Source organism: Polyodon spathula, chromosome 6 (genome assembly GCF_017654505.1).
Source record: "Polyodon spathula isolate WHYD16114869_AA chromosome 6, ASM1765450v1, whole genome shotgun sequence".
Classification (NCBI taxonomy): Eukaryota; Metazoa; Chordata; class Actinopteri; order Acipenseriformes; family Polyodontidae; genus Polyodon; species Polyodon spathula.
In genome coordinates, this window is record NC_054539.1 from 56,200,060 (window position 1) to 56,272,148 (window position 72,089).

General features: G+C 37.2%; 1 protein-coding gene across 1 annotated transcript; it reads right to left on the minus strand.

Moving 5' to 3' along the window:
- Window positions 1–9,188: 9,188 nt before the first annotated feature.
- Window positions 9,189–58,178, minus strand: mms22l (MMS22-like, DNA repair protein). The gene is made up of 25 exons (XM_041253226.1): window positions 58,112–58,178; window positions 57,284–57,474; window positions 56,722–56,847; window positions 55,636–55,688; window positions 54,890–54,977; window positions 51,665–51,842; window positions 51,139–51,232; window positions 50,488–50,618; window positions 49,389–49,502; window positions 46,790–46,966; window positions 46,170–46,229; window positions 45,644–45,763; window positions 44,933–45,153; window positions 39,631–40,140; window positions 18,097–18,290; window positions 16,851–17,001; window positions 16,079–16,218; window positions 15,611–15,753; window positions 15,031–15,190; window positions 13,302–13,471; window positions 12,607–12,818; window positions 11,197–11,363; window positions 10,715–10,811; window positions 10,053–10,220; window positions 9,189–9,306 (listed from the first exon to the last, which is right to left on the minus strand). Exons 2-25 carry the CDS (start codon window positions 57,460–57,462, stop codon window positions 9,231–9,233), a joined length of 3,729 nt encoding a protein of 1,242 aa, XP_041109160.1. The 5' UTR covers window positions 57,463–57,474; window positions 58,112–58,178; the 3' UTR covers window positions 9,189–9,230.
- Window positions 58,179–72,089: the final 13,911 nt, after the last annotated feature.

The window sequence follows — 72,089 nt, forward strand, 5'->3', positions numbered from 1 at the left end:
ATTGGATAACAGGGCAGGAACACAACTTTGGTCTAGTTCATTGGATACTAGATACATGTCCTGGGAACAGCTTGAATGGTGCAATGTTTTATTTATTTATTTATTTATTTTTGACATCTGTAGTCTTATACCTACTGTAGTAGAGTGGATTTGAACCCAGGCCTTCATAGCGCTTTTTTTTTTTTTTTTTACACGAATGAAATACAAGGGTGAAACTACTTAAACTGACAAATAAATCAGATTGAAGTATTAACAATTTACCCTTAACTACCCCAGACTAGTTTTATTCTGTTATAACCTGTAGGGCATTTTAAAGAGGCACAGTGTTACTCATACTGTATGTTAAAAGCATTCTGATTCCCTTCTTGAAGCAGTCACATACTGTAACATCCAGTCCAGCTACAGACCTGGATCATGCAGTAACCTGGGGAACAGCATTCTGCGCAGGAGAGACGCCACTTGCTGCAGACCTCAACTCCCACTTCACATGGCAGGCCAACCAATTATGAGGTGAGCAGATATCAAAAAACATCACATTGTTCAAAACAAGTTTTTTTTCAATTTTTTAAAATCTATCTAATACAGAAAATACAGTATATATATATATATATATATATATATATATATATATATATATATATATATATATATGCTAATTCAAAAGTATTCATACCCTTTGATGCTATCATAGTATTATATACAAGGTGCTAGAAATTTCAACATGATAATGCAGAACTTAATTCTAGAAAAGTCTAGAAATTCTGGATTGTAGGTGAACATTTTTATATTATAAAAGGGTTAGACATAGGATGATTGCTGTCATTACCAATAAGTGAATATGGGAAAAAGTATAGAGCTATCTGAAGACCTTAGGCAGAAAATTATTTATTGTCATAAAGCTTGAGAAAGATACAAGAAGATGTCCAAGCATTTGAGTATCCCAATTTTAATTATTGTTTCTATTATCAGAAGTACAAGACCCATGGTTCTGTCACAACGCTCCCTCTGTCTAGAAGAAAGAAGGTTCTTTCACCAAGAACAAGTAAAATAATTGTGAGGAAGGTTAATAACAATCCAAGATTGACCTCCAAAGATATTCAAAGTGAACTGGCTGCAAGTGGGACTGGGGTTTCCATTTTAACCACAGGTCAAGTATTGCATGGTGGTCTCAATGGACGCAGGCCAAGGAAAAAGTAGGAAAATTTCAGAATTATGTCCTCTGCTCTTCCTAATCTACATTAGTAACTTAGATTCTGGTATAGTAAGAAAACGTGTTGAATTTGCAGATGACACAAAAATAGGAGTGGCAAACACAGTTGCAGCAGCAAAGGTCATTCAAAATGATCTAGACAGCATTCAGAACTGGGCAGACACACGGCAAATGACATTTAATATAGACAAATCTAAGGTACAGCACGCAGGCAATAAAAATATCCACCATATGGGAGATACTTGAAATTGAAGAAGGAATCTGTGAAAAAGACCCAGGAGTTTATGTTGACTCAGAAATGTCTTGTGGGGAAACTATAAAAAAAGGCTTGGATATATAGTGAAAAGTGTTGCATTTAAATCAAGGGAAGTACTTTACAATGCATTAGTAATACCTCATCTAGAATATTGTGTTCAAACTACAAAAAGAATATTGCTGCTATAGAAAGAGTGTAAAGAAGAGCGACTAGAATTATTCTGAGTTTAAAAGGCATGTAATACGCAGACAGGCTAAAATAATTGAATCTATTGAGTCTTGAACAAAGAAGACTACGTGGTGATCTGATTTAAGCATTAAAAATTCTAAAAGGTATTGACAATGTCGACCCAAGGGACTTTTTCAACCTGAAAAAAGAAACAAGGACCAGGGGTCACAAATGGAGATTAGATAAAGGGGCATTCAGAACAGAAAAAAATAGGAGACACTTTTTTTACACAGAGAATTGTGGGAGTCTGGAACCAACTCCCCAGTAATGTTGTTGAAACTGACACCCTGGGATCCATCAAGAAGCTGCTTGATGGGATTCTGGGATCAATAAGCTACTCACAACCAAACCAGCAATATGGACCAAATGGCCTCCTCTCGTTTGTAAATGTTCTCATGTTCTTATCTAATCTTATTTCTCAGATAGCAGGCAAAATCAAGTATTTACAACAAACTTTAAGACTATTTCAAGGTGTTTGGACCTTCACCATATTGTAGCAAATAAAATCCATAACATTATGGAGTATGTTCTCCTCGGCAGCACAACAGCATGCAATCCTATAATAAAGAGGCTTCGGCCGACTGCCTTGGATCTAATTGCCTTTGAAAATGGTTACATCCATTCAGGAAAAGAGAAACCCTGTAGGATATTGTACTTCTATCCCAGTGTCTCCACAGTCTGGAATTACAGAGACTTGTCTACCAATCTGGGGCAACTTAAAACAACGGCTTTCAGATAAAGCCTTTCTCCTGAGACATAAAACTCACCCCAGGTGCCTGCTTTTTACAAGCAGTTACAGCAGAGGCTGATTACGTTCACTTCATAATGAAAAGATTCATATACTGGGCAAATAAACGGCTTAAAGAAGCTTTTAGTTGGTCCATTAAGTGCAGTGAAAATGACCGTATTTATTGAACAGATACAATTGTACGTGGTAAAGTGTACAGCAGAATGTAGAGATTGCATTAATTGGTAACAATTACCAGCCAAGGGATGGGGATGTACTACTGACTAGAACAAGCATGCTTGGGATTCATGTCCTGTGTCCTTTCTTAAATATAAAAAGAGAAAGCCAAGTTTAATGACATCTGCAGGCTTGTATAACACACTGTCTCCTAATACAGGGCTTTATTAAGCCCTATCAGGCAAGAAGTCATGTCGAATATTGATGTCACTGTGACAAAACATTCTTTATACAACCAGGGGCAGGCATGACTGCGTCACAGGCTTGGCAGCAGCTTTGGGATAGAATATTCAGGTTTCGGGGTCATTAGGAGGTAAACACCCATTAGGTAACGGTTACATTTCGTATTTGAAAGGGAACTGCCAGGTTACGCAAATAAATAGGTGAATCTGAATTTTTTTTTTTTCCCCCAAGATACCACTGATTACATATGGGTATTTATCTCCCGAAGACCCTGGAACCTGAATAGAAATATCAATATCATGCCGGCACCCGGGGGCGTATATGAACTGCACGCACAGATCACGTCATCATCTTTCCTTCTAGACTGCTGCAGTCATGGACATTTCTATTTCAGGGAACCAGGGTTATGATGATGTTCCCTATCAGGAATGAAATGTAACCATTACCTAATAGGTATGAATACCAAAGCTGTTGCAAGGCAATATTGCAGAATGACTGGAGTGCCACAAGACTAAGCCAAAGGCTACCTTGCTTGTTACCATTAGGAAGGCAAGGAGGGAGAACTCACCTGTTTTTGTTGTAAGGGTCGACTCTGAAGCCGCCCTTAACACTCTCGTTCCAAACTCAACGTTTTGTATATCTATGGCATTTAGTCTATAGAGCCTTGTACAGGTATGGGGAGTAGCCCGTACTGCTGCATTGCAAATGTCACTGACAGCTGCACCCTGGAACAAAGTCCACAAAGTCGTCATGCAGTGAGCTTTTCTGGAAGGGGCAAGTTGGCCAGCTCATAGGCAGTCCTAACCATGTCTGTAATCCATCTGCTTAGACCAGGCTTTACCACGGGACTTAGTCCCATAACAGACAAAAAAATTGTTCAGACTGCCTCCAACTGTGTTCTGTCCACATAATACGCTAGTGCCCACACAGGGCAGAGTGCATGGAGCTGTCACTCCATGTCAGACTGGAAAGGAGGTAGATGGAAAGCCTACAATTCTACAGACTGCTTGATGTGGAATGCTGAGATTGGTATGAAGTGTAACCTTTATCCTGGAATGCAATCGAAATGCTTGCATCTCACTCAGCTGCTTAGCCGAGATGATTGCAAGCAAAAAAGTGCCTTTAAGCGATAGAAGTTTCAGCTCAACTGAATACAAGGGCTCAAATGGAGGCTTCATGAGTGCCTGTGACAGGGTGCTTGTGTCATGTGTGTGGGTAGAAGCTGCTTAAGCAATACAGAGAGACATGGGAGGTGGAGTTAAAACGCCAACACAGGTGTGCAGGATTTATTAATACAAAAGAAAGTAAATAAATAAAGGGGTCATGTGACTTTAAAAGCAATGGGCACATACAGCAAGCTGTACAAAAGGCAAAATAAAAACAGCACAAAAACTACAAATAAAAGGTGCCACACAGGACGAGCGCTAGCCTAATAAACGAGGCGTCCCGCTCCAGGAACCAGCTACACTACGTAACCCTCGCTATACATTACTTGGGATCACTATCCCCTAAACTAACCTACCTATGAGCCGGTATTCATATGATGACTCCTGCTGCTTCACACGGCCTTGGCTGGGCATTGCCTTCACAAGCACCGCTTGCAGTTTCAGAGTTGCGTAACAGTCGTTCCTGCAGAGCCGACTCTATCCTCCCGAGTATACACAGCTCCCCTCTGTAGCATGGCTTTGCAATCACCCAGAGCGATCCCCACAGGATGTTTTTAGGCAAACGGACATGCAGTCGAGACCCGGCCACCTGCTGTTTGAGGACCGGCACAGTCAATCACGTGCTGCCCTTCTTCACAACCAAACCTAGTAGGCAGCATGTCTCAACTAAGAGCCTGTCTGTAAACAATCATTTAATCACACACAACAACTCCAAAAAGCACACAAAACAAACCCATTTCCCCATACAAGTTACACCAACACTAATTTCCCATTGCCACAGTGCCTCAAGCACTACTTAAGCCTCCAGCGAATAACAATATCCTTCAAAAGGCAACGGAAGCCGCTGAGCTCCTTTCAAAAATTGTCCCGCCAGGAAGTGAGCTCCTGGGGAGAGTAAATCAAATTGAACATGCTGCCAGATAGACCTTTAATGTAGAGAGGGATTTCACATCATCAAAACAGGTCCTGCAAAAATTGCAGGATAAATGCCATAGGACAGGTCATGGGGTCAAAACCCAGCAGCAAGCACCATGTCTGAAAGACATCATACTTGTACCCATGCTGGGATGTTGCTCTGGCATTTTCTGGTGTCAATGGCCCTATTAGACAGACCCAGACTCAAATTCCGCAGTTTAGGGGGCAGACCTAGAGCCGAAGGCTCGATGGATCAGGTTGCCACAATGTCCCACGGTGTTTTGGCAAGCTCCACGACTGGCCGCTCAGGAGCTGTAAAAGAGCTGAAAACCAGTCTTCTGGGCCAGTAAAGGGCTACTAATAGCACCCTGCCCAGTCCTTCTTGATTTTCTCTAGACACAGCAGAAGCACTGCCTCAGCCACTGGTGTGTAAAGGCATCTATTGTCAGAGGGTCTCTGGCTCCTGTTATGCAGAGTCAGAGGGGACAGTGAGTCGATTCCCGGGAGGCAAAAAGATCTATCTCTGCTCTCGATAACTGCTCCCAAATGAGGCTTACCATCTCGGGGTGAAGCCTCCATTCTGAGGTGCTAGGACCACCCCTTCAGAGGTCCGCCACCCAGTTTATCACCCTGGGCAGGTGTATCGCCTCGCAGTGATAAGAGGTGATCTTGTGTCCAGAGCAAAATCTTGTGGGCTATGCGATGGAGACTGGAAGACCTAAGGCCGCCATGGTGGTTTATATAGGCCAACATGCTAGTGTTGTCCATCTGGACAAGCATGCGTCTCTCTTGAACCTGTAAAAAATTCTGCAAGGTCAGATCAACCCTGCAGCTCCAAAATATTTAAATAGAGAATATGCCAAGGGGGGGGGGGTGTCCATACCCCCAGTGCCTCCTGCCCTGACACACAGTGCCCTAGATAAGGCTGGATGTAGTGATGACCTCCCTTTTGATGACGCTACCCATCCCTACGCCTAGTTGTAGATGGGCAGGTGGTGTCCACCAAGAGAGCGCCTTTAGACAGTAGTGAGACACTGTCACTAGGCGGCCACGGTTTAACGTGGGCTGAAAAACCCTGCTGTTGAACCAGGCTTCGACAGGGCACATGTGCAGGAGCCTAAAGGAAGGGTCTGGGAAGCTGCTGCCACAAGTCCAGAAGTGTCTGGAATGTCACTACTGTAAAATCTCTGTTGAGCTGAAAAAGTGGACAGCATGGTCCTGGATGATCAATAATCGATGCATCGTTTAATTGTTGAACCACTACTGAGTCTACTTCCACACAGGGGAACTCCGGATCGCCCACCTCTTCAGAGTCTGTACTTACTGCTCCTTGTTGTTCCAAAGGAACAGGGGGCAGACGGAGCCCTGATGGGAAACAGCTGCCCACTGTTTATTCAACTGCTGAGAGTCCGCTGATCTCTTGGACCTCTACAAAAAACTGCTGTCAAGACAAACCAAATCCACTGGTACTGAACCAGGGATGGTGCCACTGTCAGAACTAAGTAGGTGACATTGCACCGAGGTGGAACAGTAATTAACCAAGATTGAACCGAGCGTCAATTTTTGTACCGGTTTTCTGTTTTAGTGTCAGCTGCATTCCAAAAATGTACGTATAAGCAGTAAGACTAATATAACTTAAAAAATCTTACCTCATTTAATAGTAATAATTACACAAGCAAATATGCAGATAGAAGTAATGTGTTACCTGTTCGTAGCTCTCCCATCAGGTTAGGTCAGTGGTCCTCAAAGTAATTTGGGCATGGGCATAAATTGATCTCATTTGGCTGTTTGCAGGCACGCTAACTATTTCATAGGTTCTTATCTTTCACACTGCCTTCTTGTGACATATACAACACACACACACACACACACTCACATACATATATATTCTTTTTGTTTAAGAGTTTTAGTGGGGTTATTCCTGGCTCACTCTGCTAAGGCCAAGTATCAGGTAGTAATTGTGCGTGCTGCGCTTATTCTTTAAATAATTTATATAAAATACGCACTGCACATATTTGTAAATAGCATGTTTGCACAGATAACCATAAAAGTGTAGATAGCGTTTTGCTTTGTTTCAATTTGACAAATATGTCAACACTACTGTTTTAAAGGCTGCTCACCCGCAGTACAGTTATTCAGAGAAAGTGGATTTGTAACTAAATCTACTACAGCGTTTCCCTTGTCTGGTGAAATAAAAAAAAAAATATATAGAAACTTAAATTCTAAATACTGAAATGTATTATTTTATGCATATTAACACCCTGTCTCTGCTCACGAATGATGGGACAGCTGTCAGATCTTTCACTTTCCCATTGGCTACTCACTCGCCTTCAATTTTCATGCAGAATAAAGTGAACGGCCTTGCTTGCTTATGATTGGACAGCTGCGTAAAACTTGGCAGATATTTGACTCTCCTATTGGTTAAACTTACAGTCGGTACCTGCACCTGAAACAGACAAAAACAGTTTATGTCCCACCCAGCTAACTTATGATTGGGCTACCGCAGAGACAATGCAGATATTCAATTGGTTGATCGTATCGCAAAAGCCTTTCATGAAAAAAAAAAAAATGTTGCGTACGTACAAGCGCAGCATAAGCGAGCAGTGCTGTCAACAAACTGCTGTGGCACTTTTGACTGGAAAATGTGTTTCAAGCTTTCTTTATTTTCCCACGCTCCGACCCGCCAGAAATGTGTTCACAACCCATAATTTAAAAACAGCTGCCGCGGACACGAATTTGCCTGCGGGCATGACTTAAAGGACCGCTGGGTTAGGTGAAAGGGAAAATTGTGACGAGATCTGTGGGTGCAGTCCACGTATGCTCTCGGGGGCGGGCATGACTGCGTCACAGCCTCTTGACGAGCAGCTTTGATATTTTTATTCAGATTTACAGGTCATTAGGAGATAAAAACCCATTAGGAAATGGTTACATTTCGTACATGATAAGGAACAGCGCCCTGTAATTTTATTTGTGCCTCCACCTCCCTTAGTGCCTGTCTGATTCAATTTCCATGTTAGCTTCTGAACTGTAGAAGCAGTTTGAATTAGGGCTTTAACTCTGATCACTTGTTCAAGAATGGTAGTGGTTTGAAATACCAAATTCTACCCCTCACACCTCAAAACCCCCAATACTGTTTCAGTGTTTAAAGCAGGGAAACAGCAATTACTTTGCTTGTGTGGCGAGTGGTGGTTATGGTATTTTCTCAACCAGATATTTAACCGTGATCACCATCTTTAATTCAATGCATAAATCAGAAAATGGCCCTTTCAAATTCCCTACTTTATGTGTTAGCACTATGCAACTTAAGAATGAGGACAAAGAATGAAGCCAGCCTGAGCTATTGACCAGTAAAATTAAACCTGTTACTAAAGCGTTAAAAACAAAAGACAAACTATTTTTGCTTTCATATTAAATATGCACAAGTACAATTTAATTGTACTGTAGTTTTAAACCAACAGGCCGATTGTAAGTTTACACATAAGTACACCCTGTTTCTTTATATACTCTGGAAAGGTTTTAGTTCACTCCACATGGGGCTTGCTGCTCATTCCATCACTTATGCTCAAGTCATGGGGAACATCTGACCTGCCCTGCAAGTAATATTGGGACTGGCCCAGCAACACAGGTAAATAATAACACAAGCACAGCAGTATTCAATAAGACTTTAATATGTGGAGAACGTTACAGAACAAAAGCTGGTGACATTGAGGCATTTATTCTCATTTTGGACATAATAAGTCTGTAAGTTAACTTTCTGGCGAAATCTAGCACTGCTTGTTGAAATTCTTGATTATTTGTCCCAGCACAAAAAAAAATAAAAACAATCATAAGTGAGTGTGTATATATTGCTGTATAATGGCTAGGGAAAGATTTCATAGGAAATTCTCTAACAGGCTGTATTTTATCAGAACACTTGTCACTAAAACTACCCCCCCCCTATACGCAGTTACATGTTCTTCTGATCCAATGCAGTAGTCTTTTTAAAACATGTATAAATATATACAGTACATTGTTTTAATAAATGAACAGATATTTATTTCACAGTAAAAAGAAAATTATAAAAAATACAAAAATTGACATTGTGTGTGCGTGTGACATCTATCTATCTATCTATCTATCTATCTATCTATCTATCTATCTATATATATCTATATATCTATATATATATATATATATATATATATATATATATATATATATATATATATATATATATATATATAATATATATATATATATTTATATGGGGCCTGGCACCCCCTCTGGCACCGATGGTCTGATCTGCTACCATTGTGAAAAAAGAAGCAGTCACTCATTATCGAGGTTCAGGATTTCTGCTTGTCCTTCGTCCCCAAGACGAGACAGAAGCCTTTTATACGCATTTCTGAAACAGAATCATGTATTAGTTGAGCAGATGGCAGATATTCAAAAGTTTTCACAATGGGCTAAATAAAATTAATAATACAATTAACATCTCACCATTACCCTCTGAATGAACAATACTTTACTGCAAAGTGCGGCTCTTGGGGCTGGATGCCCATTCTTAGCATGGTGTAAATGTATCTACTAGTACAAGAAGTCCTACATCTCTCACAGACTACAACATCTTGGAATGGTTGTAAAGAACACACAAAAGAAGAAAATCTATCAAAATGAAGGTATACAAACATGACTACGTTAAGTTAATTTCACATTTCCAAAAAATTAGTGGAAGAATAAATCCTTAACCATGTAAACTGTATAAAATCAACAGATTATTCCTCTGCAGTGCCATAGCACACAGGTTTACACCTGACCACTCATTTAACCTTTATATCTTTCTTTACTAATCCACATGCCTGTTGTTTAACAGTAGTCTAACACTGTAGAACCTCACTCCCGCTGGCACTGCTAATACGCAGGAAGTGTCAGATTGGAGCTCTCAAGACAGTGTAACAAATAAGAACCTGAACTTTTACAGGTAGTCCACGAGGAGGTTGTGCGCAATGAAACAGATTCTTGATTGGTGGATGAAGGTTCTGAGGTTTCTAATAGAATAGTAGTTCTCTTCTCCTGCCTTAGGAGCTCTTATCTGTGCATATGTCTATTATATGACAGCTTCTCTGCTGGTAAAGGAAAGTAAACCCTTACCTCTGCGAAGCGTTCTTGCCGAGGCCCCTCTTGTGTTCTGTGTCTCTGAGGCAGCGAGAGGTTGTAGGGATCAGGCCGATGACCACGGACTGCTCCAGGACTGCCACTATCTCCAGCACGTTGTACACCTGCAGGTCATACACCCCCATGTGCTCTTCGACAAACTGCCTACAAAACACACACATACAGACTTTTCAGTCTACTGGTTTATTAAAATATGCTGCCAAGATTGCTTAAATCAACACCTAAAGCGAAAGGCATCTGGAGCTGCTGTATATGAGTTATACCTCGAGAGCTATCCAGCAATGTCCACTCTGCACATGTCCTATGTCCATGGAGCAAAAGTATCTGCAAGTAGCTAAGAGGAAATGGTTTTTTGGATTGATTTTAGGATTTGTATGTATTGGTTGGGCAACAAAACATGCAACACAATCCACAGGCAGCTAGCTCAGTGAATTTTACTGAAAAAATACAACTCATTATTGGAGCAATAACATTACAAACATCATAAAAAGGTAAGGAAAAGAAGAAAAAAAGTCCAGCGCTGGAGATCAGGGTTCATGCAGCCATACAATTGCACTTTTGCAATGATCTCCCATTGTAGTTCTTGCCAAGCTTTTGTGGATGCTGGCTCCTATTGGAGACAAAGCTACTTTACCTACCTTAACACTGATGAGAGCTGTGTGCAGGGGCCTTCTCTCGCTACTGCTTGGCAATGCTCAACCACAAGCTGTAGGGTCTCCGTGCTCAGTCTCTTCACTACAAACAAGAATGGATCAAAATACAAAACTATTTACAAATAAATACATTACATAAAAATTAGAATGTCGTGACAAAATGTAGATGTTAATACGGTCTAATATTTACTCAATATGACCCTGCTTTACAATAAAAAAAAATAAAAAAAACAGCAGTAAGGATGACTACTCCTGAAAAGGCATGTGACTCCATTACAAGCAAATGTCTATGAAGCAATCTGCATGTGCAACAGTTTTGAAGAACACAGGAGCATTTCATCAAAACAAAATGTTTATACATTAAAAAACAATACTATATTTAGGGATGTGACTTATCTGAAAACTGAGCATTTCATAACTCCAAAAACAATAGATTTATTTTGAAATTCACTTTGGAGATATCCAACCTTGTGGCTCATTCACGAGTATCAGGCACTTCAGCACAGCCGTGAGTGGTTCTGTATAGCTGGTTGGATCACTGTCGTTGCTCCTTCTCAAAACCTCATGAAGGAAAGACAGGATGGATGCCAAGCGGGGTGGAGGGGCATGGCCTTTAAACTGCATGTAGCCATCACTAACACAATAAAAAACCAAGGGGAGATCAAAAAAATCAACTGGTCCCAGAAGAGTCATTTCATGCATGAAAAAAGGAAAACAGCATTTCTACACTCGATGTAACAGAAATAACTGATTGTAATTGATGGCAAGCCAAATGATAATTTAGGCGATATCTCAAATTGCATTTCAAGATATCTTGAAATATTTAGAGATATCTGTACAATCATTTGCAGATATCTTTATATTAATTTGATATATCTGTAAATGAACCAGTTTTGAAGATATCTTGATTTCATTTTGAGATATCTAAAAATAAAAGCGCTCTCAAATTGATTTACAGATATCTTTAAATAATGTTTTGCTGGCATGGTACGCTAAACTGTTATTTAGAGATATCTCTGTTTTGCTCTTTTTTGAATGAACTGAGATATCTTAAAATGATTTACAGATGTCTCTAAATTAACAGGATATCTATATTGAATTTCAGATATCTGAATTATTTAAAGATATCTGAAAAACACTGAGATATCTTAAAATGATTAAAAAAGATATCTGAAAATGCATTTTAACTATAATTTAAAGTCCCATTTAAAGATATCTGGAAATCATTTTCAGATATCTAAATGTATTTTAGATATCTTAAAATGATCTACAGCTATCTTAAAATATTTCGATATATCTATAAATGAATTCTTCTGTTCCCCACTTTAATAACATTTGTCAAAGGATGTGCAAGATTGGTCGGAAAAGTGTGTTATTTGAATAAGCCTTAAGGAAATGACAATCAGCGGAAGAAATCACTGATTTGAGTCACATTTCTACAAACCCATGCAGTGGTAGCTGTTCAGTTTCATTCCACAGTACTAATATTACTATGTTATATTCTTATAAGTCGAGTTCTACTGCGACATAATCAGACTAACTTCTACATTGCCACAGGCTAGTAACATATTAAGATAATTTTACCATCAAACATCAGCAAATACAAAAAGAAAAAAAAAATAGTCTGCTTACTAAATCCAGGTTACTAACCTTAAATCAAAATGGCTAGTTATTAATAATGGCTTAATTTCACAAGGGGTTTGTTGCCTTCACTTTATAATGTGATAATTTATAAACCATTTCTCCACCCACCCCACCGTCACATTAGGCTGTTATTCTACAGTTTTCAGATAAACACTTTATCATGTCACTTTATAACACACCTCAGTGTCTGTTTAATTCTATAACATTATCAGAATGGACAGGCAAGTACTTACGTAATAACCTGAAGCACCGTCCTCCGAAGCTGGGCAGTCCTGGGGCTGGGTGAAGATTCACAGAGTGCAAGCAGAACTGGGTGGTTCACAATGGCTGAAGAGGAGGGAGATGCAGGGAGAAAACGTCCGAAATACTGCTGAATTATATTGCGGAGCTGCTGCTTTATGTAGGCCCCCTGGGTCTGGGACGCAGTTGATATAACAGACAGCCCCTTTGAGAACAAAAATAAATAAAATAAAAACAGAGAGTCAATAAATGAATATGAGTGACCGGCACTGTAGAGGTGTAACACAATGTTGGTATTGTTATTACTACATGCTTATCACTGTGGGACTCATTCTAAATAAGTCAATAGTCTAGTTTCTGTATAATATTGTATTTATTTTTATGCATTTACATTTTCATTTATTCTTAACTAACTATTCTTATACCAAATTTTACTGGCCTCATCACTAAAGGCTATTGAGTTCTACACCCTTTCTATTGTTTATTCAGAATTATTGATATTTTGATGTGGAAAAGACTATAAACAAATAAAATAAACATAGTAATATATCTTCTTTTTGGAAATTGTAGGTCAACCAGCCTCATACATTTCCATGAAGAGGGCTAGCAAGCCATTTACTTTGTCACCTGACAGAGTCGTATAGAGTAGTGTATAGGCTGCTACATGAAGTCTAGTTGTTCCACTCACCTGGAGGAAAAGTGGAAGGTTGTCTCTCAAGACAGACAGCAAGGGGGATGGGATCCCTTTGTCCTGCTGAAAGAGGGCATGAGGCAGCAGCAGGCAATCAATAATACGGAATAGCAACTGCTGGGCTTTGGAGGTGGCCAATATCAAAGCCCAGTGCTTCACAAGACACCCTGTAAGACAGAAACAAAATCTGCTCTAAAAAACAAGACCGTAAAAGATATTCAGCTTTCTTATTACCGGACACAGAACTTCTGACAAGCCCACCATTCAGAACCCTTTCCGTCAGTTCCTTTCAGTTTGGTGTCATCTATGTTTATTGGGATCAGAACTATTAAGAACATTTATATATATAAAAAAAACAAAAACAAAACAAAAAAACAAAACAAAAACAACAGCATCTTACTGTAGCTGTCAGATTTTTCTGCAGTACTAATATTTCAGTTGAATGTCAATTCTTCACATTCATTTCTCAATTTCTTCACATAAAGGAGGTGCCTGTAGGCTATGGTACTGACTAATGATTGGCTAAGATACTGTATCTTGGGAACGGCATGCCCAAATTCAAAAAGGTATTTCACATACTGTGAACGTTATAAACTTACCTTGTTAATATGTTACATGTTTGGACACTTACTATTTTTTTCTTTTCTTTGGATTACAGGTAAAATGAATAAAACTAGAACTGATTAACAGACGTGTATTTTTAGATATACTTACTCAAGATTGTGGACTAATATAATTTTTTTGGTATGTTTTTGGCACTGTTAATCAAACCAAGCCCAACACTTTTGTAGCGATAAGTCTATTAAGATAAACAGAAATGTCAAAAAGTATGGGGGGTCCCAGTAGTTTTATATTGGTGACCTATCATGGAATTGCCCAGCAGCTCTTGTAAATTCTAACAGATAGATTTTGAAGATTCTTGATAACAGTTGACACGGATCAGGAAAATGAAGACCTGCATCAGTAATGATCTGCATTACATATTGGCTTGCGAACCAATATTAACGATGCCTTTGTAATAAAAACAAAAAACAACGCGAGCAGCAGGTCCGCTTCCATGACTAGTAAGCAGCTTGTTTTATTTGTTGCAGCTGGCACTCTCGCCTCTTCTACTCATTCTCTTTTCAGCTTACCTTTTATTCTGAGATGAAAGGTCTTGGCTGCAACAAATCAGCTCTATTAAGATGCATGCTGTATCAAAGACAGCAGTGCCAAAGGTGACGGTTACTTCATTAACATCTTACTTAGGCACGATTGAGTTCATAACCGTGAACTCCCACACGCCGTGCATCCACGGGAAAGGCATGAATTAGAAACTAATTTTCCTTATCATTTAGTTTGTGCTGTTTTTTTGCAGTCTTCTATGCTTCACAATTCTTAGCAAGCTCCAGCATTTAAAGCCAGGTACAATTTACTAGTAATACAAATAATATCATTACAGGGGGATTTATCAATATCATATAATAATATTTATCAATGTATGACCCTAACTACATTAATATGACACTAAATAAATGTTAGTATCATGCTATTCAACTAGTTTCTGGACTAATTCAAAACAGGCTATTGCAATAAAATTGTAGGTGGTAACAGGCAACATACACACGACACAGTGATTATTACAGTATATGGACACTCAACGGTTTGGTAGAAATACAGGCAACAACAAAGACAAAGATTCCATCGACTACCCCCTTATTCTGAAAACTATTTTTCCGATACATACCCACAGACCAATATGACAACTGGAGACCTTCTGGTGGACCTTTATTAACCAAATAAGGTTTAATGTACTTCAGGATGTCACCGACATATTCCAGTGCCTTTGAAACCATGGCTGACTTTTCAGCCAATGTCTGCAATCCAGCATAGGCCCTTCCAACAGCCTACAGAAGTCAAAAAGGACAGTCAAAGCAATCTTGAAAACTGTCAAAATCCATTGTAGAAGCAAATAGCAGCATGTGGTCACACTTCAGCTGTGACAGATTAATACTAAATGAGAAATATTCTTAGGGGACACAGATAATATGTCAAATTATATGTATGTATGTGTGTATGTAGCAGAGTTTAGATGTGTGGAAAAAAGTAGCTGCAGCCTGTGACCTAATGTGGAGAATTTGGTCGGGGACGACCTAGGCTTTAATCACGGACCACAGTTTGTGACCCTCCTTTTACTGTTTAAAATGGATCTCACTTTGGCACTAGTTAAATACAATGGACCTTGCATGATGAAGAAGGATCCTTGGGAGAAGCATCTAGTCAGTAAACACTTTGGAACTTCTCATTGTTACTTGTAAAATGTTTACCTTTATAAATAGGAAAAGTGCAGGCCTGGGCTCCATTTTGACAGCAGACTGTTCAATCTGTGCCTTGAGAAGGAGCATTTCCATCTCGGGCAGTTTAAACACTAGTCTGGTCAGCTCTGACAGCTGATCTGTATTCCCTTTGCCTGTAATATTCAAAAGACATTGTCTACACTGATTGATTATATATATATATATATATAAACACACACACATATCTGTCTGTCTGTCTGTCTATCTATATCGTTTTTAATCATTTGCTGTGCTGTAGGTGACATATTGATTTTGAGATGACTCTTTCAACAAAAGTGATGCTATTAAGCCATAATCAAACCAAAAATGATGAAAGTTCATGAGACATGAAGAGTACTGCACCAACTTTTTTTTTATTTTTTTTTTAAATAAATGGATATAATATTAAGGAAGATCTGCATGTAGCGTTTCTATTTATTTTTACATTGAATTACTTACAAGCAGCATGGCCAATGTCAGTTTGGTCTGCACTGGGTGACATGTTGATGTGTTGCTGGAGAACACAGCGGAACCAGGACCGAACAGACAAGGCTTGGTATGAGCTGGATCCAACACCAGAGATGGAAGCCACTAAGGCACTGCGTGATACAGAATCAGAGAAAAACAGGCTCTCAGAAAAGGTTGAACATCAACCATATCTGTTTTCATGCACGTCACTGCTAACTATATTCTCCACCACCACTGTAAATGCATAAGTAGAGCTCTCATTAGCATGAAAAAAAAAAAAAAATCACCATAACCTACTTCCACTGTAACATGTAAAAATATAAATATGGTTTATAGAAGTTCAGGCACATCATTATATACCTAGAATAATGCTTACACAAACGTTTGATAATCAAGTTCAATGGGATAACTAATATTACATGAGGAGCTGAAGCTTCTACTGTATACCTGTCGACAGGGACATGTATTCGTAGGGATGGGAAAATAATTGATTTTACATTTTGAACACAGATGATTTTTTATTGAAGATACAACCCAATGTATCTAAAGAAGGAGAATTTTAACCAGTGTAAATTTTATGTCAGTTCAAGCCCTTGCAAATGCACCAACTCCAGTAGCATGGTAAGAACAAATTCTGTAGAGCAAATCCTGTATTAAAATGGTCAGCTGAATGACAGGGGCCTCTTGAAAAAGCAGCCATTTTGGTTAATTAAGGCTTCAGTGTAATTGGTTTGGAACCTCTTAGCAAGGCCTGTATTAATACCTGTTTTGAATGAGGTGGCTGAGGTATCTGGAGACGAGCTGTGGATTCAACCTCTCGTCCCAACCGAAGTTCTGCATTATTGACAGGAGTGGCTGTGGCTGGAGGTCGGAGGGAGCTGTGCTGGGCATGTCCACTGCCAATAATGAAAAACCTACAACATTGATAGCATGTTGAGAGAGAGATAAGGATACATAATTTCAGCTCATTGTTAATATTCAATATTATTTCACTTTATTGCATCAATGTACAGACTATCCACCAGTTGAACAGCCTTTGATATTATTTTTTTTTCAAATACAACTGTTTTTTTTTTTTTTTTTTTTTTTTTTTTTTACATTTTCACTTAAGCCTCAGGGGAAAAAAAAAAAAAACTTTAAAATTACTGCTAGTATAATGCACTTAGAGTAATCTTAAATTGCTTCTGGTCCACTATAATACATCTGCATGTCTAATTTAGAAGTGATTTTGCCAAGCACAAAAATATGCACTACATAGCAACAATTTAAAAACTTTTTTTTTTTTTTTTTTAAACAAATCTAAACATCTCATTTTCAGTTTTTTTTAAATCCTATTTTTGATATCTATAATAATTGATCCAGGTTCAGAAAGGAAGAAACAACTTTTAAATGTATCTTTACTTTTGCAGTGGCAAAAACATTTTCTGTGATAAGGTTTTGGCAAAAAAATGTTTTTTAAAAGTATGTTTCAAGTTTGTTTATTCCCTGCTGCCACTGAAAGGGTGAAATAGCTCAAAGAAATACAGCTCAGTGAGGACTTTTAGAGAAACATTTCAATAAACTGAAATTTATATATTAAAAACAGTACATTTAGAAATATTTTAAAAAGGCAATTGATTCTTATTTTACAGAAATGACAAATACAAGAAATGTAATGAAAACATAATAAAAAAAAATCTTCATATAAAAACACAGCTGCACATTTGAAGTTTATAGTTACATAAATTACTTTGAACATTGATGTTGACTCGTCAGAGACGGCCATGTATTTTAAAAAACAATAACTTTAAAAAAAAATAAATATAAATAAATATATATATATATATATATATATATATATATATATATATATATATATATATATATATATATATATATATATATATATATATATATATTTTTTTTTTTTTAACTTGAAACCAGTGCTCGCTGAGTGTCGTGTTAGCCCTTTTCAGAAAGCAAAGGAAGGTGGGATTGAATCCCTTTGTGTGTGTGAACATTATACTGACCTGCAGCTGTGTCAGCAAGCTGGGGAGGAGGTGTCTGTGACAGCCTCAGGCTTTTGAGGAAATGAAAGAAATTCTTCCAAAGTGCACTGGCGATGGCTAGGTGGCGTTCTTTAGCTACGAATGGAGAAGGTGCCTTCTGAGCTGCAGCTGTATGGCTCTGTTGAAGTGACTGAGATGAGCGTTTGTAAACACTCCTTAGGAAAAACAAAAAAAACACAAAGTGAACAATAGGATGAAAGTTTCTGGCACACAAAATAAGAACCAGGTCAGTGATACCTGCTGTGGAGAAACAATATGCTCTTCTAGCAGGCTTTCTTCAAACTGATGGGCTTTAGTCTGTGAAAGATGCAAACCACACCTGCCCAAATTTATGCTCCACCTGGTGTCCACAACAGAATCTCTGCTTCAAAGGCACAGCATAAACAAATCAAAGCTAAGGCTCCAGCTGCCAAGTGTTGAATTCAAAGGACGTACCATACAATGTTTATCATGTTTTTCAATGAAGGCTGTATTTTATCCTTCTCCTCTGCCCCTGATTTCTGATACTGGCAATCAGAAACCTGTATCACTTTGCAACCAAAAACAGTACACAATACAGTCATCGCCTTTTACCAGCTAACATGCATTTCTAAGCAATTGTGCTGATGTGGCCATTTAAAACAGTTCTTTTGGTTATGAAGATGATTAGGGCAGAACATAAGTAATTGACATATTTAATAAAAACGCCAACAAAGGCTTACTCGAACAAGTAGAACATGTTTACCACAACAGTGTGGATACTACTTGAATTATGTTGATGATGGCAGTATCTGGTAAGGCGATACATTTGAGGTAACTTTCTATTAATTAAAGACAATTAATGTCATGTATTTTTTTCTTCTTTGATTTCATATATTTCTTCATTAGGTTAATCATGTTAAATTGGCTTTTAGATAACCTTGTTTGTGTATATGCCTACAATTCACTGTAGTCATGTGAATTTGTATTTGTGTGTAATGTATGTATAAAATAAATAAATAAAAATATAGGAAAATCTGTTTGGCAACATGAGTCAGTACACATAAATCCACCAAAATATTTCGGAATCCGAGTGCATTGAATACTGGTTAGACCACATGAGGTGAGGAATGTAAATCACAGATTTACTTTTATAATCATTTTGCCAAATTCTTAATGACCTTAGTCCTCAAAATTGTGCTCCCAGAAACGTCTTAATACACAACACAATATATATATATATATATATATATATATATATATATATATATATATATATATATATATATATATATATTTTTTTTTTTTTCGAAACTATTTGACTCAGTTTTAAAATATCCATATACTCCAATATTAAGCTACATGGAATAAATGTATTATGAGCTGAACATGGTATAGTAAATAACACATGGCTTGAAATGTAAGCACAGAATTGGAATTCAGAATCTGGTATTAATCCCCACAATTAGATTTTGAGCCTTCTGCTTCTGCAGGACACCTTCTGGTTTATGATGTTACCAGGTCTTGATTCAGGATCCCTAGGCTGGCTCGTCAGACGAATGTTCAATGCCACACAGTGTGTGTCTGAAGCTCTCTCAACCATTTACGACAACAAGACATTATAGAACACGCAGTATTACTATACATCGCTGCATCAGCATGTATCAGTCTGTATTATTACACTATGAAATATTCATAGAATAAAGACTTTGGGAACAATGGTTTATGAAAAAAACACATGATAATGTTGGGATAATAATTATGAAAACTATGTACTATTTCATGCTGAATGCCCACAAAAAATGTTTACATTTGACTGCAATAGTATGATATTTCCAGTTAATGGGGTCTGTTAAATGAATAACAAAATGAGGCAGGTCTAAATATCACTTTCGTTTAACAATCACTGAAGTAGTATGTTTTCTGGCGTTTTGCATATTTTTACTGACACTCACATCTGATGATTGATTTTCTATTTTAAGGAATCTTTAAAGTAGAGGCAGATTTGCCTACCTTGTCCCCCTATGTCATCAGTTTTTAAAGAGAAAGATCATGTTTTTATTTTTATGCTGCTCAAACATCTTGAAGTAAGGACTAATACCAGTTGTGTATACCTTCGAGGCAGATTATTCCTCTAAAGGATTACTGGCACAGATTGAGCAGTAATACATTTAGGTATCCTGACTGTGTTAATTTATTCAAACGTGTTTGAAATGAGGGCTCCTACATTTATGACAGTCACTTTTACATGTTAAATCATAACTGAGCCATGACAGCCGATAGAATGAATATATATATATATATATATATATATATATATATATATATATATATATATATATATATATATATGGTATATTATATATATACTGGGAACTAATAAATAATCCCCTTCAAAAAAAAAAAAAAAAAAGAAATGCATAGCAGATATTTTTTCTTCAATCTCTTAAAAATTGCAATATCAAAAATTGTACTTTATTTAAACATGTTTTGTTGACAGTGTCACATTGTCAGGATCGAAAACGCATGATGTAGGTCAAAACATGAATATTCCCAAAGTTACCACCATTTGCTTAAGACTTGCAATATTCACGTGCATTCACTGCATGTGCAACATGCCGAGATGTGCCAATAAAAGTGGAGGGTTCACAACTTGCATGTCTTATCGGTGTTCGCTGTAGACACATTTGAAGTTATGCCTAGACTTACTGCTAATAATGCTATTGGATATTTGGAAGCCGGGGAATCTCTGTCAGCCATGGCACGTGTCTGAATGTTTCCCAGAGCATTATAGGACGACTTTGGCACCGATACCAGCAACGTGGAACAAGAATTGACCGTCCAAGACAGATTTATATGCCTATGTTATTTACATGACAGGTTCACCACTGCAGCCCCTACAACATCTGCAGTACCAGGGATGTTGAGAATTTCCAACCAGACTGTCAGAAACTGCCTACTGGAGGCAGGTATCCAAGCTAGAAGGCCAGCCACAGGAGTGATTCTTACGCTGCAACATCGTTGACTACAACTTCAGTGGTGTCATAATCACAGAGTATGACCTATACAAAGGTGGAGAAACGTGGTGTTCAGTGGTGAATCCAGATTTCTGCTTCGACGTGCAGACACTGTACGGCAACGCTATTCAAAACGTATGTCTATTCATGGCCAGGATGGCCACAGTGCCCTTCAGCTTCACCTACAGCAACTAGAGACGCCTGCATTAGATCCAAACTGTAACATGATTACGTGATTTGCACTGTTGAGGCACCATCTCAGAAGAGTCCAAAAAAAAAAAAAAAAAAAAAAGTAGAAAGCCTGGCTCCATCTACAAAGAAATGTGCATAACTTAAAGCGGCCCTGAAAATGAAAGAATTAAACCTTTGAAATCTTGATATTTTTGCTTAATTATCGCGAGGCAATATGATCATACCAGGGTTCTAAAAGGAATTTTGTACAGCCGGGTGGCAGAACATTACAGCCGGGAGCACTTTTAACAGAAAAATAAACTTGCCTTACCTTAAATACATAATACGACAAAGAGCTTGTATAAAGTGTTGTCTTTCGTGGACTATATCTGGTTGCGCTTTTTATGTTCTACATTTTCTTTTTCATTTCTGTTTTTTATTATGGTAAATTTCTGTGCTTATTTAGGCACGATTTGACTGGGGAACGATAACACTATGTAACACAATTTTTGTTCCTGGGTAGTAAGTGTTTTTTCCTAATTTCTTATGCCTCAAAAGTATAAAAATTACTATTATTCCCCACAAACTTTGCTTTTGTGACCAGGACAGTGACATTTCAAAATATCACTATTTCCAATGGGAAAATGCGCAAATGTGTGTCTTTTCGTTCACATAAAGTCAGAAAAAAACAACATATGAATCCAAATTAACATGTATTTATACTAAAGTAATACAAAAATGACTACAAAAGATTTAGAAGTGAGTAGTTTTTCGAGATTTACGATTATACTGTATTTACAACTTTCTTTTGAAAGTTTAAGTGCTGCACCCACCCCCTCAGTTATGGCTATAAATCTGTTAAACATAATACAGAATGTCATATTTTATATATATATATATATCTATATATATATATATATATATATATATATATATATATATATATATATATATATATATATAATGGCAATGTGTGGTGCATTGCTAAGTGAAGGCAAGACACTCTATAATTCAGGATATCTCACACTGAGACAATGTGGCATGAATTCAATAACTCACTCAATTTTCTTTGATTCCACTAGTTCCATTTCTGCTACTTAATCTAATTTGGAAGTTGTGAGTTTCTAGAGGTTTAATAGAGATGTCTGGAGGGAATCAATGTTCCTGGTGGGGAAAAGAAAAGACATTAACAAATTTGTCTAGGAGAGAAGGTTGTGAAGGCATTACAGCATCAAGCCGAAACTAAATAACATGCTTATTAAAAACAATCTGTACGAACACGCTTTCGTTCCCGTTTCCATTTATCTTCTGGTCAATTCAATTGAGAATCCCCATTAATGCCGAGGCGGTATTATTGCGTTTGTGTTATTAAATTATATAAACAGCGCTGCTGTCTCACAGCCGCTGCGAGGACAATAAGATCTGAGGCCGTCATTCATTCCTGTGCAACTAAGCCAGTGCTCATTTGGAACAGCAAATATGAAAGTGATATTAACCTGAGGATGCTGAGGAAACAAGGAATCAGTATACATGTCAGTTAATTATAGTAATCACTTCCAAGACAATACACCCCAGACACACAGAGAACAATAAATATTATGTATCATTAATAAAATATAGAATACTTTGTGGTGCAAGGTCAGATATTGCAATATTAAAAAAGACACATTGCTTGAAATGTAAAAAAAAAAAAAAAACCACACGCACTTGCACAGTATTGCAAGCCTGCCAGTCACTGAGTTTTAACCATAATAATATTCACTGGCTGCAGCTTTGTAAACAAGGTTGTCCTGGAAGAAAATTTGCTTCCTTCTGCTCTGACAATGTTCCCCAACTCTGAGGATTGTTTTTTCAAGCAGGACAATGCTCCATGCCACACAGCCAGGTCAATCAAGGTGTGGATGGAGGACCACCAGATCAAGACCCTGTCATGGCCAGCCCAATCTCCAGACCTGAACCCCATTGAAAACCTCTGGAATGTGATCAAGAGGAAGATGGATGGTCACAAGCCATATAACAAAGCCGAGCTGCTTGAATTTTTGCGCCACGAGTGGCATAAAGTCACCCGACATCAATGTGAAAGACTGGTGGAGAGCATACCAAGACACATGAAAGCTGTGCTTGAAAATCAGGGTTATTCCACCAAATATTGATTTCTGAACTCTTCCTAAGTTAAAACATTAGTATTGTGTTGTTTAAAAATGAATAGGAACTTATTTTCTTTGCATTATTCGAGGTCTGACAACACTACATCTTTTTTGTTATTTTGACCAGTTGTCATTTTCTGCAAATAAATGCTCTAAATGACAATATTTTTATTTGGAATTTAGGAGAAATGTTGTCAGTAGTTTATAGAATAAAACAGAAATGTTCATTTTACCCAAACACATACATATAAATAGTAAAACCAGAGAAACTGATAATATTGCAGTGGTCTCTTAATTTTTTCCAGAGCTGTGTGTGTGTGTGTGTATATATATATATATATCAGATATATATTATATCTATATATATATATATATATATATATATATATTACTTAATCATATATATATATATATAAAAGTCATTTACCATGTCTAGTAATATGGTACAGATCATCCTTGTTCTTTTCCCGAGCTAAAAAACACACACGTTGTAAAAAGTGATGTAAAGAAAACAATACAGTAAATTGGAACACCAAGGTTTTATCTCAAGCTCTCTCCACTGAGAAATTGACTTATTTGATTGGGAAGCTCTGAACTGAATGAGTCGTCCATGTAAACTGTTCAACATAGTTTGAATCCCAATCGCTGAGAAATGAAACGCTTTGTTACTCAATTAATCTCAAGAGCACTACAGGGAGGGACAGGATAGAAGCACAGCTGTATAAATCTAACAGCATGCAAATAAAGCTGCTGCAGATTAATTCAAAATACCCGCTGAAACATTTTTTCATCTGCAATGCAGCCGAGTGCTACAAAGAAAAACATTTTGTACTACTAAATATTTTTGACTCCCTTGTTGAAACTTTACCATTCAAATTTTGATTATCCTTTTAACGTCTATTAATCAAAATGCAATGCATTTATTTTTATATTTGTTGCTGAAGTAATTTTCCAATAAAGACTTGTACAGTAATAAACTGTACATTTGATTTTCATAGAAGGATTGTTGGCCATGTGTGTGTCAGATTTAGTTATTTGCCAACCACCTTTTTTTTCTTTTTTTAAAATGAAATATCTACATTGAAAGCATTTAAATGTAAAACGTGTTCACACTGACAGTCACCTCCTTAAATTCTCAGATTCAGATACTTTCAAAAAACACAGCAGAAAACAACTAGGCTACTCAGGTGGCAATAATTCAAGTTAAATACAAATGCACAAAAATATATTACAAATCAGCCTGCCCTATCAAGTATTCTTACACTAAATTATTTATATTTATTTAATTATTTTTTCTGTAAGAATGACTAAACTGACAAGCTTCTAATTACAGAGAAACCAAATGATCTGATTTCAGGGTTCGTACACTTTTTCAAAATTCCATACTTTTTCCAGACTTCCATTTGTTTTTCCCAGACTTAGTTTTTTAATTAGTTTCTACTAGTTTTTCGATAGTTATCCACAAGGGCAGGACAGCCGCAGAGCAGTATAGCTTTTTGATCCAGTGAAGAAGTTGCTCCTGGTTTTCTAAAAGTATTTGTCAGAATCTGGAGGTGCACATCTAGCAAGAGACAAGGCAGGTATGCAAAAGTTTAGATACAATATAAGAAAAGTCCAATATTTGAGAATTATGTTGCATTACTTACAAAAAGAATATATAAAGTTGTAGACTACAAGTATAGTTGTGTCAAAATAGGATAGCATAATGGTACCAATACTATACTAAACTCTACTATATTACTTTTGATCCAAACTTCTTTATACCCCCTCTTAAATGTTGAGCACTATGGTAAAAAAAAATAAGAAAAATGAAATAACAAATGTGCTATGCATTATATATTAAAACATGCAAGTGTCGTATTGACACACAAGTCAAATACTAAATACAGTACACCCTCTTTGGGTCCAAAGCCTGGCAATAATTCTAGTTAATAAAAGCACAAAAATATATTACAAACAATATGCCCTATCAAGTATTCTTACACTAAAGATAACCTGATTAAACAAATGAAAAAAATAAATAAAAAAAAGATACTTTTTCAACATTTATTTATCCAGAAATGATTCAACATTAAATATCCATGTGTGAAAAAGTATGTGAACCTTTAGGTTCAGTAACTGGTGCACACTAGCAAGAGACAATGCAGCAAATGACAAGTAAGATACAAACTAAGAAATGTCCAAAAAAGCGTTTCCTTTAAGCAGACTACAAGTATAGTTGTGTAAATCTGCATAATTACCAATACTATACTAAACTCTACTATATTACTTTTGATCCAAACTTCTTTATACCCCCTCTTAAATGTTGAGCACTATGGTAAAAAAAAATAAGAAAAATGAAATAACAAGACTTCAACTAACCGTTCAGTAACTGTTGCAACCCATTGAGCAGTTTCTCACATCGGTCTTGTAACTGTTGTAATTTTGGCCCATTCCTCCTTACAGAACTGTTTCATCTCTGTGACATTTAAGGGCTTCCTTGCACGGACAGCTCGCTTCAGCTCCTACCAAAACATTTTGTTTAGGTCCGGACTTTGACTAGGCCATTCTAAAAACATGGAATTTCTTTTTCTGCAGCCATTCTTTTGTAGATCTGCTTGTATGTTTAGGATCAATGTCTTGCTGCATGACCCACTTTCGGTTCAGCTTCAGCTCAAGGACGGATGGCCTGACATTCCCCTCTAGAATCTTCTGCTACAATGCAGAATTCATGGCTGTGTCAATGATGGCAGGCCGTCCAGGTCCTAAGGCAGTAAAGCAGCCTCAAACCATCACACTCCCACCACCATGCTTGACGGTTGGAATGAGGTTCTTTTGTTCGAACAAAGTGTTTGGTTTTCACCATACATTACGTTTCTCATTGAGGCCAAAAAATTCTATCTTTGACTCATCTGTCCAGAGAACATTGTTCCAGAAGTCTTGTGGATCATCTATGTGCTCTTTGGCGAATTTCAGATGGGCAGCAATGTTCTTTTTAGAGAGCAGTGATTTCCTCCTGGCTATCCTTCCATGAATACCATTCTTGTTCAGTCTTTTTTTGATAGTTGAGTCATGAACACTCACAACAGTCAAGGCGAGAGTGGCCTGCAGATCCTTGGATGTTACTCTGGGGTTCTTTGAGACTTCCTTGATGATTTTCTGGTTTGTTCTAGTAAAATTCCAGACTTTTTCAAGACACTCAGAACTGAGACATGGTTTTTCAAGCACTTTCAAGACCTGGAAATCAGTTTGGCATTTTTCCATACTTTTTCCAGACTAGCATGCAAACCCTGGATTTTGTCTACTCCTTTGCAATAAGTAAGAGTATTCTGTGGGTTCCTTCAAATGTGTAACTCAGTGTTGGATATGTAACATATGCCATGATTCAGTTAGAGCAAGTCGAGTACCAAGTCAAAATAAAGAATACGTGGCTATTCAGGTCTAAAATTCCAACTGCCAAAAAGTAAGTAGCATGTTGAAGGGAGGTGGCTGTGCTAGATTGTTGTAGTTCTGATATAACTTGACGACAGGAATATTTTTTGTCTGCGCTGACTTTCCAGTTTGGTTTCTAAAAGCTGTTTATTTTACGTTCTGTTCAGCAGCATCTGTAGTTGCCTTTTGTTTAATGTGTGATTCTGAAGCTATATCGAATGACCCACAGAAAAAAGACAGTGTAAACGATATGGATTTAAATTCACTATTTTGTTTACAGATATAGAACACGAGCATCACTTTATGCTACATGGCAAACGGTAAAAGTAATATGTACATTACAAACTGCACCAGTATTAATAAACAAAATTACATGAGGAAATCAAAAGGATTTTTTTTTTTTTTTAATTTTTTTTTTTAAATCAGTGACAGTAGAGTCAGTTACTGCAACTAGGGAAAGAAAACTGTTGCTTTTTTTCAACATGTTTTTCTTGTTCACGTCGATCTTCTGAGGACGTGTGAGGCCCGTAAAGCAAATTCAAACACCATAAATGACCGATGCTCTAATGTGGTGAATAATATTCGAGGCATGTGCAGTTAAACTGAAAAAATGGGGAGCCAACTCCAGAACTGCTATGTATCCGAACCCACAGTATAGCGAGGGGCGATATAACGAAGCGGTGCTTAATAATAATAATAGGGTGCTTGCTTGGGTACAAATCAGTAGGATGAGGCTGGCTCTACTGTCACTCACAGTGGGTCACCCATAACTCTCCAGCACGGAGGAGGATTAGACTGCAAGCACGGAGCTGGCTGATGATACTCAGTAAACAGTCTCTGTTGTAAACCCCTTAGGATGCGCAAAGCCACACTAGTTGGCTTTAGCCCAGATAAGCTGCTGAACGAGCTGTAATCTTATTTAGGCTTGAGCTGATCCTCCTGTTCTTTCATTCCGCAGGATGAAAGCAAACCACTGATGAGGCAGCAACCTGCTTGTTGGGTGCTGCTGTGCACATTTTATACATTCTGCTCTTTTGAGAAAGTTAGCACCTAATCTAGTTTGAGCTGAGACAATCGATTACACTCTGAATTCATTAGCCCCTTCATTACTTTGGAATAGGGGCTTTCACACCCATCATGGCAGATTTTAGGAGACAGCGTTTGAAAACTAAATATATTCTCATTTCAGTAAGAAACTAAATGCAGAACATTTTTTTCCTCCCCTATATCAAACAAAACACATATGGCAAAAAAAACCCAAAAAACCAACACATTGAGATGTCACAGTAAAACTAGTGTTATGATCCTAATAAAATGGTGCTATTATTTCAAATATCCTCAGTCTTCATTATGGCACTGTCCTTTAGAGGGAGTGCATTCGGTGTAGTACGATGACAACCACTTAATCTTCTGAGAGTGCTGCAATAGATCAGTCCCCACCTTAGAAACACTAGCTGTAAGAAGCTACATTGCAAATCCATCAGCATTTTTAACTAAGGGGCAAAATGTTGAATTATAACATATGACATTTTGTAGCCACACTGTAGCGTCATAAGAATCAACTGATGAGCGCTAATTATTTTTCACAGTAAAAAAAATCTTAAAAACAACCCTCTGACAAAATACTAAAGAAAGAAAGTCTGATTTTCATTGCATCATAACACATTATCTTTAAACTTAAATGTGTATATACCTCCCTGTGGTCCACGGGTCCACAAATTAGGTGATACAGACTCATCTTACGTACAGTAAATTGAGGAATGCAATGACGTATATGACGTATCCAATTGTAACTTTATGCGGATTAACACTAGCAGACTTATTCCTTGGCTATAAGGATAGCAATAGACAGGTACTGTTCAGAAATGCCACCACTGATTTGTTTGGTAAACACTGAATACACTGAATTCCTTAAACTGTGCAGAAGAGTAAGCAATTACAGATATTTGTGTACTGTAATCACCACCCGTGATCTGTAAATGCTGTATGCAAGTCAACTGCATAGCAGGTCAGGTGCCTCCCTATAGTTATAATAACTGATTTTTGTAATTTTTAATGTGTGTAACAATAGATTGAAAGCAAACGATTTCCAATTAATCATCCTACTAGTGAGATACAGAAAAAGTGGAAAATCAGCAAGCAATAAGACACATCAATAAGCCATGAAAGTGTGATTATAAACAATGCACAGTCTGGAGTGGCTTATTGTAGTTATAAAATGGTGAACATAAAATAGGAAACAAAAAGCAAGTTGACATTCTACCCCCCCCCCCCCCCCCCCCCCCCCCCCCCCCCCCCCCCCCCCCCCCCCCCCCCCCCCCCCCCCCCCCCCCCCCCCCCCCCCCCCCCCCCCCCCCCCCCCCCCCCCCCCCCCCCCCCCCCCCCCCCCCCCCCCCACCCCCCCCCCCCCCCCCCCCCCCCCCCCCCCCCCCCCCCCCCCCCCCCCCCCCCCCCCCCCCCCCCCCCCCCCCAAACCCCCCCCCCCCCCCCCCCCCCCCCCCCCCCCCCCCCCCCCCCCCCCCCCCCGCCCCCCCCCCCCCCCCCCCCCCCCCCCCCCCCCCCCCCCCCCCCCCCCCCCCCCCCCCCCCCCCCCCCCCCCCCCCCCCCCCCCCCCAAAACAATAATTTGAAAAATAACTACTACTGATAATTATTAGAATGCTGAAGTTCAGTCAATAGACAAACTTTGTTTCTGTTGAGAGAATAAAATATGTTGCCGGTCCCTGCAGCCCCAACAGCTGTCAAGGGCAGTGCTGCAATCTCTTCTGGTCATTCTCCCAATGAATTCCACCCAGTGCATTACTGGGCAATGCCTGCACGGCTGGGACATCAGTTGGCCTTTGACAAAACTAGAAGGACAATCTTTGCCATGCTATTAATGACCTTTGCCTGGTTCTTTCAATCTAGTACAGGAGTACCACTGTTAGAAAGTCAGAAAATAGAAAGAAAGAAAAAAACACCACCACCAACTTATGCCCACTTGCTGTGTTTGTTTCTTTGCAGCACGATATAGCTCACGTGGCTTGAAGACGCAGATGTAACTGATTGGTGAGGATTAGAAGCCACTGCTATGTATGAAATGTCCTTGCTACAGAACAAAATACATCAACACCCCACTGTGATATTATTAGACTAGACACTGGTACGTGTGACAGGCACTGTTGTTGGTCTGAGACAAAGACACGTGTAATGAGTAGGATCATATCAATTGGTAGTTTATTATTTTGCAACTCGGTTACGATCGAGTGATTTGCCATTTTTTATTAATCTTGCAGATATAAAGGCTCCTCGAGTCAATTAGTTAATAGTAAAACTGATAAGTATTAGGAGTCTAATTCTTATTATATTTGCAAAATCAGCTCCCGTCTAATGACGATAATGCCACAATAGCACATTGCAAAACTATGTAATTACACTTTAATTGTATTGTGAAAAAAGCATTAAATCAAAAAAATATCAGTTCTGTGGAAGGAATTATAATAATTTGGTACAGTAAAACAAATCTGAGCTAGCTAAGTAGGTCACCACGACTCAAACGCAACAGGAGACCTTTGGGAATCTATCAGTTAACGGCTATTTATGTGCAAATGAGTGCCCTCTAACCCGAAAATTCAGGCCAGCTAAAGGGTATTAAAAGTTAACGAGAAGCTGTGTTTCAGAGCCGAGCCAAAAAATTAAAGCACCCTGTTAAAACAGCTGGATTTATTCCAGAGCTGCATTACTATAAAAGATTTTATGAGACAGGAAAAAATGTACAAAATAAATTTTATTAACATGATCTCTATTTTCTTCCAGTTTGACCTAATATTGCCTGACTTTAACCGTTGAGTTTATATTGCTGAATTCTACTTTACTGTTAGTTTATACAGTACTTTACCTTAGCTTCAAGAAAGGGCACCCACTTTTCTCATTTAAGGAATTGGGGGGGGGGGGGGGGGGGGGGGGGGGATTAGGGAAGGCTAATGGCATCTTAAAATAAACTGCAGTAATTCATCATAAATAGCACTCTCTGGCATCTACAAGAAACATTTGAGTATTCTTTCATTAATAATAGCCACGGCAAGTGAAGAAGACCTGCTTTAGAAAAAGTTAATGGTAAATAAAAAACAAAAAACAACAAAAAAACACTTTTTGCATAATTCTAATAAAAAAGTGTGTTCAGACAATGTAAATTAAATGAATACGTGCTTCTTCATTCACCTTGTTTAACAGAAATTGGCTTATTACTGTCGCTACTTCAAATGTCTACTTTGTGACAGTTACAAGCATATAAGAAGCTGTGTGGTCCAGTGGTTCAAGAAACGGGCCTGTAACCAGGAGGACCCTTGTTCAAATTCCAGTTCAGCCATTGACTCACTGTGTGACATTAAGCAAGTCACTTAGCCTCCTTATGCTCTGTCTTTCGGGTGAGACGTTGTTGTAAGTGACTCTGCAACTGATTCATAGTTCACACACCCTAGTCTCGTATCTTGTAACGTGCTTTGTGATAGTGGTTTATATAGTGAAAGCCACTATATAAACATGATTACTATTATATACTGTAAGTGACACTTGTACAGTTGCAAACATAGGATAGAGAGCACGATTTTGCTGCATTTTTTAAACTAATTTAAAATACCCTGCTGCACATTAGAGTGTATTAAACTTCTGGATGACCTAACCCTGAAAATAATTCAAATTCTACATAAAACTGATGTAGAATTACACATATGCCTCTAAATAACTTCCACTGACAGTTTTAACCAGTTCTGAAGACTGCTTTATAAGCATGTCCAATCCGACACCAGAACCTATGCAAATGAAGGCATATATTTTTAACAGGTTGTGCCAAAGAATATCAACATTAAGCTTCATGAAAATTCAGATGAGCTAAAAATTACAGAAAGTGTGATACACACAAGACTCTACATGGTTAGAGGTAACCACAGATCATTCAGTGTATAAACATTATATATATATATATATATATATATATATATATATATATATATATATATATATATATATATATATATATATATATAATGCACAGTAATGTAATCAAAAAAACCTGTACATGTTCATATGAAAAAAAAAAAAAGAACAAGAAAAAAGCTGTGATGGAAGAGGTTATTAATCAAAACACATTAACATTAATAATTACAACTATGTCACCTCTATCTATAACTACGGAATTGATATCAACAATATATTTCAGGAAGAGATCCTTGATAAGAATTTTAAGACAGAATAGCAAACATTGTAAAAATGATTGTGGAAGAAAAACAAACAAATAAAATCCAAACAAAAAGCCCATTTAGTAATAAAAAAAAAATCCCCCTTTTTTCCACTTGCCCACCCCTTTACTTCTTGAAATTCCATTCAGCCCACAGTCATTCTCTTGTATTTGTTCAGCTCAAAGCCATTATTGGTTTCTTTCACTTGGAAGTTAAATTGGCTATTACAGCTGCACCATTGAGCTCCGGTCTCAGTCTTACCCCTAGGCTTTAATTAACCCTGATTAGCGATTAACTTGAGCCGCTGGCAGAAAAAGGAGTGAATGTTGACGGGGTCTGTAGAGGGTGACATGGAGAGGCTCGGAGACAAATCAGAGGGCTTTGGTACAGAAATGTGATTTTATAGATCACACCCCACTTCAGCGCTCATAAGCTGTACCTTCAACATGAACACTTCAGGAGCACTCCAAGAAACTCATCTTATTTCCAATGCAAATGCAATGTTGCAAAATGATTTAGTTTATTGTAAGCCAAATGAAACTGAATTTTAGAGTGGGATATTGTTACTAAAACATTTACCAGCACTGTTATAAATGACAGACATACATACATCAGCTTCAAATGCAAGCAGAAGCAGTCTAATTTTAATGTGTATGTCTTGCAAGGCAAAATACTTTTACATACTCTATCCAGAGTTGTAACTAGTCACCAAAATAGGGACTCAAGTCGAGTCTTTGACATGCCAAGCTCAAGTCGAGTCACTTTGAATCATTAGGTCTGACAGTTCAAGATATCTTGCTTTGATCAGATTAGTTTTACAGAAGATTAACCTAATATATTATATATATATATATATATATATATATATATATATATATATATATATATACACATACACACACACACATACACACACACACACACACACACACAGCACCCCTAGTTCCAGTGCCCTTGCTCCTTTATAGTTTTGTTTCAGATACATTAACAAAATGAAAGGAAATTTGGTAGCATTTAATTCCATGTTGAGATATTACTTCAAGGTTTTAGCACATAGGAGAGAAAAAGAAAAATAAACTGAGGTAAAATTGTATATAATTCACAGGTTATATAGAATCTGTACTACATATATCTCCTCTTAGCGTAAGCTGAGCTATAGAGTGTCTTTTTCCATTAAATGTCAACTAGACATTTTTAAAGTAACAGTTTCACAAAAGCACAAAACATAAAAAGGTGTCTGTTGGAGTCCTAATGGCATAACAAAACATAATACTGTACTGAAAAAAGTACAAAAACAAATTAATCTTTTAAGCTTTCTCTTGGGTCATGTCTTATACTTTAATATACATAAAACTTTAAGTTAAAGTATAAGACGTGACCGGAGAGAAAGAAAAGAAAAATGTTTGAAGCCTTACAGTCTTAACTAAGACTTTAAACATAAACCTCTAGTTTCACAGACCACCGATTAGCACCGACCTTGGACTTTCTAATATTAGTTTAGGTAAACCTCCAACTGTTTTCTAGTTTTTATTAGTTTGCAATAGTTTAACAAATATGTACTGTAAACAATGTTTTATTCAGAATTGGATTTAAAGGGATTTAAAAATAGCTACAAAGCACCAACTCCCTTAAGAGATACAGTGCCCATAAATAAATAGATAAAATACATACAACCATAAATTAAATAAAGAGAATAGTGAGCACCAGTACTTCCCAAATTATTTACTTTTCAAGCATTTATTAGGCAAAATTTTACTTATTAGAAATGTTTTCCATACATCCATTACCTTTATTTGTGTGCTAACAAAACCTGAAACTCAAGTCTTTTTCTACTGTGTGGTTTAATTTGCCCTGGCATTAAGCCTTAAATAGCTTCACATATTTTAATAGCCTGAAAAAGTCAAAAACCTTGGCATACACCCACACTATTTGTATTAACTTTCTAAACAAAATCACATACACAAAAAACATGCAGGTAATCCATTAGCTACATTCAGAGACTTATGGTAAAGCATTTCTAATCCATAATAATACTATTAGTATTATTAATAATATAAATAATAATACTATCTTTTAATTTCCTAATAACCAATCCTGACAGTGTCGAAAATATTAAATGAAAAAGTAAAAATAAATAAATAATTGCATGGAAACTTAATGAACAAAAACAGACTGTGTCTTACAACCATTGTTGGTTCTGACAACATATTGATATGGAAACCTTTTTTCAAGACAGGACAGAACCCCCCCCCCCCCCCCCCCCCCCCCCCCCCAAAAACAGTTCTAAGCAGCAGGAGGTGGCAGTGTCGGCTTTGCCAAATGCTTAGCTGCAATCTTTATTCTTAAGTCATAACACCAGATGACAATGTTCCCTAATCCAGCCCAAACTGATAAGTACTATGACCCTGTCACTTCCCATATTTCAAATTCGAATAAGGCCGGCATCAAAGGATTTTTACATTTAGATTTATTTTGCTGGCGGCGCCGGTAGCCTCTCATTCACCTGCGCTGTGCTAATGCAGCTCTCGCACACCAGGGTTACTCCCAGCCTGAATAGCAGGTCGTCCCAGCTCGCTGCACTCGTCTGAGGCCTGGGCGGCAGGCAATTTAGATCCAATCAGCCCTTATTTAGCTCAGGAGGAATGAGCAGCACAGTGACACAGGCTTAAGCCTGACCCCAAGGACACTACTCATCAAGCAGCAAAAACATGACAAAATCACTCATCTTCTACCCGCTAGCAAAAAAATAATACTCATTTCCCCATTATTAGTTTGATTCACACACATACACACACAAATGGGTTGTAGAATCTGTTGCCCATTGTACCCACCCCTTGCTCACTGAATGATTTAAACAATTGTAACATTGTCCATGAAGTTTTTATATATATATATATATATATATATATATATATATATATATAGATTTATATATATGGATATATATATAATATATATATATATATATATTTGTAAATTACATTTGCGTGTTCTTTATCCGTTTTTTAAAAGTAGAATTTTCAGGATTTAAGAGCTGCACACCAGGGGGAAGATGAAGCAACAGGAACTAAATGGAACACAGAAAACTGGACAGTTATTTTCTCACTCTGAGAGAATCCACTGCTGATATATTTTGGCAATAAAAGCAACAATGTTTTTTTTTTTTTTTTTTTTAAATGCACATGTATAAAATTGTTTATACAAGGGGAGTCTATTTTAATCATCTAAACATCAGAGGATCGAAATGCTGCTGCCATAATGTTCACAAACCTGCTCTATTGCGGACCTTCCTGTTTTTTGTTTTCATTGATATTATGTTTTTCCTGAGGGTAATACAGGATGATGATATTAGGACCTGCCACGTTAGGACCATAGAAATAGACCTGGTATGTATTTTTGTTGTGTATTACTACAACTAGTACCGACAGTAAAAAAAAAAAAAAAAAAAAAAAAAAGGAAAAGAGACTTTGCAGGTCAGTCCTTTTTTTTGCCCATTCTGTTTGAATAAGGCTTTGATATTTTTCTATTTATGTGCTTTATGTAGCAGATGGTCGTGTGCAGGCCAACACCACACAGTATAATATCTGTTTATGCAGAAGATTGCTTGTGTAATGTTGTGTGCATGTGTGTAAATAGTGCACGTCTGTGTGCAAGTCCCATATGTGTCAGAAGAATTCAGACTGACAATTGTGTGTTCAATTTCAATACACCACTGCACATACAATACAGCTAAAAACAAAAAGCATTCCTACACAACACAGACCTATCGAGCATACTGTAGCTGTTTGGGGATCTCTCCGAACTGTTTTTATATTATGTGCATCCACTTACTACATAAATACACACACTTTTGGGTAGCATTTTGGCTGTTATGACAAAAAAAATGTGATTTCTTCCAACATGTATTTCCTGGGTTCCGTTTGGCGGAGAAATACTGTACCTGAATTTCTCTTGTGACTCATGTTTTACAACACTGCAAATTGCACAAAAGTAGAATACCGAATATTTACACTTCAAATCTGCAGAGGTATTCCAAGACAGCACCTGCTGTATTTTCGAATAAATGTAACAAACACGTGACCCCCATTATAGGGACATAATAAGAAAGAATAGCGTTTGTTAGCAATAGTCTATTTGACTCAAGTGTCTTGTGTCTTTAAGGACTGAAACATTATCACATAACAAATTGTGGTGTACTTCAAGTGAACTTTGAGTTAACTGTCATTACAAAAGGGTTAAAACAGTTCCCAGTAGCAGCTGACAGACACCGAATAGTCTTCTGCATCCAGACCTGCGTTAACTTGACCAGGTCCAGGGCTTTCCCATAGGGACCGGTAGTGACTAATCTCCGAGTCTCAGTCTCTCAGGGGCCGTCACTGTGGGCACACTCAGGCAATTTAAGAAGTCACTCCGCTTAAGCCTTTTAAGAGTGACATGGGAGCTGTCTATACTGTCAAAACACTTTGGGATGACTGATGCTGAAAAGAGAAGGTTCTATTAAAGAAATAGGTAGAGATTACTTTATAGTAATTATTTCAATACAGAAATGTATGTATATCTATTTTCGGCTTGCATGACTTTCAGCTGGCTGGGGGGAGCGTGCAGTCAATGAGGGCTTTTATAATTCCAATTCATTCACTGAATACCAACAAAATGGTTTAAAAGGTGGTTATCACCAGTGTAATGTGGACTGAAATCAGGTAATTAAACACATGAACCCCAAGTACAAATCTATAGAAAATATACTGTATCCCAATACTGCTATGGAGATTAGCACACTCATCATCTGCAAGTCCACACTTACAGTATATGGTATTTATCTATTTAAAACAGTTAATCCAGGAGAAAGATGCTACAGGTTTAAATAATTGCTTTCTAACAGAAATCAGGGTGAGTAAAGGTAATCTATAATCTTCAAGAAATGAAAATAAAATCATTACATTAAGTACTTTAATTAATATTTATAATTTTATTCAATCAAATTTGTAATTTTGTTGCCCCACTGGCAGCAGCAGTGAGAACATACATGTTTTTCTGTCTGTCATTGGATTAGAATGCAACTACCAGAGTACTCAAAACATAGTGTTAGGTCTAGTTTACTCAACTACGATTTTGAAAAAAAAAAAAAAAAAAAAAAAAAAAAAAACCCATACTACTAGGAAATCTTTAATTCTAAGAACAGTAAAGCAATAAGTTCATTTGTCTTTTTCGAGGAAGAACTTTTAAAAAGTATTGTCAAAAAATACGCAAAAACTGTTTAGTTATTAAAGAATATGTAGTGAGGTTCCGAAAAATATAGCGTTACACATATCTTACACATATACATGCGCATGTGTAGTTTTTCTTTTCGTTCTTAACATCTGACAACATCTTTTTACACTTTAAAACTATTTTCCAAATGTCTGCTCTAGTGCACTCATAGCGTAAGGATTAGTGCCCACATTTGTCTGTGTCCTGTAATTTAACCTTTTGAAAATCCTCTATGCCATGTGTTTCATAATTTAGGGCAAGCAAGTTTAACTGGATTTCACATAACATGTTGTCCGCTGGTGAAGAGAATGTTTAAAATCAATGCATTTTTAAATGCTAAAAATAGTATTCTTTCAGAAATTGAGATTTTAACTGAGAATTGGATATTATTACACGGCACCAGTGTAGTGTTATTTTCAGGTACGCAGATAAAAAGTGGTACACAGCGCACTGTGCTTGCTCGTGCATGCCTGAACAACTTCCGTTTTAAAACACAGAAGTGCCTGTTCATAGCTGGTACGTTATGCTGCTTTCGGTCTTGTGCACATTAAAAGGAATGGCAACAATAATACATTATGATGAGTCATTTTCTAGCAGGATGAGATTAGACAGAATTAAGTTGAGCAAGTTTGTGAATGGGTTGTAGATCAGCTGTGCTCTTGCTGAGGGACACTGGCAGCAATGACGGGCAGGGCTTACAGGCAATTACTGCCAGTGCCGTTTTGTTATTTCGTTCCCTGAAGCTGTAAGTGTAAAAAGTTGTCAGGATGTTAACAATGAAAAGAAAAATGACACATATGTTATTTAAGCAGTTGTAGCAACACTCTGGGACGTATAACACTATTTTTCAGAACCCCTCTACTTACTCTAAGCCTTTGTGAAAAGTATCGGTTATCATATAATTATCACTGTTCACCAGTACAAACAGCAGTCTTGTTAATGTGTAATTCCCCAAATACCTTCTTCCAATGTACAATACAAACTGAAAAAAGAAAAACACACTTCAGGAACTTGCATATGCATTCATCATCTTTGTTTGCTATATTAATGCAATAAGAAGCAATTACCTTTCATTCCACAATGAGGTTTCATTCCTCTTTTTATCTTTAGTTGACCGACAGCTCAGTAATAAGAAGTTACTTATACAGCTAGGACTAAACAGCCCTGTTCATAGTTGAAAACTTGAAAACCATTTACAACAATATCAGGTATACTAGACTTGTGTCTAGTTTCATCAAAATCAGTCAAATGGTTAATTCTAAGATTAAGGCTATTTTTCACTAGCCAGTCAAGTCTCAGTACCATGAAAAAGTAAAAATCATAGTTCTGGGGCAAATATCTGAATACTAGAACAAATATTTTTTGCTATGTATTCGGATACAAAAATCCTATGTTCGTATTCACTACAAATGACAAAAATACCTTGTACTTATTTACTGTCTCACCAGAATTTGCGCTATGAAATGAAAAATGAGCTCTGTGTGATATGCGAGATGAATATATATATAAAACAGACTCAACACAGCAGCTCTTGAGCCTCTTTTTCAAAGTTTTAGACAGCAAAAATGAAAAAAACAAACCAGATTACGTGTGTGCATGCATAGTGAACTCTATGGAAAGCCACCTGAGACAGAAACGCGTTCTACTGCTTTAGAGCGAGCCAGACTCTCATGGGACAGAAAAAAGGCAAGCACGTCATTCTGAAATGCCTCGCTTAAACAATACCCAACTTCCTGAAAATGTTGTGTAGTGATTTTTACATAGATTTTTGTGTAGGAACACAGATTATTTTTTATTACTCCTAGGATATTTTTCCATTTTAAGGTGTTACATATTGTAAGGTCTTGCAGTAAACAAACAAAAAAAAAAAAAAGGTGTACACACACAGGGCCACGGCCATGCCCCCGGCCACTGCTGCTATGCTGTATCTACCTGCGTTCAGAGCAATATAATGTCTTTTATTACTTTTTGAAAACCGAACAAATTTTTAAATTATGAGCGAATGTTCAAACATGAAAATCCTGTGTTCGTCCCTTAACTCAAACAATCACCTTGAGCTACCTTCACACTGCGGTATGTGGAACTGGTCTGAACACATTTTGAGTAAGTACAGTACATTTAAAAATGTATGTGACACACATGTTCACATTGAGACAGACCGGTTCCTCCATATCATCTCGGATTAAAGAATCTCGTAACCCAGCTGTACCACAATTTAATAATCAACTCCCAAGATAGGCCAAAAAGATATATCCTCATACTCTAAACCCAGATTCTCGTCATCATCAACTGACATTACCAAAAAGAAAAGAAAACAATTCCTAACCTCAATCGTGCTAGCACCGTCTGCAGGAAACCAAGCGTGGTGTGGAGTTCCGACTCTCGGCAGGCAGGTAAAAGCATGCCAAAGCCCTCATTCAGCAGCTTCTCCTCTGAGAGGTGCAGGTAAGAGCTGGTCTCAAACACCTCCTGGACCCCCTCAATGTAGGTGGACAGTAGAGTCCAAAGGGTGAGCTTGCGTGTGTTGTCTGTGGTCTTCAGGTAGAACTCTTTGGCTGCCTGTTGGAAGGCGAGGGATAGCTGGTCAGCCAGCACGCAGATGTCCAGGCCCTTCTCTTCGTACAGGAGGATGAAGGCGAAGAGCCCCCTCCAGATGAGAGCCTTCTGTGTGGTGGAGATGGAGCTGGTGTTCAGCAGGCCCAGGAGGTCGGACACCCGGCTCACCACGTCCTCCACCTCGGCTGTGGCTGCCAGCACCAGGAAGAGGCTTAGGAAGTTCATGAGCCCTGCCTCGCTCAGCTCCTGCATCTTCCGTTGATGGAATTTGGAGTAAACTCTGGGGCAGGGAGTGGAAAAAGGTCAATGTTTAAAAACAATCTAAATACAGCCATCCATTAAAATCACTAAATACAATCTTTTATTTCACTTATTTTTCACAAAACGTTATGTGCCACCATGTTTTAGATCAATTGAATAGAACCTTGCACGTCTACGCTGACCACTCTGTGTACTTTCAGTGGTTGGACAATAAAAATGGGAAACCCACTTCTGAGTAAGTGGACCGATTACTTTGTTAAGCATCCCTAACATTCTGTAATATATAAAGTATCTGTCTCTTCTCTCTCTCCCTGTTGCACGTCAGCTTCATTTATGGCTGGACAGACAGATCTGATCGACTCTGATGGAGGGTGGATTAGCATGCATTTTACAGGTCCTTCAGTGTTATGGATGAATGTGCTTTTAGTTCTGGTCTCTTGTCATTAAAACGCAAGTTTGACTGTATGAGGGATATACAATCGATTATTCATATCGTTCTTAACAGGCAGCCAGTTTCATTTACCAATGGGTATATGCTGAGACCACCCTTGAGAGCACAAAAAAAAGGTCTAAATAGACAGGTGATCATTAGAGACTGGAGTGTAAGCATTAGGTGACAAATTACCATACTAAAGAATAGTGAGGACCTGCCTTTAGTAGCCTTGGCATCAACAAAGAATTGCATTAATATCTACTTGTTAGAAAAAAAAAAAGGGGGGGGGTTATAACAGGAAAAAGTATGAGAAAAATATAATACAATACTTAACCAATCAGAATTATAATTTAAGCAGACTTTATACTATAAACCGTACTTGTTCTGCAAATGCCTTTTTAAAAAAAAAAATATTTTAAGGTATCTGGTATTTCAGGGGCAGGGCCGGTGTCGTAGGAAATAAGTTGACCAGGAGATAAGCTGACGCGCAAGCGCAGTAATGCAAAAGTAGGCAAAAAGTAAGGTGGGGCAAAAGTTTGATTAAAGGGGAGGTTCACTGCATGGCTTTTTATTTTTATCTGACCGTTTTATTTGCAAGACTGTGTATACATATTACATCGATTTTCACATTCCCTTATCTTGTGTCATACTGTCGAATATATCTGATCTACTTATTAATATAAATTCAACTTACAAAATTAATTTTAAATTACTTATTTGTCAGGCTAATATAGCTTATCTATAGCAATATTCACATTCCCTTATCTAGCGTCACACTGTCAAAGACATCCGATCTACTCATTTATATAAATTATACTTACAAAATTAATTCTAAATTATTTATTGTTTCGTAATATATCCGATCAAGTTATTTCCTAGGCTCAATCCACTTATTTCCCACCCTAAGCTCGTAGACATTAGAAACAATGGAACCTCCTCGTTAAATTCTAGAGCTTGATCAACTTATTTCCTAGGACAACGGACTAACAAAATCACTGGGCCATAGGCAAGCATACACTTACGGGCCCTCTACCCCTGAACAAACAGCTATACACATACACATACACTCACACACACATCTCTATATACATTCCTGCCTTTATAACAGGTATAATTCTACATCTTAAGTTATTATGAATGACTGAATGAATCTGGCAGAAAATGAAACTGTAGGGGATGTTCTAAATAAATTACAGAATAAATCTGGAAAAAAATGATGCCTACGTTAAATCCTGTTTTACAGCTATACAATGTTCCCGATTTACTGAATAAAAAGGCAACAGTTAAAAAAAAAAAAAAACAAGGAACACCATATGAAGTTGAAAAAAGACAATATACAGAAGTTCACCAACAGTAGCTCCACAACAGTCCACGAAAATAAATAGTAAAAAAACAAAAACATATCTGGTACACTGTTGTGTAGTCAAATTAGAATTTACTGCATGCAAAACTGTCAATAATGTTTCCTTGTTTTTTTTGTTGATCTGGTGGGTTTTGACTTGTGTCATTAAAGAAATACCCTTGTCTCCAGAGCAGAGAAATCGTCATGTTTTGGAGTACAAGTAAGTTCAGGTGTTACATACATATGGTAGATTTCTGTATTCTTGAAGATTCCACGCTGACAAAGCTACATTTTTTTCAAAAGATTGCTGGACATGAACGCTTGATGTTTCTGAACAGTATTTACATGTAATGAAATGAAAATGTGTTTTAAAAAGAAAGAAAAAGTTTTATAAGGTTACTTTAATCAAGGATTTTGTGTACTGAGCAATGCAGGAGGCTGAACGTACTGTATATCTATAAAATCAGTGGCGCTAAATGTGCTATTTTACTTTGCCACATAATTAGTTTTGTCCCGTTTACAATACGGCAGTGCTTGTGAACACAGTGGGGCTCAGGCACAGAAATATCTGCAGAGGCAAGGAATCATGTGAGACACGGGACACTGCAGACGTGAATCAAATGGCGTCATCTCTGGACAGGCTTCTTCACAACTTCCAGCAGAGGTTCTAAGAATTTGAGTGTGTTAAAGCCATCTTCCTGAACCCATTTGTGGTACAAGCAAATGGCACAATCAAGCAAAAAGCAAAACTATAGTTGGAGCTTATTGATTTACAAGCTGAAGAAGTGCTTAAGATGCGGTACACTGAAACTACATCTGAAACTTTCAGGACAATCCTTGTGCTGGACTCCAAGTATCCACACTTGAGGAAGGTGGCATTTAACATCTTGACTATATCTGGCTCAACATAAGTGTGCTAGTCTGCATTCTAAACAATGGACAACATTAAATCTCATAATCGCTCCGTTTTGACTGATAATCATCTGTGCAACTGCCTGCGTCTTGCCTTGACTGAACACATCCTGAGGGAGGGCTAGGTCGGCCAGGGTGTCCTCAGCTCACCAGCGACTCCTGTGGACTGGCAGGGCACCAGCGGGCTTGCCTGTAAGCTACTTTGTCCTCCAACGCTGTAGCTCTGAGGTGGCTGCATGGTTAGTCTGCACTGTGTAAAAAAGCGGTATGCTGACGGCACACGCTTTGGAGGACAGCGTGTGTTCTTCTTCGCCACTCCTGAGTCAGTGCAGGGGTGGTAGTGGTGAGTGTGCTTTTATGTGTGTGAGCGTGCCAGCAAGACAATTCAATATGTAATGTAACATGTTATAATAGAAAAATATCCCAGGAGTAAAGAATACGTTGTATAGGCCTTCATTCACTGTGGTAAAGTAACTACAAAACAATAGATGCCAAATAGCAGTTCAAGTCAGATGTTGTTTTGGTTATTCCCGAAAATAAATAGTACATAAAGTTGACAACGCATTAACTTATTTTGCTATTGCCATTTCTTCACAGTAAACAGTGGCCATAGACATGTTTTCATAAAGTAATAACATGAGGTTTACAATCTGAACAAGCAAACAAAAAATGAAATTTAACTTTAAACACTTCAAAATAAAACAAAAACATGGAAATGGCGCTGTAAAATTATGAGGAAAAAAAACCTCACCATTTTGGTCCACTCCACATAACAAAGTCACAACAAAAAAGATATAATATATACAATCTATAGAACACATTTCCAGCAAGTTGGGCACTGTTTAATCAAGTAATTTCAGAATGATGTGCTTGCCTTTTTTTCTGTTCCATGAGATTCTGACTCGCTCTGGAGCACCACAATCCATTTCTGACCCAGGTGGCCTTCCAGAGCTCACTAAGGGTGCACGCGCATAATCTGGTTTGTTTACTTTTCGCTGTCTAAAACATTTAAATAGAGGCTGAAGAGCTTCTGTGTTGATCCTATGTTTTTATATTTATACATATATATATTTATACATTATATATATATATATATATATATATATATATATATATATATATATATATATATATATACACACACACACACACACATATATACATATATCACGTATCATACAGAGCTTTTTCAATTCCCATTTTTGAAACTGTTGCGCAACTTCTGCTGAGGCGATAAATAAGTGCAAGGTATTTTTTAGAATATTTGGACATTTGCATTGTAGTTTAAATGTACAGTATAAAGCCTCTCTAAAGCAGGTTTAAGCCTCAAAATGAGTGCAGCCAACAGATATCTGCATGGAAGCTAAAGTATTGGAAATGCACAACATTGCACGGCTGTGCCAAACTGTCTGGATCCCTTCGAGTTGGAAGGACTGTCCTTTACCAAGGTGAATAAGCCCTTATGCTTTTTAGTTAATTAGCTTTAATGTTTGTTAATTCTAGATCCTTCTCCAAAATTTGAGAAACGAGAAGAAAAACTGCATATAATCTGGGGTAATTTAGTCGATTCCATTGTATTATCCATTGCAGGCTTTGGAATCAGACTCAACTGGCAGCATTTAAAGTAATTTTGGAATGTAAAGCCTTTGCTGCACACACACACACCCCACACAGAGAGCTCTCCGAGCCAAACCGAAATGTGTTTGTGGTGTGGATCACAAACAGCTAGCTCTCCAGTGACAGAGCTCAGACCTCCTTCAGATATTCTGCTAAAATGTTATCCCCAGTGATGTGGTTTAGGCCACCATGTTAAAACAAAATCTGCAGTCAAATAAGGTACATTCCTACAAATCTAAAATAGCAAAATGGTTTAAGCAACTTATTTTCATTTACCCAGTCAGACAGGACAAAAGCACAAATGTATAATGCATTAGAAAACAAAAAATATATATATACATTAGCTTAAACACTTTACATGTGTATTTTTTATTAAAGAAATGGGAACATTACCATGTACATCTCACTGTCTTTCAAAATACTTCTAGAAAGAAGCGCAGACACATTTAAGTGATAGAAAAAAGCAAAATAAAACAGTAGTACTGTGAAAAAATGACATCCCAGTACCTTCCTTTAATCTGCTTCCATGGATGAGTCCCGGTTGTCTCCTTGTTCATCTGCAGGGCCACTATACGAAGGAATATCTGAAAGCTGTTTGCCACCCTGTAAAGATCAGGACTTTGCTGTTCACTGCAGCAACTCTTCACCAGCTCCAGCATGGAGAACGGGGTTTTACTCACACTCATCAGGCCTTTTAAACCCAGCCAGGGGATGGTAAAGGCATTATTCTGGAGCGGGAAGCAAATAAGAAGGAGAGATATTGGAGTGCACCAATCAAAGGTTTACGCAGGATAAGGACAACTAACCAGGATGCAAATGGTTTTGCATATGGTTTTCAAATAACAGCCAGTTACGCATGTCCTGAACATCAGACGGTAGCCTCATCTGAGTCAAGGCCTGCGTTGTAAAACAATAGCTATTAAAATACAGCTCGGTGCAAGTTGTTTTTTAGATGCTAATTGCAGATCATCATGAATTCTCTCTCAAACAATTCCAAAGCCAATTACTTTAAACTACATTCCGTTCTGGCTTTTAAAGCAGAATAAAAACTGTTAAAAAAATGACAGGATAGAACAGTGAAACAAAACATGACAGGAATGTTTTGGAACAACGAGTGTGTAAATATAACACTGTATTTTTTCGACTCCTACCAACTTGATCTTTATGCACAACTGATTTGCACTATTCAACATGGTTTGGTAATTGCCATTTACCTACCAGGTTTTTACTGTAATATTCCCAAAGACATGTAACTGTTTTGACGTTGAAATCCCACAATCGACATAATGTCAAGCAGCACTGTAGATGCATTCGTAATTGCTCCTCTAAGACACCTCCCTGGAACATTAATAAAATAAATAAGTATACAAATTCTATTTAAAAACAACAGTATAAAATATCAGCAGCACCCACGTTGAAATGGTGACCCCCACCACCCAAATAATCATAGAAGGGGACAAGAGGTTGGTATGTAACGCAGCAAAAGTGGTTTTCCTGGAACCAATACAATGAAACATAATGTTTAGGAAAATGTTAGGTTAAAGGTTATAAACTAAATGTGTATATCTGAAGAGTCCCACCTCCCTGCAGTTTTACAAATTACAACCATCATCACTATTTTTCCAGTATGTGATGTGTTGTATAAAGATTTAAAACGCACTCAAAATTATGGAAGCACTAAAGAAACCAAGTACAAATAGTGTTCACTACAAAACAAAACTATATGTATACACGCTATATTTACCTGATTATCACAAGAACGTTTCAAAAGTTCTTCAACAAAACTCCAGTTATCTTCTACCTTCTGAAAAATACAAAACAAAACCAAAAAACCACAGAACAGCTTTAACAATTTACCTAGTGTGCGTGTGTATCAATGTAGAAAAATAGAAAACCCAGCATGAGCACCAATAATGTAAACCATCACGAATCTACTTGGCAACGCCATGATTCAGCTCACGTGCAAATACAATGCTCCACCCATTATCAAGCTATAGTTATCACTCATAGTTATGAGATCATGCTATTTGTGCTCCGCCTTATAATGAGAATGAAAGGTCTAGTGGAATAGCCTTTTGTGACAAATAGGAGCCACAATCATTCCTCCTTAAAACTGGTTCTACGTTATAAAAATGGAGCACTGTAATTTAGTACTCCAATTCCAATAATATATATATATATAATATATATATATATATATATATATATATATATATATATATATATAATATATATATATATATATATATATATATATATATTTATCTATATATACACATACATAAAATAGGTCAGTGACTTTAGAAATTATTCTTCATAACTTCTACAGAACATTGTAAAAATCAATTCCCTGCTCAAAATTACCTTTCCTTCTACAGCCCCATTCAAACTGTACTGATAGAGCTCTGCCAGGTGTGTAACAAGCCACCAGCTGAAGCCCAGTGGGTCCTTGCAGTGTGCAGTGAAATGTTGCCGTGTTTCGTCCACATTTGTTCCCTCCAGGAGGATCCTTAGCAGCTTGTTCAAATAACTCCAGAAGAACTAGTTATATAACAAATGAAAAAACAAATGAAGCAAACACCTCAATAAAAGATATACTGACATGGTTACAACAGAGCAAAAAAAATAATACTGTACAGAACATGGTACTCCGGCTAGTGGAGAGTTTAAGAGATTAAACTTGCATCAAACATTCTTAATATATAGCGTTGTATGTGTGATGTCACAGTCATCTATTACTTCTGTTATTTGTGGCCACCCTTTTCTAAGCAAGTCAATATTTACTATGGAAAAGCATTACAGTAGCTCCAGCATACAGTAAATGACAGAAGTAACCTACAATACCGGTCAAAGTTTTAGAACACCACCATTTTTCCAATTTTTATTGAAACTTAAGTAGTTCCAGTGAATAACCTGATGGTATAAAGGTAAGCGGTAAACTGCCAGAGGTTAAAAAAAAAGTTTAGGTTACCAAAAACTGAAAAATAATGTACATTTTAGAGTTACACAAAAAGTCATTTTTCAGGGAACAAGTTATGGGTTAACAACTTACAGATCTTCTGCAGCAATAGAAGTAAATTAAGCCTTGAAAGTTGATGCTAACAATTCCTACAGGCGTCCCAACTTTTGTTGATTACTTACAAACCCTGTCTGTATAAAAGCAGTGTTGGAACAGACTGTTACTACACCCTCTAAAGCATTATTTGGACAGTATTGTACTGCAGGAAGTAGTATATTGCTATCATAATGGAGAGAAAAAGGCAATTAACAAAGGAAGACAGACAGACCATTATAACCCTTAAAAGTGTAGGTCTTTCCTTTAGAGAAATTGCAAAGAAAGCCAAGGTCTCAGTGAGTACAGTTTCCGACACCATCAAAAGGCACTTGGAAACTGGAGGAAACTCTGACAGGAAGAGGTCTGGCAGACCGAAAGCCACAACAGATTCAGAAGATAAGTTTCTGAGAGTCAACAGCTTGCGTGAAAGGTGGCTCAAAGGACAACAGCTTCCAGCACAGCTTAACACTGGTCGAAGTAAGCAAGTCTCAGTTTCAACTGTGAAGAGAAGACTTCACGCTGCAGGTTTGACAGGTCGAGTGGCAGTAGAAAGCCATTGCTAAGATAAGAAAAACAGGCTTGTCTGGGCCATGAAGCACCGCCAGTTGACTACCAAAGACTGGAAGAAGGTCTTATGGACCGATGAATCAAAATTTGAAATCTTCGGTTCATCATGAAGGGTTTTTGTACACTGCTGAGTAGGGGAAAGGATGGTTCCTCGGTGTGTGACAGCAACTGTCAAACATGGAGGAAGAAGCATGATGGTCTGGGACTCTTTTGTTGGATCCAGAGTAGGCGACCTGCAGAGTGAGTGGCACCCTGAACCAAAACGGCTACCACAGCATTTTGAAGCGCCATGCAATACCCTCTGGTATAAGCCTAGTTGGTCAGGGGTTCATCCTACAGCAAGATAATGACCCAAAACATACCTCCAGGCTATGTCAGAACTACCTTAGAAGAAAAGAACAAGACGGTACGCTTCAAATCATGGAATGGCCAGCACAGTCTCCAGACTTAAACCCCATCAAGCAGGTTTGGGATGAACTGGACAGAAGGGTGAAAGCAAAGCAACCTACAAGTGGAACACATTTGTGGGAACTTCTGTAACAGTGCTGGGAAGAACTTTCCGAACAATATCTGATTTTCTTTGTAGAAAGAATGCCACAAGTGTGTTCTGCTGTTATATCTGCAAAAGGTGGCTACTTTGAGTCAAAAATTTAGATTAAATTTTGTTAAATAAAATGATTCCATAATTTATTTTTTTATCTCCAATTGTTTACTTGTTCTATGCTTTAATTTCAGAGTACATTTAGACATTAAACTGCGTAAATTTCAATAAAAACTAGAAAAATGGAGGTGTTCTAAAACTTTTGACCAGTAGTGTATATTTTTTCTATGTGGTCCAGTGCTTTGATTTTATTGAAATCTTCTTGTATTTTGATGCAAAATAAATTAAAAAAAATAAGACAACTAATAATGAATAAGCAGCCAGTTCCAATTATTTCTTTACTATATATAGTTTTTAAAATGAACGCAAAAGGGAGACCATTTTCTGAACCTCAAGATTATACCTTTATTTTTCATAAAATGTGCTTCTGAAGTCCAATTAGGCTGAAAATAACATCCCTTGAGATACAAAAGCAACAGCATGTAACAATTTTATTGATCGAGTTTACAAACATAACATTCTCAACAGCATCAATTTATGTGCTTCAAAAAAAAAAAAAAAAAAAAAACTACCACTATTTGATTAAACAAATCCTTAGTTTTGAAAAATCATCAAGGTTCACTGCTAACTGCTTTGATTTTACTCATTATGCATTCTTGTTATGAAACATCTTCAAGAGGATGTCTTCAGATTCTTTATTAAATGTTTTAAATGTTTATTCGTTAACATTCCCAGCCTACCTCTGTGTGAGATGCTTTGCTTCTGTGGTCGAGAAGATGGATAATCATTACCCAGAGTTCTTTCGTACAGTTGCACAGATAATGGCAGCTTGTCAGAGCATCAGTTGGTCTGACCTAAAGACAATGATCATAACTTTAAAACAATAATTCAACTCTGTTACATACAAAACATCTTTCAAAATTCCAGGAGACAGTAAAAAACAATGCAAATACAAAGAAAATGTTCCTAAGTAGTGTACTGACCCCAGGACTTTGCCCAATGGGTTTCTATAGCATCCCAATGACTTGGTAGCAAAAACATGACTCTTTTTGTACCGGTATGTTTTGTATCTCCTGCAACAGAACTGGCAGAAGGCACAAGCGTCGCTGTCCATCAAAAGGGAAACACAACTAATATGCACAAGAACACAGAAATTGGACAATGGAAAAATGGTCAAAGGTGCTTTGGACTGTTGACGGATGGACAACAACACGTGTGCCTTCTGCCAGTTCTGTTCTCAATTCAACACTTATTATCTTCAAGTATTGCTAATCTTTGTTAGACAGTTTTTTGGGTCTTCCAGGGTTTGTCAATGGTGCTTCTCTATACTTGTTGATTATGCTTCGGATACCACACATTGAAAATCAATGTTTCTCCCTCAAGGTTGTTATAATAGTAGAAAATGCTAGTGGATGCTTTGAGTAAATTGCTGATGCTCATAATGCATCAGAGTAGAAAAATGCAACATGTCTAAGACTTTTGCACAGCAGTGTATGTCCCTTGTACCTTAAATGGTTAAGAATTTTAAGGACTTCCCCCTAAACTTAAATAGGTTCAGCCTATCTTCTTAATTTATACCTTGTAGGGTTGAGATTAATCTAGATCCTCTCCACTGGGCTTATATCAAAGCCACAATTTTGGTTTATGAGATATTAGTAGTTGAAATGCAGTAGCAGCCAATTGACAAGAACACATGAGCTCCATTCACAGTGATGCTAAATAACTTTTTTTTCAAATACAAATACAGGGATAGTTATTCCATCATCCATAACTTCAAAAAACAGTTGATTAAAAAAAAAAAAAAAAAAAAAAAACGCAGAAGCAAAAAAAGGACAGTACCTTGGTGTACTTGTTTATTGCAAAACCAATAAGGTCACACAGGAGATGGGTGCAGTGTTCCTCAAAGAGGCTGATATTGGTGAGGTTTTCCCCAGTTTGGTTCATGAACTGATGAGCATAAACTACTTGACCTGAAAACACCAGTCAGTGAAAACACAAGTGAAAAAAAAAAAATACAAAAAAAAAATGAAAAATGGAATTGCAACTTGGACCTAGAAAATGTTTTTAATAATTTAACAGTAAAGCAATGACTGCATACAAAGGCTGTATTTATAAACGTTACACTACAGTTGGAAGGCTTCCATGTCTATAGATATTTGTACAGTAAACTCAGTAAACTAAAAATACTATTCTATTTATCAATTCATTATCAGTATATTTAAGAGGAAAAAAACAAACCCAATAATGTTACCAAATCAGAAATTAACAACTTAGACGTTTATCAATAATGTAAGCCCCACCCACCCATTTTTTCAGCATCAATAAATATCATAATTTAAAACTGTACAGTTTAGGACACTACAGTTAGCTTAAACATGTATACACTAGAAACAAGTGAAAAGTGCACTGGGATTCACAACAGCTATGATGGCTTGACTTGAAGAGTACAGCAAGTACACATTTTACTGTAGTTACAGTAACAAAACTTACCAAGCATCTTCTCTCCCAATAAATGAAGAATTTCAAGGATTGACCAATGGATATCTAGGTGGAGGTGCAACAAGTGCCAGGATGGAGGCAACAGCTTTAAAATAACAAAACATGTGTTAATACAGAAATACAATTAAAAGTAAAATCCAATCTCTACAGCTTTCTGCACAAACTGTACAGTACAAAAAAAGAAAAAAAAAAAAATGATTCTGACTAGTCACTGAAGGAAACCAATGCATGAATGACTTGAAATACATAACACACACACATTGTACAATGGGGTGTTTCTTGCCTTTCCCTAATAGGTCATTTGATGGTGTAGCATGTTTCTATTCCTCCAGAGTTTTTCTGTAACATGGTATAAAATTTACTTTTGGTGACATTTTGAAAGAATATTCAAAATAAGAAAATGTTTGTTACAGCACTACTTGAACCAACATGCATATTGGCCTGACTAATGTCTAAATTGTAAGCAATTAACACAGTCTAGACAACATCATCTTTCAGACAAACAACTGTATCTCACCTTTCCCTGGTTCTGTATTGAGAAAGCCCCCTGGATGTTACTGGGCAGATCTCGAAGATTCCCGATGTACAGCACAGTGGCATGAAGTTCCCCCAGCAGGACTGAGGGCAGCTCGGCTTCTAGCTTCTCATAAGGATGTACTGTACTATTGTCCACACCCCTAGAAGGCTCCAAATACCTACCAGATTAAAGAAACAACTGCTTCAAGTCACCTGGTGGATGACTCATGGATGGATACAGATAAACAGGTATTATTACAAGGTTATAATAACTGGTGAGCAATTTTTTTCAATGGGCTTATCCAGTCGATAACTCCTGTAATAATTGACCGGTCATTATGGGAAACTCGTGCTCCATAACACCAGCAAAAAAATGCCCACCAGGAGATTGTAAACAAATACTGCATGGTACTGTGTGATAAATGAGAATGTAATACCTACCCTCATGGTGGCCATTAAATTCTCATATCACACACTACCCCATGCATTATTCTGCATAAAACACATGAAATACTTTTTTTGTGAACAATTAATTTATTTCATTTTCCTTTCTTTTCCCCACCCCTTGGGAAGAGGGAAATGGAGGAGACAATACAAATTAAAAAAATATCACAAGACAAATACAAAAATATTACAAGAAGATACAACAAAACTATTAAAACTAAAATATCAACTAAAGAATATATCTTTTTATCTTAATTAACTGAATAAAAGTTATCCTAGGGGGAAATGCTGTAATATGCACTTGATCTTACTCAAACAACCGTGCCTCTTTAAATCAGCAGCTGTATCCCATGCTGGCATTGTGTTAGCGATGGCTAAGTGTAGCCAAGTTGTAGATCTTTCCAAAAGAATGAAAAATTGAAAGTGTATGACATAGGGGCGTGGTCCGAGTTTAATATATTTTAGATCTCTGTGGACTTCACAAACCACAAAATATTACAGGATACTTATGCAATTACCTTGTAATGTTTATTTTAAAAACAAGCATCAGTTGAGCTTCCTGCAAAATATCAACCTTTTTTCTTAAAAGATAATCTAAGCACTGTGCTCTCTTTACAGGATGATTGCCCCCTCACAAATGTCAGGAATTAATGACAACACCAGCCATGGTCAAAAAATAGAGATAAAGATCACGGAGAACAAACGAGTAAAAAAGGCAGCACAGAGAACAAAAAAGATCCCCAACTCGGCATTCATCATATAGCAAAATCATATAGGACAGCAGCATAGCAATGACAAAAAAGCAGCAAAATAAACTGAGACGGGAGCATGGTTACAAAAATGTAAGGTGATAGAGGGAGCACAGTGCATATCAGACCAAAGTTAACATAAGTACTCCCTCTCACTCGCTGGTTCCGCTCCCCATCTACCCCTAAATCTCCAAATCTCAGCCTCCTCTTCAATACTTCCACCTCCCCAACCAACCCAACAATGTCAACGTGAACCAGATTACCCTGAAGGAACTTGCTGTGAGCCAAACCACCTCGCGAACAGGAAACCGCAAACTGAACAACCATACACAACATGCATATAACCTAGTAGCCCAAGTATTCAATGTTTAGGCAGATAATAATAATTAGAGTACAGACTGTGGAAATAAAGTGTCAAGTATCCAAATTACCAATAATGAAATGCAGCAGTATTCTTAACAGGGTTCTCAATACAACCCCCCCCCCCACCCAGACCCCACATAATGACTAGATTAATGTCAAGAAACAGCAAGTGTAAATGTGCAAACCTGATAGGTCACTGTCAATCATAAAAGGAGCAAAATGTTTCCACTTCCATACCATGAAGTTACAAAAATTAGTAATCCAGAGCAAAGTTTGTCCATCGATACCGACGTTCCATCTGGGCTAGGGAATGTGAAGCGCAGTGAGAGACAGATGCTCCCCTCTATGATTAATCTTCAAAACAGCTGGATACACCAAGAAATTGTCCACTCCCTGGGAGCGAAGCTTCGCTCTCACTTCAAAGGCCCTCCTCTTCATGGCAGTGACAGCAAACACACATAAGAGACTGATTAGCAATCGAGTCTCAGTACAGCTGCCCAAAAGCAGCATGTTTTCACTCACTCAGGGGGGGGTGTTCGGAAGTGGACAATGGGAGAGCGAGAGGAGAAAGACATTTAAAAGTAAAAGAATAGGAACAGTGAAGGCGATTGCCCAGCCTGACCTATATAAGTTTTGTTTTGTGTTCATGAATTGTTTTTGTTTGAATTTTTGTTTTTATTTTTGTATCTTTAATAAATGGCGCACATCTTGTCTTCAAATGCAGTACTACCTTGTTTGTTTTGCTTCCTGCATCTGTCCTGACGTCACCACACACGCCGTCCTGTCACAGGTGGTCATCTTAGGACTTCAGGGTTGGAAACCAATGCTAGATTTTCAGCTGAAGAAAGTGGATGGGGTCATCGCCTTCCGGAATCCCCACCAGTTTGACGTTACAGCAACGATTTCTGTCCTCAAGGACCGCCATCTTATCCTGCATAGCATCAATATGTGCGTTGCACTGATTGATTTTGTGTTTCTGTTGTCGAAGATCAGCTCTGGTGATACCCTGCCTGGCAGTTACTTGTTTCATAGAGGAAGCAATATCAAAACCCTCCTGTTTAAGAGCGTTGAGGATAGTAGCTGTTTCGGTTATATTTCGAATCACAGGCCGCAAAGCCGTGCCAATTGCTTCCTGAACTGATCCACGGAAAGTGCGTGCAACCTCTGCCAAGCAGACGTCCCAATCATCGGAGCTCAGTGACCTCTTGATATGCTTCCTCTCCTGTGTGGATTGAGGGGAAGCAACGGGTCCCTTGCGTGATGTAGCCATCCAAATATGGTAAGTGAACAATTTTTATATAAATAACCAAAAAACAATATAAAGGGCGTAAGTTGTTCAATTATAAATGAAACAGCGAAGTGGTGACAGGAGCATTATCACAAGCATTCATCCTGGTTTTGTGAATGCCACATGTAAGTGGAGAACAGCTTTAAAATGCAAGGTAAAAATGAGATGTTGACATGTTTCTACAATAACATTTTACATGAAACACCAATTAAGATATTATATAATTTTCAACATGGCCTTCACTAATAATCGTAGCATTTACACATGCCTTTAAAGACACAAATACACTAAAAAAGATTTGCATGCATTGTTGGTGATGTATAACCTCCTGTTGTCCATACTGAATGGACTCCAAATATAGGCCACCATCCTTCGAACTTACCTTGAAATAAAAACTTTCACATACAGAAGAAACGTCACACAATGATTTCTTATTTCTTCAGCCTCAAAATGAACACTGCTTGCTTGTCCTGGAGAACACAATTGAAAGTCAGTATTATTTCAAGGCCTAAAGGACTGCATGTTTACAGCATGGGTTACTTTTTCACAGCTCTTAAGACAAAAATGGAAATCTAGGCTATTTCACACAAAAAAAATGCCTACAGTAAGATCACATACAGAGGAATATAATTTATGCCATGGTAAATTTTTAGAATACCACCTGTCCATAGTAACAAATCTCAGTTTATAACAAAACACCAGCAAGACAGACTGTCAACACATATTACAACAAGCTTAGGGGTATATATACAGCAACCTGTCCATTCAACCAGTTTGAATGACAGCTCTGGGTTTAATATTGACAACCAAATGATGCAGAGGTGGAGTGCACATTAATAGTAACTAAAACTGCATCTGTTAAAATACCTTGGGTAAAAATGAAGGAAAGTTATCTAAGACAGACATTCTGAAATTATCAACTTACTTCAGCAGTGTTACCTACATAACATTCTTATTGCAAGGAAGTTCTTCCTCAAACATTCTGGTTCATGAGATGTCAGCAGCTTTTTAAATGTACTGCAATTTTGAAGATTATAGCCTTGGTTAAAATATCCTATAGGTTTTTCACATAGAAATCTGTGTTTTAGGTTTCTAGAGCTTGTAACCAATATGTTTGCAAATATTTACCAAAATCGTGTGAGCTTGACTGAATCAGGTTTTCTAATCTGTGTAACTGCTGCCTGAAAAACAGAATGAGATAATTAAGAAGAACACCATGCAACTCAAATGCATCAGCCAAGACCTTAGTGTTAGATAAAAACCTGCAAAGTGTACAAGAAACACATTGCATTACCTTTGCTATGTCTCGTGTTGACCATATAGCAGTTATATTTTTAAACATTTAGACAACTCTTTTTTTAATCAACCAGTAGTTCACCAGGAGAAATAAAGACATATGGACGAGTAGTACTTAGTTTTTTTGTTTTAACTGCGAGGGTCTACCTGCACACGTAATATTCTTATGATGCAATATGAACAAGAGGGGCCAGGGTACAATGGTACTGTGTGGTGTCTCATATACAGTAAGCTTGCATTGCACCAGCTGCAGCGAACTTAGGCGGGGTGGGGACAGTGCTCAGAAATTAAAATTCTAAGTGTCAGCGTATATTTTGTATGTTTCAAACATATTCTACCATAGCACTTCTCTTACACTGTCTTCAGGAATTTAGTACATATTTTAATGAACCACTACAACTGCTATGGATAGGTACTCCCCCCTCACAGCCCCCCTCCCCCAGATTTGGTAGTGGATTTTAATACAACAACTTTCTTTTATGTAATTTGCATTACACAAATCTAAAAATCCAATTTTTGCATTTGAGTGACATTTAATGTGCGATTTATAGTATTCACATATTGTCCACTATGCGTGAATGCCACCTGAGGAACCTTTGAAGGTTTAAAACTACCTTCGAATTCCTTGCTATTAAAATAACCTTCGAACCCGGCCCTATCAAGTAGTCACGTCTTTAGCTGTTGATTTTAATACATACATCACTACTGTACTTATACTTAAGATGCAGGCTATTGTTAAATTGCAAAAAAAAAGTTCAAAAAGTGCATCTTAAATTCGAGGGAATATGGTACTACTGAGTGAATAAAAAAACAGACCTTGGGGTAGGGAATGGGGCCCTAGTTTCTAGTTCTTACACATAGGTAGACAACAGTAGGCTTCTTCTGCCAAAAAAATATGTTGTGCAATTAATTCTTTACCTGAGTAAACCGAAGAGGAGCTTGGTAGACTCTACCAGTGCTGTTTCAGTCACCCAGGGAAAACCAAATAAGTCCACTGTGTCAGTCTCATAATCAGTAGGCGAGGGATCTAGCCTTAATAAAAGTCTATAAACATACATAAAAACAATGTTAATGTTCAATTTTTACTACTATGGTTCATAACAATTAGCCATTTGTAAATATGAATATATGTATTGGTTTTCCATTCCAATATGGACAGAGGTGTACAGTACATATTTACTGTAACTACAGTGCATATAACCTGATGTGCACATACAGGTACTGTATCGTGATTCATTTACACAGCAGTCAATTTGTAACATGTATATTCATATCTTGCTCATTACTGAATTTGTTTCCCAAGATGTGACTGCAGAGATGTAATCTCTCATTTCAAAAGTAATTCCTGCATCCACTTTAGTTTCTGAAGTATAAAATCCAGTATATTATAATAATGTATGTTTTAAGTTGCTTTGAAAAGGATGGCAAAATAAAATTAAAAAAACAAAAAACAAAAACAAAACTCTGTGCACACACATACCGCTTCAGGGATCCTCTTGCAATGTATCCATCTGGAGAAAAGAGTCTTCCCCCATCTCTGTTGTGGTCCGACACACAGCAGAATGAGGATGGCTTGGAATGGCTCAGCTCGCTCAAGCTCTCCACAATGTAGGGGGATACAGGAGGCGTGAGAGAAGGACTGAAGTCTTCATTTTCCATTTCATAAAGGAGCTAAAAGGATGACGCAATTACAGAGTCAGAATGCATCCTCAGCCATGTACAGTATGGCCCAATTATATTTACTCATCAACGGTCTTGGTAGCCCTCATAAAACAGCCAAAGGACCACAGCCCATCCCAGAAGGTAAACTACACACCTGCTGCTGTGTCCAGTTTTAACAACAGCAGCACACTTTAACAAGACTACAACACTAAAAAATGTGCGACCTACATTACATGATTGTGTAACTAACTTACACACGCAACTGTCCAAACACATTTTCTTTTTGAAAAACGTTTAACCTTTAAAACTATAACTTCTACGCACAAATAATAAATAAATAAATACATATATATACACACACACACACACACACACACACACACACACACACACATATATATATATATATATATATATATATATATATATATATATATATATATTATATATATATATAATGTATGTACACATCCGCGTTAGTACTACGTGAGACTGACAGGCATAAAGTATCGTACAAAATACAGGTTTACGTTTAATAGAATCTAGACACATTTCTTGACGAATCAAACACATCTGTCTCCAAACTTAAACCTATTCATGAATTACACTTTAATATTAGTATTTTTGTGAGGCATTATTTACCAACCTGCTACAGCAAGTTTCAATGTTTTGGTCTCCCGCGCCAGTACAATCTGACACACAACGCAGGCGCGCACTCAGGCCTCCAGCCAACCCCTTTCCTTTGATTGGTGTAAAGTTGTACTGGCTGTGCCTCCAGCCGCTGCGCAGGGGTTTCTACAGTTGTCAGTCAGCAGTAGGGCAAGTAAGGGACTGTCACTAAACACATTTGTTTTTTAATTAACATTTTTAAAAGTATACAACGCAGCTGAAATACAGTATTTAAATAATACGAAGATTCCATTAATAGTGTTATGTTACTGTTAATATTGCAAAATTATATTGTCTGTCTTGTGTAGTTGTACTTTGTTTTGAAACTTTACACGTGTCCTAAGCTACCCGTTTTGTCGGCGCCATCCTGTACGTTTAGTTTCGCCAGAATGTCCATATTACCATATAATATTTTCGTTTTTTGTTTTTTTTATAAACATTAAAAGAAATCACAGAAAGTCCACAAAAAAAGCTACGATGGCAATTACTGGTATCAGTTATGGACCGTGATTATAATTATTCATGTTTTAGTTAAATTAAATACATCTATCATCTACATGGTAAATTATATAAAACATTGTATCCACACAAGACATACCTGTTAACGAATACTGTAAATTGTAAGACGCCCTTTAATTACGCGGTACAGATAAAAACACAGTGCATTAAAAAGAAAAAACCTGTGCTATGAAACAATTGCATGAAAAGCACGTCCTCTCTTTTAAGAGCCTGACTGAGTGTTTGTTCCTGTCTAATTAAAAAAAAAAAAAAAAAAAAAACAGTACATCACAGTTAAATAATTATGCAGATATATCTGCACTGTTAGCTTCCTTCTCTGGTGCATTGTGTCTGCATTCAATATACTAACGTCCCGGCTTTCACAAAAAAATCTGGACACAAATAAAAAGGCATGCAAACAGCTGTCGCATGCCCAAGTGATGTTATTAGTATCAGCGCGTTTGTAATGCTACACATTATTATTATTATTATTATTATTATTATTATTATTATTATTATTATTATTATTATTATGTCTTGTAGCTAGCTTGGCAAGTCTGTGTCGGTCATCCAGCAACATTGTGCCGAAGCCTGGAGTTTGTATGTTTTTATTTAATTTATTGCCTGTGTGTGATGCAAAACTGGAAAAAAAGAAGAGAGAAATGTTTTAAAATGAATATATTGGTCATGACAGCAGTTTACAATAAACACTGTAGGGCATCAACGTTTCTGTGCAGAATCAGCTGGAATCATTTTACTGGTTAAACAAATCAATTTACGAAACGACAAACATGGATGCAAAGGTAAGTGACTTCATCATGTAGCACTACTATTCAGAATTACTTGTTATACAGTGTGTACTATATGTATTATAATACTTGCATGAAGATACAACTGTGACATTTAGAGTTAACCCTTTCATCTCTGGGACTGCCATAACAACATATCATTTAATATGTTTTATTTTATTTTATTAAAATGCATAATGATTTATGCATTAAGGCTGTATATAATTGCTATACCGTGTTTTCTACAACAGTGTTAAACGATTATAATTGTTCCTTAGATTTTAAATGCCTTTCTGTGAATTAAAATAATAATAAAAAAAAAAAAACCCAAACAATAACTTTGCTGCATTGATACAAACACAGTTTAATTGTTGTTATTATAGAATGCATTCCTGTGGTATTTTTTTTCTTGTGTTAATTGAGTTAAACAATGGCAGTGCATATTACAAATTCTAATTTCACATTGTAGTACTGCCAGTTCACTCAGTTTGTGAATTATTCTCATCTTTAATTTGCCCATTTAATGACAGTGTTCTGTAATCAGGGTGCAGAGACTGCTTTCCATGCATTATGTATGATGTTCAAGAAGACTTAAATGCAGGACATTCTGGAGCTCATAGAGTGATTCAGTAATTAGTTTCCCACAAGGCAGTAGTTAGATGTTAAACTACTGGAACACATATTTCACACAAACTATATGGTGTGAATAATGACATCTTATCCCCTAGGTGACCTTAGAAGCCATACAAAACTGTTGTGTTTTATTATATCCCTTTTTAATGAGCCAAACTCTGATGAAACAGGATACAAAAAGGAATCTGTTGCCAGCCATGGTTGTACATACAGTAAAGTTGTTGAACGTTTTTGATTGGCTGTGAGAATCTTTCTAAGATGTTTATGAACACCTGCACTGTCACCCCAGTACTTTGTTACAAAGTAGCTACTAGCCAATGCAACAGGGCAGAGACTGGATACAAACTGGCGACCCTGCACACTACAAGTGAGCGCCTCAACCACAGTGCAAAAGCTAGGCTTGTGAGAATTCGTGGTTTTAGAGCTTTTAACCTCAACTCATCTGACTTACAGGGGGGGTAATTCGTAACAGCAGTGCATCACACCACACTACCGTTACACTCTTCCCCACTTTAACTTGAGCGATCAGCTGCAGCTAATCTATGAGATCTGATTCACAGCACCAGTGTAACAGGCCAGAGGCTGGGCATGAACCAGCGACTCCATGCACCGCAAGCAAGCACCTTAACCACAATGCAAAAGAGCCAGGCTCGTCTCTATTCATGGTTTTAGAGCTTTTAACCTCAATTAATGACTAATAACCAACAGGGGACAGAATATGTAAAAGCAGTGAGTGAAAAATAAACTAATACACTACAAGTTAATACACAAGGTGTATTTTACACCTAGAAAGCTCAGTATAATGGGGATAAGGGACTCTGACGTTGTGTTGGCAATGAAACCAACAGATTGGTATATTTATACATATGATATGGACATGTCCAAAACTGGTGAGATACTGGTCTCTGGTAGTCGATTCTTTGTCTAGAATTACTGGAAATCTAGTACTATTGGACCCAAAGATTTTGAACTATTTTAGTGGCAACACATGGGACAAATCTTAGAAACAATATCAATAGGATACATGACTGCAAAACGTCTCATTGCCATCAACTGGAAGGACAGTGACAAAATTAATGGAGAGAAATGGCTTTGCTTATATTTGGAGATGCTAATGCTGGAAAATTGTCTTGTAATTTGTCTGAAGCATATCATAAACAGCAAATTTGGAAGAAAATTATAAAGGACACTCCAGTCTGTCCTATGCTGGATCTTGGAAACTCAAGTCAACAGGTTACTTAAACCACTGCCTCAGAATTTTATTTATTTATTTATTTGTTTGTTTGTTTGTTTATGTACTTGTTACTCAGACTTGCTTAACCTATGTGTCTGTGCCTACTTGTTATTTTTTCAAACTAAACCAATAATAAAAAAATATGTTTGAAAAAAAAAAATCTATAACAGGAGCTTATCACACAACACTGCCCAGTACACTAATAAACTTTTCTTGTTAGCATATTACGTGATTATGTCGAATATAGAGTGTTGTTCTAGTTGCGACTCCCTTTGAAGTGACTTGGGTCTACCATGACCTCCCTGTGCAAAGAAAAAAAGCCCATAGTATTAGGCCATTGTAAAATAGTAAAAATAGAGGGAGCAGTCTTATTGGCTAATAAGTGTTCCGAGCTGTGCCGATGTCACCATATTAGCGCAACTTGGCACTTGAAGTGCTATTCTGCTTGCTTCACTTGACTTGAGACATCTTTCTTTTTTTTTTTAAACTATATGAACTTAATTTAGATATTTTATTTCACTGTACTGGGGGGAAACAATTGTATAGTCTAAATGGTATTTGGTATTGCAATAGTGTAAATTGACCCAGGTGTAATGACCCAGAAGCAAAACACACAACAAACTAGCATGGCAGTGACATTCTTCCCTACCCAAGTCTGTTTCCACTTAATTTCTAACTGTCTACTTTGGATCTGGTTCTTTGGTTCACTTAAAATATTGCTAGGGTTAACTTTGCCAACTCATATTAACTCACCTTGTTTGTTTATGTGCAATATGGAAGATAAATCAGTTTGGGTGTGCAATCCAGACAAATGTGCTTATTCCAAGTTCTTTTGCACTGAAGTGTGAGGTAAATTCAAGCAGAACCTATTTTTTTTTTCCAAACATACTGAACAGTATTCACTAGCAAAACAACCACATGAAAAGGTCCAAAAACACATAATTGATGACAATGAACACATGGTTTAAAAGTCACTTGTGTTAACTGGGTGTTTAGAAATAATAAACTCTATAAATTCAAAGACAAACCAGCAATTTTACAATTTTCTATGTAGTCTTTGTTTAAACATTTTACCACTGCATACAATGTAATTGTTGATAATATCTAAGCAATAGCACCTTTATGGAGTTTATGAATGCATGTTTCATCAGTTTCAGAAAAAGAAGTAAAGCTGTGATATACAAATATTGCACTACTGTTTCCATGTAAAGACACTGAGAAGTTAAGGAATGAAGAGAAGGAATTCAATGTTTTCAAGACTTTATCAATGAAAAAAAGCTGAAAATGATTTTAAGCTTCACATTTTTGGGATACTTTACCTATAGAACTTTCATTTTATAGTAAAAATGTGATCCATTAAAATTCTAAAAAGCTTCCTTGTTGCTCTTTAGAACCATCCCATTTTTGTGTTACTGTCTCGGTAATTTAGCAGTGAAATAAGTGGAGTTTGGAATATGCTCTGAGCCTTGGTGCTCTTTTCAGAAGGGTTTCCATGTGGAGCACCTAGTATCAGCTATTTTGTGGTGTGTTCAGAAAACCCTAGTTCAGAAAGACTTCATGTTTCCTCAGTTGTCAGGCCATCCACAAGCTTTGTGACTATATTGCAGTGAGAGCTGAATTTACAAAATAAACTAGTGTAGGTCAGTGATTCTCAAACTTTGTTGGGACCCCCTTTAAAGAACAGCTCGGTGCAGCTATCCTAATGAATGCATTCTTCTTCTTGTTTTGTATTTACTGTCATTTTCAGTTTTAGTCGAATTAACTTTTTAACTGCACCTCTCTAGAGCTCTCATAAAAAGAATTACAGTGCTACCCCGCTATAGTGCGGTTGTCGGGGTCCATAATTAAGAGACCGCGTTAGTTGTGTTTCGCCTTATAACGAATATTGGCATTTTTGCTGCTGAAATGATTTACAATGCCCACAAACATATGGTGGAAGATGAAGAAAGGAAACACACACAATTTTCAGGTTTATTGGGATGATTATTCCTGGCACCTGTTAGCCTGGGCCCCACCAAAAACAACAAACAGTCTTGCACTCTTACAGCAGCACATTCACACAGTCTCACTTGGCCCTGTCTGCGCTGATGTGGGCACCGCCCTGTATGCTTTCATAGCCCCGCCTCCCTGTTTATGTTCCTGCAGATACCAAGCAAATCAAGAAGAGACTAATTCATTGTTTTTAGCGCAGCACATTTTTCGCCTAGATCAGGGCTCTTTGGAATCAATCTTATCAAGAAAAGAACTTAGTTTTTCTTAATCTTTTAACAACCCACGCAATGTAGATTCTGCAACATTTATATCTTTTGAAACTGCTGCTTCAAGACGGGTCACACAATGAGTCAGTGGCTGATCTGGGAGTTGGGGACCAGGGACCTGCTGGTTACAAGCCTGTTTCTTTAACTACTGGACCATACAGCCTCCTTTAAGTGTGTGTGTGTGTGTGTGTGTGTGCGTGCGTGCGTGCGTGCGTGTGTGTGTGTCTTTTTTTTCAGGTGTTGTTGCACTTCCTTGGTCTTCTCAGCCAGTAGCATACTTTGTCGCTGAGGTGAAATGAGGCAGTAACAGACTTCTTAAGAGTAAGGCCTGGAAACTTTCCATAACATAGCATCACATATCTTGATTTTTCATATTTTCTACAGCATTGGTTTCCTTCAAAATGCATACTTGTGTCCCATGTAGCAAAGGAAAGTGCACAGCCTGCTAATTTATATAATTATTAGCTATGCACTTAAAATTCCACGATTTTATCCGCTGAGTATTAACTTATTCTCAGATTTTTTAGATCATATTCTCATGTGCTTATTGCTTGCCAATTGCTTTCTGTACAGTCGGCCATATATAAGAATTCATAATTCATATATATATATATATATATATATATATATATATATATATATATATATATATATATATATATATTGTAAGGTACCAGGGAGGGGGTTAAAATCCTTCCCTGCTGAAAACCTTGTGAGAATGCACATTTGGGTTTAATTGTTTAATTGTTTAGTAATTCCCTGCACCTGGTGGTAGTTGTAAATTAGAGCCAGGTGCAGGGTATTTAAGAGAGACAGGCAGTTTGTTCAGGGCTGCTGTGCATAGGGAGACAGAAGGTGTGGTCTGCTTCCAAGCAGTCAAGGTAAAGTGCTGTGTTAAACCTTGTGAGTTGTGTTTGGGTTACAGGTAAACAGCTTAGCTGTCCTGGTTGAGTTAGCTTCCAGACTGTATAATTAGTGCTCCAAGAAGGAGCTAGGTGTTTGTTTGTTTTGTTTATTTGATTGGTGTTTATTAAAAGTGCGCGTCAGCACTTAAATCAATAACATTTCTGTGTCCTGGGTCTACTTTGAAAGGGGCAATGAACGTGAAAAGTGAAAGGATAGTTTACAATATATATATACAGTGCCTTGAAAAAGTATTCAGCCCCCATTCCTTTCTTCACATTTAAGATCTCACAACCAAGGATTTTGATGAATTAGATTGGGAATTTTTATTTGTTAATCACACATTCTTCTTCACAGAGTCCCCCCCAAAAAGAAAGAAAAGAGTAAACAATAAAATAATGAAAATTAAAAAAACTGAAATGTCATAATTTTTTAAGTATTCATCCCTCTGGGTCAATACTTGGTTGAACCACCTCTGGCAGCTATTACAGCCAGTAGTCATTTCAGATAAGTCTCTATTAACTTTGCACACTGTGATGGAACAATATTTGCCCATTCCTCGTTGCAAAATTTCTCAAGCTGTGTCAAGTTAGTTCTGGAATGGTGATGGACAGCAATTTTCAGGTAGCATCCCCATAACATGATATATATATATATATACAGTGCCTTGCAAAAGTATTCAGACCCCTGACCAATTCTCTCATATTAGTGAATTAAAGATGGTACATTGAAATTTCGTTCTGTTTGATTTTTATTTTTAAACACTAAAACTCAGAATCAATTATTGTAAGGTGACATTGGTTTTATGTTGGGAAATATTTGTAAGAAAAATAAAAAACTGAAATATCTTGCTTGCATAAGTATTCAATCCCCCCCACATCACTTCAGAGCCAATAGCATTAAAGTATACTTGTGTTGTGATGGAAGTTGGAAGTTGTTTTATCAGTCCTGAATTATAGATGGGAGCAGTGTAGTCTAACTTAATCCTCCCCCCTGTAAGAATAGAGAAGTACACTACTATTTTGTTCCTAATCTCGTTGTAGTCAAAAAGTAGAAAGTAAGGTATATGTTGTGTGTCCATTAGGATCTACAAAACAAAACAAAAACTAAAAATATAAAATCTGTCTTAAATACTATTTAGAAGAGAAAATTTGGCAAGATCATGCAACAGTCAATTGACACAGGGGTTGTACCGACAGACTGAAAATTTCCAAATGTAATACCGATCCACAAAAAGGGAAACTAAACTGAACCAGGTAAGCACAGATCAATAAGCCTGACTTCTATTATATGCAAACTTATGGAAACTATAATAAGATTCAAAATGGAAAATGACCTATATGGTAACAGTATCCTGGGAGACAATCAACATGGTTTTAGGAAAGGGAGATCATGTCTGACTAACCTGCTTGATTTTTTTGAGGATGCAACATCGATAATGGATAACTGCAAAGCATATGACATGATTTATTTAGATTTCCAGAAAGCTTTTGACAAAATCACGCATAAAAGATTAATTCTCAAACTGAACGCAGTTGGGATTCAAGGAAACACATGTACATCGATTAGGGAGTGGTTAACATGTAGAAAACAAAAAGTACTGATTAGAGGAGAAACCTCAGAATGGAGTGTGGTAATCAGTGGAGTAACACAGGGATCAGTATTAGGTCCTCTGCTATTCCTAATCTACATTAATGATTTAGATTCTAGTATAGTAAGCAAACTTGTTAAATTTGCAGACAACACAAAAATAGGAGGAGTGGCAAACACTGTTGCAGCAGCAAAGGTCATTCAAAATATTCTAGACAAGATTCAGAACTGGGCAGACACATGGCAAATGACTTTTAATAGAGAAAAGTGTAAGGTACTGCACGCAGAAAATAAAAATGTGCATTATAAATATAATGTGGGAGATACTGAAATTGGAGAAGGAATCTATGAAAAAGACTTTTGTTGACTAAGAAATGTCTTCATCTAGACAATGTGGGGAAGCTATAAAAAAGGCCAACAAGATGCTCGGATACATTGTGAAAAGTGTTGAATGTAAATCAAGGGAAGTAATGTTAAAACCGTACAATGCATTAGTAAGACCTCATCTTGAATATTGGGTTCAGTTCTGGTCACTTCGCTACAAAAAGGATATTGCTACTCTAGAAACAGTGCAAATAAGATTGACCAGAATTATTCTAGGTTTAAAAGGCACGTCATATGCAGACAGACTAAAATAATTGAATCTGTTCAGTCTTGAACAAAGAAGACTACACAGCGACCTAATTCAAGCATTCAGAATTCTAAAAGGTATTGACAGTGTCGACCCAAGGGACTTTTTTGACCTGAAAAAAGAAACAAGCACCAGGGGTCACAAATGGAGACTAGACAAAGGGGCATTCAGAACAGAAAATAGGAGGCACTTTTTTACAGAGAATTGTGAGGGTCTGGAACCAACTCCCCAGTAATGTTGTTGAAGCCGACACCCTGGAATCCCTCAAGAATCTGCTTGATCAGATTCTGGGATCAATAAGCTACTAACAACCAAACGAGCAAGATGGGGCGAATGACCTCCTGTCATTTGTAAACTTTCTTATGTTCTTATTTACTGTATTTAATATGTATATGTTCATGTGTGGTAGCATGCTGGCTTTGAGATGAAAAGTGCTGTCAACATACAGGCATCTCCAAAATTATTGGCACCCTTGATAAAGATGAGCAAAACAGGCTGTATAAAAATAAACAACACAGGTAATGAGCTATATTTTATGCTCAATTGTTTTTCTCAAAAAAATTATTGGCTAAAGATTCTTATAAATAAAATAAATTAAATTTGCATTAACATTCTACTTTTTTAAGCACATCTCAGCCTTATGGAACTGTATTGTGGCCTTCCATGGCTTCCTGTTTCACTGGGATATAAAAATGAGGTAACACTATCATCATCTATCACCATGGGGAAAGGTAAAGAACTCACAAACGGTTGAGACAAATGGTTGTTGACCTTCATAAATCAGACAATGGGTAGAAAAAAAATAGCTAAAAACCTAAACTTACCACTTACCACTATTAGGGCAATAATTAAGAAGTTCAAAACCAGTGGAACAGTGGTAAATCTGCATGTGCCCCCATGCACAGTGAGGAAGATGGTTCGCGAGGCAAAGTAGAATCCAAGGGCCACAGCTGGAGAATTACAGAACTTGGTTGCATCTTGGGGTCACCAAGTCTCCAAATCTACAATTAGACGCCAACTCCATGCCAATAGCCTATTTGGAAGGGTTGCCAGAAAAAAGCCTTTATTGAGAGCAACCAACAAATTTAAGCACCTGGAGTTTTTTAAACGGCAGTGGCTCTTCGATTGAAACCAGGATGCTATGGTCAGATGAGATGAAAATAGAGCTCTTTGGCCACACACCAGCGATGGATTTGGCGTTGAAGAATGCGTATGCAAAAAAGAACCTCATACCTACTGTAAAATATGGTGCTGGATCTTTGATGTTATGGGGCTGTTTTGCTTCCACTGGTTCTGGGGGCCCTTGTTAAGGTCAACGGCATCATGAACTTTACCAAGTACCAGGACATTTTGTCCAAAAACCTGGTTTTCTCTGCCAGGAGGCTGAAACTTGGCCACAAATGGATCTTCCAGCAAGACAATGACCCCAGGGAGGGCTGAAACTGTGGCCACAAATGGATCTTCGCAGCAGACAATGACCCCAAGCACACATCAAAATCCATAAGAAATGGTTTAACTGACCACAAAATCAACATTTCTCAATGGCCATCTCAGTCTCCTCATCGGGTGGGGGGGGGGGGGTGGGGGGGGGGTGCACAAAGTACTGAAAACAAGGGTGCCAATAATTGTGACACTTAATTTTTCTGGAAATACATGTATAATTTGAGAAATGTGTAATTTTGGTTGATTCCCTTGTATCATTAATAAAGTACAATATATTCAACATGTTGGAAATTTACAATATAGCTCATTACCTGTGTTGTTTATTTTATATATCCTTTTTTGATCATCTTGATCAAAGGTGCCCATAATTTTGGAGGAGCCTGTATATATATTTTAAAACCATATTTTTTTACCTGACCAAGTTTCCATCTGCACTGACTTGAAAGGTATTTGACATTGGTCCCCATTATTTTCCATCAGCAGCAAATCCAGATCAAATTGATTTCATTGAAGACTGCAAGCTGGCAGAACTTACATTGATGGAAGACATTACTTAATGAGCATCCAATGCAAAGAACTACAAAAAAAAACAAAAAATAAAGGCAGGAAAGAGCGCTGTGAATGACTTATATTTTCAGGGAACTATTTGAGGTAGGTGAATTAATTAATAAATGTATATCATACAAAAATGTGATACATACATGTACACTTACAGGCAGTCTTTGACATTTGTGTAAAGCATGGTTGCAGATTGGATTGTAGACTATAAATGGACATTGTTTAGTATTGGAATGATATGAGGTCATGTTTTACATGATGATTTTCATGGTGAAGAAGATGACGTGGCATTAGTTTCTTTTTAGGTATTTTGTGTCTACAACTTTCCCCTTTTCTGTATTTTTCTGTCCTAGTCCAGTTTAATAATGTCTTTCACACAACAAGCTATTTACCCATGTTGGAAATGGCCATGAAGTATATTTCAGAAATTGTACAAGTGTGTTATGAATGCAAAAGAACATCTTGATAGCATAATAGCCTGCTGTGATCATAATGACATATAAAGAATAAGACATGAATCTCGGAATAATAGTTATCTTGTCCAGTTCCAAGGCTCCTGTTTAAAGTGATTTTTCAGAAATGTAATAGCATTTTTTCCCTACATCTAAAAACAGCATGCTTTTACGAGCATTCTGCAAACTATCAAACAATGAAGATTAAAGGGATATTTCATCTACTGTTTCCTAGTATTTTATTTCTATTTAATATCCTATTATACAATATGAGTTATCGATCATTTTCGATTGTTGTTTTTTTTGGATCATTATTTACCAGTCTTAGTAACTTTTCAAAGACCTGATGCTCATTTCTAGAACCACCTCAGGTTACATTTTTTCAGAAGCGCATTCCAGTGCTTTAAAAAAGACAGTGGTTAGTAAGCTGGGTAAACAATAATCAAAACAAAAACAACAATAAGACTACCTTTAAATGGATTAAACAAGACTGCATTTAAAAAGGATATATAATCTACGTTATATAAATCTATGGTACTTAGTTTCTCAGCTGTTTAATTTCATAGTACCACTCTACTGTTGCATCCTCTTTGTTCAATATTTACCATGCTTACTAGTTCTGAGGTAGGGATGCATATTAGTGTAGCACCGTGCATTGAAACACAGAGTTAGAAGCACTGTGCTCTGAAGTGTTCTTTTAAAGAGACTAAACTTTTCGGGGGGAGGTGAAACACTGTTAAGACCTACAATTCAAACAATATGTTTTTCCTTTATCTTTGACACCATAGTACGATAAAATGAATAGATGTCTTGTTAGAGTCACAAAGGTTAAATCACTCAATTCGGTCAACTACCAAAATGAGTTTATTAGAAATTGAAAACTGATTCTGAAGTACACAGCCATATTCCACTACATCTCTCATTCTCCAAATGCTGCTTATGTGAATATATCCATATCACAGATAGCTTGGTGGTGATGTCAGACCAAGAAGTAAACAGACACGCTTATGTGCATATTTATTGTAAATAAAAGTTTTTTAACACAAAACAAGCACAGAGTAAAACAAAAGGCATGATGGCCAAAACAAACAGACAGTGATAAACACAGAAACAAGTAACATGCTGGTTTAAAGCCAGCACGAGTAACAATTGTTATTGATGTCTTTCACTTATGCTCCTCTTCTGGAGAAAACCCAACCCTGATTGAAAGGTTCCTGCCTCTTTTATGCAGCTGGGCCTGAGCTTGATTGTTTGTCAATCATTCAATCAGACTCAGACACATTCTACTCGTTAATTGATTTGGCAGGGAAGGCAATTAACCCATCCCTACAGATCTTGAGCAACAGTTCAAAATAACATACATTTAAATAACAACAAGGCAACACAAATATAAAATAAACAAAATACGCACAGGCCTGTGATGTACCTCACCACAATCCACCAATAATATAAACCAATTTTTGCCAAAAGCATTTTAGCATGCAGGAATGGAATGGATGTGGGAAATCTAAAGGGTTTGTTTTGCATACTGATAAAAGTGAAGACATCTTTTGTTAAACTGAGTCAGTCTATCTGAATAAGGCAAACAGATCTGAGCAGGTAATTGTAACAGATCAGGGCAGATTGGTGCTACCATCCAATGTGGCTGTCACCGGAGCTGCCATTTGTGCTGCAGACAACTTGTAGCCAAATGAGTGGAGTCTAGTTAAGAAAAGAGGGGACACATAATAGGGATTTATACTGATTGATCTAATTTTTAAACTATATTATTATTGTAAAGCTGGAAATATGTATTGTTGCTCAATATACAAATACATTTTATAAGATCATAAATATCTGCTATTGGCATTGTAGCTATACCAGTTTGCCGAATAAAAAATAACACAATACCTACTTTCAAGCATGGAGGTGGTAATATCCTATGTTTGTTTTTTCTAATGGCACCGGATATTTAGTTCCAATGCATTGTAAAATGGCTTCCATAGCATACCAAAAGATATCAGTCAATCATCTAAAACCCTCTGCTACAAAACTTGTTTTAAAGCGCAATTTGGACGTTCCAACATGACAATGAGCCAAAGCACACATCAGAATCTATTTCAAAATGGTTAAAGAAGAACAGTATCAAGGTTCTGGAATGGCCGAGTCAAAGTCCTGATCTGAATCCGATTGAGAATCTTTGGTATGAGTTGAAGAAGGCTGTGCACGAGAGAAGTCCTCGGAATTTGAATGAACTGGAACAATTTGCATTGAAGAACAGTAAATTAATTAGTAAATTAGTAAAGAATAATGCCAAAAGCTCACTGACAAATATCTTAATCGTTTAAAAGAGGTTATTATTGCTAAAGGTGCCTCAACTAGCTATTAATTTCAATGTCCTTGTCAGGGTATGAATACTTTTGAATTAGCATTTTTGGAGTTTTGCAAAAAAATTCTGAAATAAATAATTGTAGAAATAATAAATCTATTTCTTACTTACTTTTTTTCCTCATCCACTAAAGCAAAACTTTTGCTACCAAAAATTTGTCCTATAAATATTTGTTTTCGAGAAGTTTCTAGAAATTGTAAAAAATGATAAACTTTTGACCACTTGAACACTTTGGGGACTGAAGTATGTTATTCATCATGATTTATTAATTTATTGAAATTACCATCTCCTCTATTAGCAGATTAAATTTCACCTTCAGTTTCTTCTTATTGAGGCTTGTATTTAAGATGGTATATACAGTGTATGCATTTTATTAACACTCTGGTTTAATTTATTGTTTGTATTTATTTTTTTCTAAAAGCAGGTTAATTGAATCCCCTCCCTATGATATCCTTTATAAATGTTTCCCCTAGTAAAAATCTTGGTACTGAGGGTGCATGTCATTCTTGGAACTAAAACCATAGGAAATTGAATTTTAAAAAGTCCTTAGTTTAGCCAAAGCATTGAACCATTTACACATTCTACATGTTATTTGTTTT

What these genes read in the sequence shown, in the direction of transcription:
- mms22l (XM_041253226.1), bottom strand. Translation starts at nt 57,462, where the DNA reads ATGGAAAATGAAGACTTCAGTCCTTCTCTCACGCCTCCTGTATCCCCC. An exon ending in ATGGGGCTGTAGAAGGAAAG is followed by an intron (nt 46,230 to 46,789) that starts GTAATTTTGAGC and finishes TGTATTTTTCAG; the next exon opens with AAGGTAGAAGATAACTGGAG. An exon ending in ACCTTCCACTTTTCCTCCAG is followed by an intron (nt 12,819 to 13,301) that starts GTGAGTGGAACA and finishes TTGTTCTCAAAG; the next exon opens with GGGCTGTCTGTTATATCAAC.